At 31.3% G+C, this 72,089-nt stretch overlaps 4 protein-coding genes across 29 annotated transcripts in view; 3 read left to right on the top strand and 1 right to left on the bottom strand.

Moving 5' to 3' along the window:
• The window catches only part of LOC124947634 (phosphatidylinositol 4-phosphate 3-kinase C2 domain-containing subunit beta), a 12,362-nt gene extending 6,241 nt beyond the window's left edge, over positions 1-6,121 (top strand). For 11 of the 12 annotated variants that reach the window (XM_047490057.1, XM_047490062.1, XM_047490061.1 and 8 more), the window contains 9 exons: positions 875-1,021; positions 1,106-1,354; positions 1,434-1,870; positions 1,935-2,091; positions 2,712-2,947; positions 3,045-3,245; positions 3,877-4,073; positions 4,204-4,451; positions 4,544-6,121. In XM_047490057.1, coding sequence (XP_047346013.1) covers positions 875-1,021; positions 1,106-1,354; positions 1,434-1,870; positions 1,935-2,091; positions 2,712-2,947; positions 3,045-3,245; positions 3,877-4,073; positions 4,204-4,451; positions 4,544-4,717 — 2,046 coding nt within the window. In that variant the 3' untranslated portion in view covers positions 4,718-6,121. Of the gene's footprint in view, positions 1-874; positions 1,022-1,105; positions 1,355-1,433; positions 1,871-1,934; positions 2,092-2,711; positions 2,948-3,044; positions 3,246-3,876; positions 4,074-4,203; positions 4,452-4,543 lie in introns of those variants that run through there. The other variant, XM_047490064.1, reaches the window with a different exon arrangement.
• An 8,869-nt stretch (positions 6,122-14,990) lies between these two features.
• LOC124947584 (homeobox protein CDX-2) lies at positions 14,991-28,660 on the top strand. 3 transcript variants are annotated; one of them, XM_047489952.1, is made up of 4 exons: positions 14,991-16,031; positions 17,723-17,797; positions 27,531-27,676; positions 27,905-28,660. In XM_047489952.1, exons 1-4 carry the CDS (start codon positions 15,509-15,511, stop codon positions 28,061-28,063), a joined length of 903 nt encoding a protein of 300 aa, XP_047345908.1. In that variant the 5' UTR covers positions 14,991-15,508; the 3' UTR covers positions 28,064-28,660. The 3 variants fall into 3 exon arrangements, with proteins under 3 accessions (XP_047345908.1, XP_047345906.1, XP_047345907.1); XM_047489950.1 differs by having other exon boundaries at positions 14,992-16,394; positions 27,905-28,658; XM_047489951.1 differs by lacking the exon at positions 17,723-17,797 and having other exon boundaries at positions 14,993-16,394; positions 27,905-28,656.
• A 2,378-nt stretch (positions 28,661-31,038) lies between these two features.
• LOC124947583 (MAGUK p55 subfamily member 2) lies at positions 31,039-49,701 on the bottom strand. 12 transcript variants are annotated; one of them, XM_047489946.1, is made up of 10 exons: positions 46,638-47,377; positions 44,529-44,644; positions 43,433-43,606; positions 42,260-42,371; positions 36,783-37,082; positions 35,566-35,802; positions 34,666-35,140; positions 33,644-33,978; positions 32,865-32,939; positions 31,039-32,746 (listed from the first exon to the last, which is right to left on the bottom strand). In XM_047489946.1, exons 5-10 carry the CDS (start codon positions 36,849-36,851, stop codon positions 32,570-32,572), a joined length of 1,368 nt encoding a protein of 455 aa, XP_047345902.1. In that variant the 5' UTR covers positions 36,852-37,082; positions 42,260-42,371; positions 43,433-43,606; positions 44,529-44,644; positions 46,638-47,377; the 3' UTR covers positions 31,039-32,569. The 12 variants fall into 12 exon arrangements, with proteins under 12 accessions (XP_047345902.1, XP_047345895.1, XP_047345896.1 ...); XM_047489939.1 differs by lacking the exons at positions 42,260-42,371; positions 43,433-43,606 and having other exon boundaries at positions 46,638-46,785; positions 46,886-47,389; XM_047489940.1 differs by lacking the exons at positions 42,260-42,371; positions 43,433-43,606 and having other exon boundaries at positions 46,638-46,749; positions 46,971-47,389.
• A 1,982-nt stretch (positions 49,702-51,683) lies between these two features.
• LOC124947762 (venom dipeptidyl peptidase 4) lies at positions 51,684-65,528 on the top strand. Of its 2 annotated transcripts, XM_047490364.1 has the most exons (15): positions 51,684-51,905; positions 53,289-53,834; positions 56,334-56,397; positions 57,397-57,641; positions 57,836-57,910; positions 58,002-58,054; positions 58,520-58,719; positions 59,081-59,250; positions 60,177-60,277; positions 60,380-60,594; positions 61,057-61,305; positions 62,437-62,719; positions 64,034-64,228; positions 64,350-64,510; positions 64,939-65,528. In XM_047490364.1, the coding sequence occupies exons 2-15, from the start codon at positions 53,832-53,834 to the stop codon at positions 65,253-65,255; spliced, it is 2,331 nt and encodes a 776-aa protein (XP_047346320.1). In that variant the 5' UTR covers positions 51,684-51,905; positions 53,289-53,831; the 3' UTR covers positions 65,256-65,528. The 2 variants fall into 2 exon arrangements, with proteins under 2 accessions (XP_047346320.1, XP_047346321.1); XM_047490365.1 differs by lacking the exons at positions 51,684-51,905; positions 53,289-53,834; positions 56,334-56,397 and having other exon boundaries at positions 57,505-57,641; positions 57,818-57,910.
• Positions 65,529-72,089: the final 6,561 nt, after the last annotated feature.

Raw genomic sequence — 72,089 nt, 5'->3', positions numbered from 1 at the left:
TTCTTTGACGAATAAGAGAACGTGACGACAGATACGTTCTCTACGCACTCTATATAAATACAAAATATCGATACATTGAGAAATATTTATTATTTCGATAAATGATATGTATATATATATATATTGAATAACCTTGGTCGTTCGTAATATGTAAACAGCTCAGTTTCGTGATAAACGATTTTTAGGGTATAAACATATTAAGGTATTAATGTTATTTCATGTGAAATCACGTGCTATTATATGATTTCACATGACATTCATAGAGTATAGAGGTCTGTGTTGTAATTACGTCACGCTGTTCACGATATGACGTTTATTGGCACACCGAATTCACACCATTTAAGAATTTTATTTTACTGTTATGTAAGCTTAAAAAAGAAAGAATCGTTTGTAGAACAATATAATCATCAAATTAAATGGATCAAAAGATGTGAGAAAAAAGTGACTTGAGAAAAAGTTTTATATCATTTTCAATTAGGCCATGCAAAAATAAAAATTTATTTTTAATCATTCTAAAATATATGATATCTACTTGTAGATATTTTTCTTGTAATTCTTTTATTAAATCGTTATATTTTCTTAAATATATTTTCTCTTTGGATTTATTTTCTATACTCAAGTCGATTTATGTATTTTATTCAAAGAGAAAAATATTAAAAAATGTTCTATATCTTTTTTTTAAATTGGAAGAATTATTGCTCGAGATTTTATTAACAGAAAACAATGCGTGCGATTTCACGTGACGTGACATTAATATTTTTCTACCTTACTCATGGTAATGAAAGGGTTCAGTTTTTTTCTCATATCTTTCATACTTCGCATAATAATAAAAATCCATTAACGTATTAATTAATATAGTATATTTGTCTTTTAGAATTCTGCAGAAATTGTACCAGAAGACGAAAAAGGTATCAGTTCTGCTAGATATCATAGAAGATTACAATTAATGTTGCGAGCATTGCTAGCAGTTATAGGGGATGCTTTAAGAAATAGTTTTCTTACTCAACAATTATTAGTTAAGGTAGTTATTTTTGCTTATCTTTGGTAGTTATTTTCTTTTATATAATCATTATTTATTATATAATCTAACAATATTATTTCTTAGAATTTAAATGAGGTTGCAGAAAATATTAAAGGCACTAAAGAGTCATTACGAATGGATGCACTCAAAGTTGGTTTACAAAATATAAATTGTCAATTAATGGAGGATAATGGTACATGTTTACCGTTGTCTCCTAGTAAACAAGTATATGGAATCAATGTACAAATTTGCTCATATTTTCCATCGTTTACACTTCCATTGAAAATTAATTTCATTAGCTGTGATAATGTATTAAGTCCTGCAATCTTTAAGGTATTTAATTTATACAATAATATTTTTCTAATATTATCGATTATGAAAAAAATATAATAATTATATATATATATCACAGGTTGGTGATGATTTGCAGCAAGATATGTTGACTTTACAAATGATGCGCATTATGGATAAATTGTGGTTGAAGGAAGGCCTTGATTTAAAAATGGTAACTTTTGCATGTGTACCGACTGGTCACAAACGTGGAATGATAGAAATGGTGACAAATGCAGAAACACTTAGAAAAATTCAAGTCGAGTTTGGTTTGACGGGATCATTTAAAGATCGACCTATCGCAGAATGGCTAGCTAAGCATAATCCTTCTGAATTAGAATATGAAAGGGCAGTAGAAAATTTTACCGCGTCATGCGCTGGTTATAGCGTTGCTACTTACATTTTAGGAATTTGTGATAGACATAATGATAATATTATGTTAAAAACATCTGGTCATCTATTTCATATAGATTTCGGTAAATTTCTTGGAGATGCTCAAATGTTTGGAAACTTCAAAAGGTATAGACAATAATCGTAGAAATAATGACAATATTTATTACATGGATTTTATTATTTTTTTTAGAGATCGAACACCATTTGTTCTAACTTCTGATATGGCTTATGTAATAAACGGTGGAGACAAGCCGTCAGCCAAATTTCATCATTTTGTAGATTTGTGTTGTCAAGCATTTAATGTTGTACGTAAACATGGCAATCTTATCCTACATCTTTTTGGATTAGTAAGTACAATTAAATTTTATATCGTTATTATTTACAAGATTATTATTTTAAGTAGACGAACAAAAAGCATATTTGTTTTTAACTTTCATCCATTCATCATATAAATGATGTGTTTCATTTATGATAAACTCTCTCAAGTTTTTTTTACGAGTTATATGCTTTGTTATGAAAACAACTAAACCGCGCAACGGAAAAACTTATCCACAAGTTTTATCAGAAAGCGGCCCGTTATCGTACTAAATTCTGCGCCTGGTACTTAATTAACGTTTATCGTTCGAGTCCTTATAACGTCGCAGTCAGAACAATTTGAACGATTAAATTATAAAAAGCATTGGACAAATTCGTTACGTGTTGAATAGTGTTCGTTTCTATTGTAAAAAATGTAAAAAAAATTGTGATCTCATTAATGGATAAATTTTAATAAAATTTGAATCTTGAAAAAATATCACACTGTATACATATTAATATCAATTATCAATTCACAATGGAAAATTTATTAACGCAAAAGGAATTAAAAATGCAACTTTATAAACAAAATATTATACAACAAAAATTAAGTGACATTGAAATAAAAGAATTGTTAAATAAATCAAAGATGAACGAATATACAACTTCACAGATGACTTCATCTGGGATCTCTGGTGTTACAATGGATGCTGTTAGTTATGTACAAAAAGCATTGCTTCCAGGACAAACTAATCCTGAAGCAGCAGCAACATTTGCACGAATGATAGAGAGTTCATTGAAGAGTTGGTTCACGCAGTTTAATTTCTTTTTACATAACTTAGCACAACTCAGATTTTCTGGAGATCATAACGATGGAACATTATTATCTTTTATTCCGCGTACATATACGTAAGTCTGGATTAAATTCTTATAAAAAATACTCGAAATGTAAATTGGAATGTAATAAATTCGGAAAACAATATTCTTATATTTCTTATTTTTATAGGATGCAACAAGAAGGCCAGTTAACAAGTGTACAAGTACACGGATATCAGAAAAGATATGATCCAGAAAAGTATTACATGTATATTTTACGTATACAAAGAAAAGGTCAAGCAGATCCTACATATCTTTTTCGCTCATATAAAGAATTTTGTGAATTTTATCAAAAATTATGTATACACTTTCCTCTTGCTAAAGTAGCCAGGTAATTAATTACAATATATATTCTTGTTTATAATTCTTATCCTTTAATTTCTGAATTTGTTTTTGGAATTATTGTAGTACTCGACTCAGTGTCAATTTTATTCTGTTCACCTTTTTGCATATGTTGTTTTGGATTATTTGATTCATTCTTTTCTATAAGTTGAATTGAATTTGAATGAGATATTGGACGATAAATTCCCATATTAGATGCACTGTAGTATTTTTTTTTTATGATCAATTCAGCACGAAATCGTTTTAAACCCATTTTGGTCTTTCTCTTAACCTATGATAATCGATAAATAATTTATATTTAATGCTTAACTTATTTAAGATTCATTCGATAATATTTTCACATATTTATTTATTATTTTATTATAAATATGACTTACTTGCGAATATGATTAATTTTGTAGAATCGAGAATTTAATTTAACATGCACATTTCTTTTAGATACAGTAAATTACTGTATTGTCTAAAAATTGTTATCTTGTATTCTTTTATATCTTATCAATCGAAATTCTTGGAGATTTTAATAATCGTCGACGGCATCGTGCAAACTTTTTTCTACATTCTTTCTGAATATCGAAGACAATATATTATTTATATATAATTATTTTGTTTAATTTAATTAGCTTACCAAGTGGTATAAGCGTTGGACGATCGAATATAAAGCAAGTAGCGGATAAAAGACGTGCGGACATAGAAAAGTTTCTCTTAAGTTTATTTAAAATGGCTCCAGAAATATCACAAAGCGATTTGGTGTATACATTTTTCCATCCTTTATTACGAGATCAACAAAATGCAGATATTCATTTACGTAAAGTAAAAGGTATATATGTATATATATATATATAATCATTAATGTCCATGCGTATTCTAATACGTATGTATTGTTTGATTTAGAATTAAAATTTGTAATAATGAATTTAATAAATTTAAATTATATATACTTTTTTCAGTTGGTAATTGGTGGGCAGAGAAAAAAGTCAGAGAGAACGTACAATGTGGACAAATAAAATTATCACTTCATTATACCCGTGGGACTTTATCAGTAATGGTTTATCATGCTAGAGGTTTGCCAAAAGTAGCAAATGGTCAGGAGCCAAATACTTACGTGAAAGTATATCTCAAGCCCGATCCTACAAAAGCCACAAAACGTAAAACTAAAGTTGTTAAAAAGAGTTGTTATCCTTCATTTATGGAAATGGTAAATTACACGTAATAACATTAATATGCAATTGTTAATGTTTCTTTTCTTTTTTTTTTTTTTTTATGTTTTTAAATGTTCCTCTGTTTTAGCTCGAGTACCGAATGCCACTTGATGTAATTAAGGAAAGAGCTTTGGAAGCTACAATTTGGAATCACGATACTTTACAAGAAAATGAATTTCTTGGTGGTATTCGATTACCACTCGGTCGATTGATTTTGACAAACGAAATAATCGAATGGTTTTCATTGGGTAGTGTTCGATAAAAAGGAAAATAGAAAGACTGTGTTAATAATATTAATGCTCATAACTATTAGAATAATAGAAAATGCTATATCTTATATCGCACAAAGAGAAGGCATTGCTTTTAAAAATATTCTGCTATCGTAACTAAGGGATTAAGGATGACTAATGTTTTAATCAAAATATTTATATCGGCGTGGTATAATAGAAGCTCATTTTCGTTTGTCACTATATATTCCAAAATTTTTATTGAAATTAATATGAAGTATAAAACGTGCAGCACATATTTCATAAAATTATTCAATTTTTACCAAAATTATTTGAAATTTCATAATTATTGGAATGAATGATTAAAAAGTAGTATTTATAAATGGATTTTATAATTGAATTTGTAAAGATTAGATATATTAAGAAGAAAAGCCTGCTTAGATGTTTAAACTATTATCAAAGGGAATGATGGATCTGCATTTATACGATGCTGTTTCAGATGAATTATACACAGATATTTATTTAACATGTTTTTTACTAATCAATAGTTATCCTTGTAATTGTACATAAATAGAATTGAATAATGTAATCTACACAGCGAATCATTAAAGGTAATATTTTTACATGGCTGTCTTCTAAATAGTGTGTTGAAAGTATACACATATTCATATTTTTCATTGCTGCAAACATACACACTCACATACACACACAACCGCATAACATTTTCTGTAGAACAGATTCAGTTCATATATAAGATAACATATTTTTATTTTCATATTTTAACATTAAAACAAAATTAAATCATTGATCTATGTCATAAGAGTAAATTAACGATGAGATATAAGTTATATAAATTGTTAATTTTCGTAATATTATTTTTTCTCTGAGTGAAGGAGAAACAAAATTATGTAAATATGCTATCGAATTTGTGTAATAAATTATCATTTCTTATTATATATATATATAAAAAAAAAAAAAAAAAAAAAAAGTAATAATACCATTGTCTGTAATATGTACGTAACGTTTTGGAATGAGCAAACATAAGTTCATAGATTAAACGAAAGATTAAAATACGGCAAGTATATGACTGTCAGATTTAACGATAATCATGTTCCTACAGAGATGTTAGTTCTTCGGTCTAATTAGAAGAATTTATACTATTTCGTATATGTTTTCACATGAAAATATTTTTCACATATCACATATTTTAATAAGTGACAATTAATACTTTTAACATGTGTTTAGATTATTGTAAAGTAAGTTATTCAGGTGTCTTAATGAATGTTATTTCAATGATATCAATCGTGTTTTACTGGCATGCTCTCATCATCCTTTAGTTGCAGATTCGCTTAGCATTATCTTCTACTTTCTTATATTCTTATATGTATTTTCACTTTGTTTAAGTAATATAAATGTGAAATATAAATTTTATATATATATATATACACACACTATATATGTATATATATATATATATATATATATATATATATATATATATATATATACACTTATACTAAATAAATACTACTTTCCTTCTTTCGAAAAGATTAATTTTTATATATTATAAAATATAAATACAAAATTTATTTAAAAAATATTATCTCTTTTTAGTTTTACTGATAACATTTCGCAACTTATATGTTACAAAATAATGAGTAAATAATTATATATTTTATGACATTAAATAGTATAAAACGTAATCAATTTAATTAACTTTTAACTTTTTTTTTTTTCGGATAAAAATCTAATGACAAATTCTTTTACTGTTATAAAATAAAGTGCCAATAGAATATACTTTATGGAAATGATATTGTAGAAATTATATCATAAAAGTAATGTTTTATTTGTTTGCAAAATTTTTACCATATTCGTAATTGAAATTCGTAGTCAAAATTCGGATAATTGAATTAAAAAAAAAAATTGAATAATAATTGGATAGATAAAAAAATGGACATTTATTTTTGTAAAAACTTTTTACAAAAATAAATAATAAAACAATAAAAAATAAATAATAAAAACTACTTTTTAAAAATAAATAAAAAACTACTTTTTTTTTTTTTCAATACAATATATTTTTATGTAAGATAATACAAATAATAGTTGAGACGTCAAGAATATTTATTATTTTATTTATTATTTTTATTATTATTTGAAGGAACAGAAGAACATCTTCCATTTTTAAAATCAATGGTTTCACTTTTTCTTTTTTTTTATCTTTCTTATCTTCCACCCCACTCTTTCTCTTCCTTTCATTGTTCATTGTTGTTACGAATATCCTACCACAATGCGAGAATTAGTTTTGTTTGAAAATATATGAACCGATTGGTTGTTCGAAGGACCAACCCAAATTACGCTTGTTACAGCCCCTTACTACGGTCAGGACAGTTCCATCACGAATTTCCCCATGTTAGCGATATGAAAAGGTTCAGGTAAGTACCTTTAACATCTGTTAATATCTTTACTGACAAAATTAAGCTTTTCTACAGAACCGGTAACCTGGACTTTCACAGACACAATCATTTTTAATTTTAACCATGACTAATTTTAAAATTTTTTTCTCTTTCAATATGTATTACAAAGAAAAAATATTCCTTGATCGCGTTTTTAGGACGATCGCATTTTTTATAATTTCGCTTTGCAAAAATTGAAAAAAAAATTGAAAAAAAAATTGAAAAAAAAAGAAAACAACAGAGTGATACTTCACACATTGATGCAAAGAATTATCGGGATGTCTCACTCATTATTGCTGATGCAATACAGGTTATTTTAGCCGTCCTGTTTAATACCTTTCAAATAAGCGACAGGGTATTCTTCGTTATCTTTCTTTTTTCGTTTCTATCCATTTTTTGTTCTTACCTTTACCGTTACCTTTATCACATTCTGTGCCATTGTTGTCTTTGTTGAAAAAGAAACTGAAGAAACCTTACAAGTTTTCCTTTTTTTTTTTAACCACTTCGAAGACACCAAAACTTCTTCTGTTTGAAACGTCATAAAATTGTCAAAACTTTATTTATCCATAAAATCGAAAAATGAGCTGTAACCATTTCAAGGATCTTACAAATGGTCATACAACAAAATAAATATCCTTTGAAAGAAAATTAAGTAAGGAGAAATGTACTTACATATAATGTACATTATAATGAGCTTACATATAATGTATTTTCATGCAAAGAACTTACATACAATGTGCTTTTATAGATAGAATTTACATACAAATGTACTTTTACCGTCGTACGTACGTTCATGAAATATTTCTTTGAAGGATCCGTATAATTTTTTATTAACAGTCGTATTTTCTCTAACATTTTCAAAAGCTTTTTCTTTTGTATACCTTTCGGAAGGATCGCTTTATCCTTGTAAGGAGTACATACTTTCTCTTATTTTTCTTTTTAAAACATTTTTCTTCCTTTTTTATCTGTAAACAATGGAACAATGATGTTACAGTCGGCACGAACGGTAGGACCTATCGAGAAGAGAGAAAGAGGGAGAGGGAGAGAGAGAGAGAGAGAGAGAGAGAGAGAGAGAGAGAGAGTAATTTTTTTAATAAAAAAAGTATTCCGTTCTAATCAATTTATTTATTTTTTCTGATCACGTCTTTTTTTTTTTTTTTTTTTTTTTTTTTAATTAATTTTCATTCTAATGAACGAATTATCCCCAGTCGAAATGCATCGGTTTAAAAGAAACAAAAGTCTCTCGGTATGCGTCAATATTTTTTTCTCTAATTTCAAATTAAATAAGCTAAAAGACATAGCTTTGTTTTATTATCTATTACTTCATTGTGACAATCTTTATGAAAGTGTAAATCATACATTTATTTTCGAATAATTAATTCCAAAATTCTTCGATTATAATTATATTAAATAACAAAGAAAATGATGATCGAATTTTTAACTTTTTTTTTTTTTTTTTATTGAGGTCAATTGTTTTTTGATAATCATTTTACTTTCAACGAACATACAGAGATATATTCATTCGTAATAATTGCTAATGATGACTTAATATATTACGTTATTAAAACAGAAGATATAGGATCATAAATAATTGATGCCGAAATTCACTGTAATTCACACCTTTGGCCACCGTTTATGAGTTTAGTACTCAAATATTTTCTGATAATACAATTATATTTATCGATTTATACCCGTAACCGAAGTTTGATTTATCCATTCATATACGTATACAAAGTTTCTTTTTTTCTGACTGACGAATGCTCGCTCTAGTAAAGTTTTATATGATGATGATTATATCAAACTAAGAGCAAATATTACGAACATTATCTGTAAGAGAGTATAAATGTACCTACTCGACGAGCTTATCACCAAATACGTGCTGTCGTACATCAACAAAGAAGATTTAGTAGATCTTCGTTTTTGATTATGATGCTACTATTTATTTTTAAACATTTATATTTAATAAATAATATTTACAATTAATGATATAAAATATGAAACGATAATTTACAAATGATCATTAAAATAATTATCTTTTACGATTGTATCTTTCACGAATATAAATATTAATTTATTGATCAAGTTTCAAGAATGATCGATCTATTTTGACATCATATTGAAAAGAGCTTTAAATTTGAAATTTAATAGTTATGCGAAGCGATTAAATATACTAACTTGAATGCGTTATAACATCGCGTTAAGTCGTGGTATGGTTGGTAGATGGGGCCTATGAAGGCAAAGGGCTTTTAGGTACTAATTTTATGTAAAGTTATGAGACGTTGCGGTGCCCCGATGTGCTATCACGTCTTCCCGCAGGTGCAATAATCAGAAGGTTTGCAATTCGCAGTCGCAAGCCCGCAGTATAACTAAATGTTCTGTGAGGAATTTCGAATCGTCCTCGAGACTTTAGCAAAAACGAAATCTACTTTATTGCGGAACATCGCGTTAGAGTTTTTTTCCTTTTACTTTCTTATTTTCTTTCTTTCTCGTGTAGATATCGCGAGTAAACAAGATTCAATGTATCAAGAAAGAATACCGGAGCGTTGTCAGATACAAATAACCTGGTATACTTTTTTCCCCATTTCTTTTTTATCTTTTCTTTTTCTTTTTTCTTTTTTTTTTTTTTCTTTTTTATAATCACGTTATACAACTTTTGATCTTTCCCGACTCTTTCATCGTACAAAATTAATAATACTCGAATAATATATTCCAAAAAGATCCGAATCTGAATTTTTACTTTAATTTTGAAATAGGTAGATATTTATTTTAAAAAAGTAAGGGAGAGAGAGAGAGAGAGAGAGAGAGAGGGAGAGGGAGAGGGAGAAAGGGTGAAAGGCGCATAAATGCTGCGGTGCAACGTTGAAAGTACGCACGAGCATTTCTCTCGGGGCGAAGTGTTTATAGCGTCATAAAAAAATAAAAATAGAAAACATTTTTACGAGCTGATCATTAAAGCCGACTCGAAGCGAAGCAACGAAGATGTCCGCCAATTAATGTTTGCTTCAGCCACGTTCAACTTATAAGTCATGAAACGTTCGCGAAAGAAGACAAAAGAATACGGCGAGTCGCGAGCCGCTATCAGATAGATTTTTTTTTTTTCTTTCTTCATCTTTTTTTATATCAATTCGTAGCGAGAGAAGTTCAGAGGTGTAAGGAATGATAAAAACCTCGTAAAATTGGCATTAACAAAAAACATAGTAGCAACAAAGAAGATAGTAAAAAAATCAATTACTCGGACGATGATAATGTATTCCCAATTTAAAATTCATTATGAAACGTTAAAGTCTACAAATTGTTAATGTTTAGAATTAGAATTACCCTTTCTTTTATTAGATAACAGATAGATTTTTTGAGAGTCGATGAAAATTGTACGATCAGTAAAGTATATTCTCAATTACGAAGTTCGTAAACCAGTATTTCACCTGATGAGCATATAATAATTCGATGCTTTATTGTCCATAGATGACGGATGTTATTTTTATGGCGGTCAATAAATTCTTAGTTTATTTATACGAGAGATATTCTTCTAATATTAGACGACGCTGTTCTGAAATCTTTTTCCATCTTTATTTTTTCTTCCTTTTTAATTGATAATCAATTTTTTAAACGTTACGATTGAGAGATTGTTTTAGATCGATTGGTTATAATTGATTATATATTATACTAATATTAGTCGTGCAGACAAAGTCGTAAAAAAAAAGTAATTATTTTTTCTCAACTTTTTTTTTTTTCTTTATTTTTAACACGATCATCGAAAAATATTATCTATAATAATTCATCCGAAGTATGGTTTACTCGTCACTTTCTAATTTGTTTTGTATAGTAAATGATTTAAAAATGAATAAATATACAAATGTTAAATTAGAAAATTATTTGTTAGTTCAAATAGCTTTTTTTTCTAATTAGATATGGAAAAGTATACATTCATTCCCTTTCGATCGTTTATAAATTGTCATTCGTTTTATAATATTTGTCATATTACTTCACTTAAAACTACAGGTGATAGAGTATTTATTTCCTCATTAATACGTTTTAATTCATTCATAGTTATTCTTGATTATCTAAATCTAATAATTAATGATGAAATATATACTGTAAATGGGGCATTTGTATTGTTAAAATCATGATCGGAATTGTGTCCGAATTGATATAATTGAACAATTGCTTCTAAAATGAATTTCTGCTATTCTCACATGCCGATAAGATTATATATAAGTATTTATTATAATCCGTTTGGATTAAACTTTATTTTTGGATAACGAAAACTACAAGAATTTTTAAAAATCCAAAATATACGAAGTTTTGAAATTACTTATGTAAAAAGGAGCTTCAGGAAAGATAAGTAAACATGAAAGGAATCAGGCATGATATTAAGAAAAAGTTGCATTATCCTATACGGATGTAAAATGTTTAAGGATAAAAAAAAAAAGAGAGAGATTAGGAAGATTACAGACTGTGTATACTTTTAGAGAGCGTGTTACGCTATGTTCCAGCTCGACGGGAGGATAGTTCTTTGCTAATTGTTTTATTAGGAATGATTATACCGCAGTTAAGTCCAAAATATTTTTCAACAAGTATGTAGTAACTTGTGTTGTTTCTGTTAAAATCTGTGGTCAATGATGTAAATGAAGTTTAATGCTAAAAATCTCAATAAAATCTCAATAATGTTTATATATATATATACATACTTCCGATATTGTTTAATACAATATTGGAATATAAAAATTTTATGAAGCGAAAACATGATAGCCGAGAATATGCTATGATAAATGCTATGATCAAATAAAACCGCATACGCATAAGCAAAAGTTATAATTTATTACTATCGAATTTAAATTATCGTATAAGCAGTATTAAAACGTGAACATGGACGGTATACTTAATGATTAAAGTGCAAAAACGACTTTGATTTTTTTTTTCCTATTTAATCTAATCATTTTGATATGATTTAGCGTTATGTTTGCTAATACAATTTATTGTATTTTTATAGTGTGCATATTATTTACGGATAATCTCAATAAGTTTGTGATATCGCTTTGAAAATAGTCAATCAAAATGATCATGTGGATTTTTTTTTCTATTTTACTAATTTTTTTTTTTTTTTTGTCCGAGATCAAATTTGTCACTTGCGAAGAAATTTTTTCATCGCATTGTCAAATGCTACAAATATTTTTACATATTCGAAAGTCATAAATAGAGTAAATAATTTAACATCACTACTGTTAACCTTGGATAGTAAAGAACCTGGTATAGCTATACCAGCTATAAACCAATTTCACTCTTTTCTGTATAAATAATAATAAAGTAATATGTAATAATGAAAGACATATTACTATGATAAATAAGAAATGTTTCTTTCTTATCATAATGATTTAGAGAAATTTTCGAAAGTAAAACGAATAACATTATTTTTTCTTCCTATCTTTTTTCTTTTTTTTTTTTTTTCTTTTTTTTTTTTTCAACATACTTTCGACGCATAAAACGGCAACATATTTTACATACTAATATAAAATCAAATTTCACATAGAAATATTTATTGGGAAGATTTTTTTGTTGTTTTTTCTAACGAATCTAACGATTATTAACGAAACCAAAGGAATGAAGAAAGATTAATTATGATGTTACTGCTTGATTATCGTTCGTTGCTTAATTAAAACGAGTCGTTGATAATCAGAGATATCACGCATGAGCAGACGTGATCGGAGAGGATAGGGGATAAAGTTTGGTCCGGATGGAAGGAGAACGAAACGTGCGAGAGAAAAGGAATGCGAAGAGGAGTAAGGGGATAAAGAGAAAGAAAAAGAGAGAGAGAGAAAGAGAGAGGGTATAGAGACAACCGTAGGCGGAGCGTTTCGAAGCGGCAGGCAAAATGGGCTTAAGGGACTGCTAGTTGTGGCTGCAAAAGAGCCAATATTGTGACACAAGACATTGTCGTTGGTTTCGTCAGCTGCCATTATGCCGAAAGATTATTTGCTGCTTCTACAATTTATGCAATAGACTTTTCACATCGTAACATTTTGCCATTGCCGTGATTCCATATCGATACTATCGCATATACGTCATTTCTGAATATCATTCCTGTCAACTTATTTTTTCCTTGGATAAGATTCAACAGATAAAAGATAAGATGAAATGAATATAGATCGTTTTGGAATATTCATTTTTTCTTTTTTTCGATAATGAAAAGTTGATCATTGGGATAATTGGATTTAAAATTGATCTATTCTATTTACGTTAATTCATGATAATTAATAAAGATGATAATTAACAAATGATTAAGTTTCAAATGAATCCAATCTTTATATGTGATTTTTATCAAATAAAATATGTTTTAAATTTAAGATCCTGTATCTAATTTATTAATTATGGTATTACGATTTAAGAAATTGAAAAAATAATCCAAGGTATGTAGATTATATATAATGGTAAATTCTATAAACAATAATTATCGATCTTATTCATATCTAAAATAAGCAAAGAATTTACGACCGTAAATTTTATTCCGAATGTTTATGAACTTTCTTTATCATCATAATTTATATTAGAGGTACCGGATTAGATATTTCAAATCAATTAGATATTTCAAAATTGAGCGCACATATAAATTCAATTTTCTTTTCATCGATTATATATTATCCATGATCATTCACGATTTATTGTCGTCTCTTATGTAATTTTTTAATTTCTCCCTTATAAAAATGTATTATCTGTAATGAAAAATATGTTCCAAGATAAACTTAAACATCGTTGATTTCATTTGGAAATTTTTTATTATTTTATGGGATGTTCCATAGATCTAAATAAATAAATGATAAATATTCCATAGATTATAATTATTATTGCATTATAATTATTACAATAATAATAATATAATTAATAGATAAATAAATGATTTAAACAATGGATATGATTTAAATAATGATAACTTGCCAACCAGGAAATTTTATTCTTTTTGATCTATAAGATTGAAAATAATTTGTGCCATATTATTAAACTAAATGCACCATAACATCTTCCTCAATAGCACGCATGGTTAAGGTATATTTGTTCAAAATAAAATCTATTCAAATATCAGAGATTTAAGTCGAATGAAATAAAAACTTTTGAATAGCGTAAATAACAGCGTAAAGTCAAGGTATAATATATTATGTCGATTATTTTTCTTCGTTAGTTAAAAATTAACAAACGTATTATCTTATAAAAATTCGATTAAAAAAAGAAAAATTCTATGAACAAATATAACACGGCTGATTAATATAGTCTTTAGAATATGTTTGCTATTTTATTTTGCGCAATATTTTGCATTTAGTCTATTAATGCTATTGATTTCTTATAATAATAAAAAATTTTGTTATAATCATAGTTAAATATTATAGAAACAAAGATATAAAAATTAAAACAGTCTAGATCCTAAATATATGACTGAAGTGAATGAATATAAAATAAAAATTTAGATCAATAATTTAAATTGAGTTGGTTGTCGAATTAAAAAAAAAAAATAAAAAAAAAATAAAAAAAAATAAAAAAAAAAAATAAAAAAACTTGAAAATAAAAGAAAAGTAGATAAATATCCACCGATTTGTTGATTTTGTTAAAAAATATTGATTCTAACAAGAAGAGAAATTGTTTTGAAGTAAGAGAAACGTCGCAATCGTCAACAATGCGTGGTGGTGGTAGTGATAGTGGTGGCAGAGGCGTGGGAGCCGCCTGGCAAGTCTCTTTATCGTACGGCCGTCGGGACGTCCATTAGGCGCCATTTCGGTTGGTCGACAGGCAGAGAGAAATCGGATTGGTTGTTTCAAAGTGGTGGGGATCGAGCGTCGTGTAGGCGGCATCCTTTATAAAACGGTCGCACCCTTCTTTCTTACAGATGAGTCGATCCAGTCCTCAGTAAAACATCACTTACAATCGTGAAATATTGACAATATCGTAGTCTCTCGTCTATCATCTATCGTTTACTCATTTATCATTCGTTATTGTCTATTATTTTTCTCATAAACGCAGTTATTATAAACGTTTCCTTGTTTCCATTGGTAATTATTTAAAATAAAATAAAAATCGTTCATTACTGAGTTCCAATATTTGTGAATAAAAAATTTGAAAATATTTATAGTGTGTGTCAACGGTGAAAGTTTCTTGTTGTAGATCATCCAAAAAATGTTATAATAAACTATTTAATTTTGTGATATATATATTTTTATGTAAATAATCATCGCGAAGAGATAGGAAAAAAGCAAAAGATTGTCAAATTATTCAGTGTTTCTAAGAAAGGACAACAACAAGTTACTTGGACAAAATAACGATTTGATCAGTGATTTTCATATTTCCATCTTTGTTAAGAAAACTTTTGATTGTTACTAAAATATCATAATAATGACTGATTTCACTGGTATCGGCATGGTTCCATATTACAATCATATCGTCTACCGCCAGCAACAACAATATCCGCCACAACAGGGATATCCGCAGCAAATGCAGCAGCATACACCCACGCAACAAGTACAACAACATGCAGTTGCGGCTGCAGCAGCAGCTGCAGTAGCTGTAACAGATTCAGCACAACAATATTGGTACACAGGTTACAGTCATGGACATGCCCAACCGACGACTCACCATCATCACCAAAATACCGGATCACCACAATATTTCGAACACACGGATGTTTTCACGGGGTGGCCGGCGGCTCATCATCACACACATCATTACAGTCCACATTATCAATACCAGCATCATACAACTTATCAGCAACCACAGATGCAGCAACAACTACAGCAACCATTACAACAGCAGATTCACTACCATCATCATCAAGTTCCACTACAGAGATCACCGATGATTCAGCAACTTCCTCCTCAAAGATCACCAATTCACCAGCAAGAACAAATGACTCAAACAGGTATCAATTCTTGGACCGGTCCGCTGAGTCCACCTACTACCGTTAGCGGTAGCGAAATCAGCAGCCCTGGTGCGCAATCTGTTTCACTAGAGAACAATAATAACTACTGTTATCAAAATGGTACAAACAGCGTAAATAGCGCAAACAGCGTAAATAGCGCAAACAGCGTAAATAGCGCAAACAGCGCAAATAGCGTAAACAGCGCAAATAGCGCAAACAGCGTAAACAGCGCTAATAGCGCTAACAGTGTAAACAGCACACAAAGCACAAACAGTAATAAGGAGAATAACTCAAAACCGGGATTAAACAGGAGTCCGTTCGAGTGGATGAGAAAACTGTCGTATCAAAGTCAACCGAACCCAGGTTCGTGTTACTTTTTTTCTTTGTACATCTCTCATCTTTTCCTAATTCATCATCTCTTAATCCTTCATTTCGAAAAATTGTTCACTTCGTTAATTGGGATATAAGTCGAATTCAAAGTAGATTCTTTGTCCGAACGAACTTTCTTCAAAGAATTTATTGACAAATTTAATCGACATCATACATGATCGATGACGGTAATTGAAATGAAATACTTTTCATTACTACCGATAAGCAGATATATTAAATTAAGGGATTACAAATTAAAAGATTAAAATTCTTCGAATAATATCGATATTTCTGTTTAAATGTATCGTTAAGTTTATTCTACCGGTCTAATATTTATTCATCTCGGTGACATTATAAAGGTAAATAATACGCTTTCGAGAGATAGTAATTTGAAAGTTCAAAACGTATTTCAATTTCTACTGAATTTCTTATTCCAATCTCCCTCGTAACTTATTATTCGTGTTGCTTTTCTCGTGCTGCTTTTTGTTTGTTTTTTTATTTTATCTCACGTTTCGATATCGTCTAAAGAAACGAAGATCGAACCAATCCGGAGATTATAATTTGCCAAGGATGAAATAGTAATCACAATAGGTATAATGATAATTCGGGATAGTTTATGTTTTATAAGAAAGTAAAAACACGGTAAGAGAAATGTGTTTGTAAAGTTTGCAACAGGTGTAATTTTTTCTATAATTAAAGGATTTAGGAAAAAAGAGAGAGAAGACCTCGATCATATCACGTATATACGTACGATTATAAATACATCTGGGCGGACTAGATACGGGAAACAATGTAAATACGGTAACGGACGGGCAAACACCTAATTGTTTTCAAATATTTGTAAGATAATCTCTCTCGTCTCTCATAAAGCTCGATATTTTACTGGACCATACAGAAAGAAAGAGAGAGAGAGCCTCTTCCATTTTCAGTAAATGATCCTGAATCAACAAGCGTTGACGGGGGAAAAAAAAATCAATCCTTTAGAAATATTTTCTTATCAACTTTAAACGGAGAAATTTCCGCGAGTTATGATCGATCGGATAACTTTTGAAAATTCGTCCGTAAATAATTTTTCAAGGTTATATAGTAATGTGTTAAACGCGAAGAAATACAACGTATGTATATTGATTTATATCGAACGTATTTACGTCTTATGAGAAAGGTCGTACAACTACCATCGTGTTTTTTTTCTTTTTTTTTTTTTTTCTTTCTTTCTTTCTTTTTTCTCTTGATTCTTACAAATCCTCGTAATCTCGTGAGATTTAAAATAAATTTTACGAGATTTGTCCTAGTTCTGCGAGCTTGATCTTGTACTGTTGCAGTGTGTGACGTAGCCACAGCCTGCAACACGAGTCAGGCTACGACGCTTCACGAGTTCTGCATCCTCGACAGCACCGGTACGAAAATCTTATTAATAATTATCGTACCGTTTTCATTTCCTCCTTATTTCTATTATATTCGTTTTACGTTACTGAGAAAACGTTCTCTAATTCGATTTGAAATTAGATACGTTTTCGCGTTGCATGACTCATTAAAAAAGTTTATGGCATGTTCGATAGATGAATTTTAATTTTTCTGATTAATTATCGATGTAATAGAGTTGTAATAATTATTTGCTCGAAGTGTGCTCATACGCTTTGGCTTTTACGCGTAGAAAAAGAAATGGAGAAAGAAAAGTAAATAGAAAGATAGAATTAACATTTCTCGAACGAAACAATTTTTTAAATTAAATTATATTTATGATAAATGATAATTATTTTTCTATAGAATTGATTGATTCGATTAAACCGTATTTTTTCTACATCATATCTAGTCAAACTTTAAATATATTCACAATAATATATAATAGTAACTTATTAATTTCGATCTAAAGATTTTATTTATACGATGTCTGTTTTTACATTCATTTTCATTCCATAAGCATGGTTTGAGTATTTAAGTATATCTCCTTTTTTTTTTTTTTTTTTGTTTTTTTTGTTTTTTTTTTTTTTGGCGTACACGAAAAAGCTTACCGTCTTGCAACTGAATCGTTCGCAATTATCTAGATCTTTTCTTTTCTATCTCGATCTCTTATTCCTCCTTTTATTCTCTTTTTCACTTTCTAGACCTGATCTTTTCCTTTTTGCCTCTTCGTTTCTGTCTTCGTTTTCTTAGACAGCATTATTTCATGACCGTGCGACCCTCCGATACCTTCCAACGGTTATTATCTGCATTTTATGGTTATATTGCAGGCGGCCGCTGCATCGTATAACATCGGATCGCACGATTCAAAACAGTATTACGATTTTCGTTCTTAAAACTTATACGCTCGTATACCTGCCGATGCAGCAAATCATTTGTCCTCTACTTTCTACTTGGAAAAGCGGACGGGCAGATGAGCAGACAAGCAGACAAGAAGCATCGTTTTTTGTCTGCCGCGAATATTTCTTTTCTTTTTTTTTTCTTCGAGTATATATATATATATATATATACGTGTGTGTGTGTGTGTGCTCTATCTTTGAGTCGAGTAGCGGCCACCATTTTGGTATCTCGCTGCAATCAAACATCGCGAACAGAGGAGACTACGAATGTTTTCCTTCGAATCGAGAGATCGTTAACCCTTTATGGAGGAGAGAAAACCGACGTTACAATAATATTTCTTCTTCTTTAACTACGATAGATGCTTGTACGTGTTGTTTTATTAAAGTAGGGACTCTGCGTATGCAAACACGTGCGAATTTATTACGCAACTCGTCGTTACAATAGGTTTTAAATCATTTATGATTTTGATTGTGACTGTTACGCGACGAGAATTTCTAAACATTTTTGTATCTGCGAATATCACTAGGTAACCGATTTTTCGTACTAAATATATTCTTTATTTTTATTGCATTTATATATATATATATATATGTTTGTATGTATAAATTCATTAAAGCCGTCGGCCGTAAAATTAAACGTTACAACATCAAGCGTTGTATAAAATTGAAGGACGATTTAATTAACGTCATAAACTATTTGTCTATTTAGAGTCATTTTATATTAACTTTTATATTAATATATTATCACGTCGTCCATTTTCGTTTTTAATAAATTTTATAATTGTTTAATTATTGCTATCAAAGCGAAGATGGATCGAAAGATCAAATAGAATTTAAAGGATACCTGTTCTATAGTTCAAAGATCAATTTCCATGATATAAATATAGAAGACAATTTTTCAAGATAATTTCAAGATCAAATATCGTTTGATAAGAATTTATCAAGAATATAATCTCTAGAAGTTCTTCCATATTCTATCAAAAAATTTTTATTAATTCATTTAAGCAAGTACAAGTAAATTATGTTCGATATATATCATTAGGTGGGAAAAAAGACGAAATAACAAAAATCGAAAGTGTTAATGAAAAGGCTAATTTTATTTATCCTTTCTTTTGACGATCGCGTTGTGTTTTAAATTTAATCTTCAATTAATTATATTTAATTATATATATTTATTTAATTATGTTTATTTAGTTATGTTTACCTTTAACAATGATTTCTTTTGCCGACAGTAAAAATTAATTTTTATTTATTTGGTAAATTCATTATTTCAATAACTTTTAATCGTTCGTTTTGTCCGAGGGATCTAACTTCTAATGCTTCTATTACATTTTTATTTTACTAACTTTTCGCCGTCGGCCACGTTCAAGCGCTTTTTTAGATATCTTTCATTGATATCTCTCATTGATATCTGGTTACAGATACAATGAATAGGTATCTTTCTCTATGTACATATACGAATTTGTATATACAAATATATACAAATAGTAAATAAACCCTATAATCCGGATAAGACATTAATCATAATTTTTAAAATTCTATGATTAATAGACCATAATGAATTGAAGGAGAAATAGTTTCAAGTACTTTTCTGACTTTCAAATTTATCTAAAGGTGGAGGATAAAAAAGAAAAGAGATAATGTTCGCTTATTATTAACATGTTCCTGTATAATTTTTGAAATTTAAAGTTATATTTCCATTATTTTGCTAGGTTTTAAGATTTTGAGTTCTTCGGTGAAAGTCATTATCGAAGTTGTCGACGCTTCTTCGAGTTGGTTTTAAAAGAATTCTTTTTGAAGGGAAAAAAGGAATACGCTTAATTCTCTTTGGTCAATCATTATACATTTTTACATTATTCTAAACGTTGCTGTTAATTTGATTATCAGAGAGATTTTCATATCGGTAATTGTGATAATATGAAATTTATTTCGATTGAAAATAAAATGGTAAAAGTTAGTGTGTACAATTTTTTAAAAGTATGAAATACTTTTACGAGCCAATAACGAGTGGGTAAATTAACGAATTAATCAAATATTATTAATTCGGTAATTTTATAATTTTTATAAATTTAATAATTTTGTTCATTTTTAACATTAAAAAAGACGTTCGTTTTACATATATACAAATATTTATACATTTTATATATATACAAATATAAAATGAACGTCATTTTCCAAATAATCTTTCAATTTATTGGGAATTTCAATCCTTTTATTCCGGCTATGCGTTTACAAGAAATGTGACTGTTATAAATTGAGCGCGTGCATTGCCAACAACTGAGATGCTGATGCATAAATTGATTATGACGTAGGATAGAATTTTCTATTTTCCAAACTTTACAATTAAGTTTATAACATTTACCTGATTATTTTCTCAAAATAATTGTAATAATTGTAATATATTTCTTCTTATTTTATTCTATATTTTTAATTGCAAAGTGATAAAATTATAAAAAGAACACGGTACGGTAGATCATAGAATCAACACAGTTTCAACACTGAAGACAGTAATACTTTGATTTTCCTTTTCTTATCCTCATTAGTATAAATTTTTGAGTTTAATTATTTTTTGTTGCTGAATTATTCGCAAAAATTATCTTTGAACTGTTATCCGTTTTAGTTTGAAATTTATTTTTTAGTTTGTCGTTGTTTTTCTCATAAGATAATAAAACATAGGGATTGATGTCCATATTTCTTTTTTTTTTTTTTTTTTTTAAACTTCAGTACATTGTACATTTCATCGATATCAAAAGAAGAAAAATATATTCGTAAAAAGGGATACATGAGACATTACAATATCGATCTTAAATATTTCTAATAAAAAAATCGTTTCCCAGGCAAAAGAGATCCGTGATTCGGGGTGTATCATGGTTCAAGTAAAAAACAAAAAAAATTATATTTTGAATAAATAACGGGGGAAAAAATTATTTCCTTTACTCGTACAAAACTTCTCTAGAAGGATCACATAAATCCAAAAATGTTGAATATACTTCGTGAAACCATTTATCACATTTCACACGTTGAATCCAGTCGTCTTGTTTCGATGCACAGCTGCATAACTCTCTACACTCGACACATTCAGTATTATCTTCTTCAGTATTATCTCAAAACTTTCTTCGAATTCTTGGGTTAAGAAATATGAAATATTTTCACTCCAAGATGAATTTTCCGTAACATTTTTAAGTTCGTGCTTTATTATCTAATCCAAGATTTTTTTTACTCGATCAGATGATCCACTTGTTTTTTTTTAAATAATACTATTTAAATACTACATTGATGCACTGTATTTAGAAAAAATCATTATGTTTTGATTAATCGTTATTAAATTATGATTTAAAGAAGAAGCAGAACATTTTTGAGAATATTTAATTTCTATATTACAAATAACTTATTTAATTTCTTAATTAAAAATAATCAAAGAATATAGTTTTGTTAATAATTCTCAGTTCTGACATTGAAAGTATTTGAAAATCGAATCAAATCTATAAAATATTTACAAGACCGAATCGTTTCAATACTTGATTGACAACTTCATATGAAGAAATTTGAAATAAAATATAATATAATATGTGTACATATAGTTGACGTATATATATATACATACTGTAAAAAGGATGTAGTAGTTTTTACTTATTTACCCTTTGAGGGTGTATTTATTTCTCCGTCGGAGGGAAAGGGTTAACACGTTCTTTGTCGCGTGGATCCTTTTTCGGTACACAATGAATTTCATTTTCAGGCTAAATGATATTTTTGTCATTTACTGATAAAATGCAAGAAAACAATTATTGGTATTACTATTTTATACTCTGATGATGTTTGCAATACTTGTTAAGCCATGCGCCGATAATGGTACATACGGCGTAGTGATGAGTTGTCACTTGCGCAATACAGTTTTCTTTCGTTACAAGCATTTACTTTGCAATTGGCTGGCTAAATATTTGCATTATCGTGAAAGAAAAAAAAAACAATGACAGAAAGAAGATTAAATTATAAAAATATTTACTAGGGAAAGGTCATACAATAAGCATCGACAATTAGTATATCAGCGTTGATTCGCCATAAAAATTAATCGCTAGAGACATATATTTATTTGGTATAAGTCATGGAATTAATAAAGAAAATAAAAAGTAATTAAAAGTGGAAGAAATGAAAAAAAAAGTCAAGTTTCTCGTTATTTATGTTTATTTTCAATATAAATTGAACTTATTTCTTTGTTATATATTGTCAATTTCATAGTATTAATATTTAATACCAATAGATAAATTTTCATTTTACAAAAGAATAGATAAATTTTTACAGATTTTTTAAGCTCTATAACGCATACCTTTAATAATACACGTAGCTTGAAAATGAAACTTGCTTATAAATGGTTTGGCAATGATTAGAGTTAAACTAAACATCTTCACATTTTCACATCTTACAAATGTATTTTGTAAAATTGAAACGAAATTGGTTCGGTTATTTTGTTAATTTTTAATCTAAAATGATTTATAATTGAACAAGTGATACTTTAAACATTTTCAAGCAATTGGTTTAAAATTTCAAGCATAATAATTTCCACAATAGTAGAGACATTATATGTAAGATTTCATTATCTTTGAAGTAGCTAATATATTGATAAATCATAGTTAAAAGAAAGTTTACATACCGACACAAATACTTAGATAAATACTTAGATTTAGTAAGCGTCATGATTTCTACAGAACTTCAAACAGAATTGAAAGATTCTATTCTTAATAACAATTATAACAAGACTAACGTTATATATGTTTCTCATAATAATAATTGCAAAAGGAATTCTTCTTGAGAAAAAATTCTATCTACTTATTGCCAAAAATAATACATTTTAAATCTTATATTTCAGATAATCTTATGTTTTATTTTCTTTTATCTTTTTTTTTTTTAATTTTTTTCTTTAAAATTATACGAAAATTAGAAAAGTTGAAATTGTTCGACAAAAATATCGATACTCAAATTTATTATATTACTCAAGAAAAATAATATATATCAATATCTAATAATACAATTTATATTTCAAATCATTGTATTATTTTACATATGTAAAATAATCGAAATTAAAAAATCATCTTGCATTATATAATAACACACAATTGTACGTATTCTTTCTTTCGTTCGTTCGCTTCCATTTATCGTCAATCCCGTCAATTCTAAAGTGTATAACGTTTCACAGGAACATTCCGCAAGATTATCGAAAAGAATCCTCTTGATCCATAACTCTTGGGGCTATTTGAAACATATCTACTCGTATACAAATGTGAGATGGCACAATACGAGTAATTGTGATGCCACTGACGAATAGGACCCCGGCGAGATGCGTGAACGTTGGAGAGTTCCGCGAGGGGTTGAAGAGACACGGGGGTGGATTCAGTCTTGGCAGGGAAAGCAGGGCACGCGCTTTTGCCATTTCGTAGCTCGAAATGGAAGAGCAAATGCTATAATGGGGTGGCAACGGGTCCCACGAGCGTACTTTCTTCTCTCCCTCGACTGTCTCTCTGCGTTCTCTCTCTCTCTCTCTCTCTCTCTCTTTCTCTTTTTCTATTTCTCTCTTTCTCTTCTTCTGTCTTTTTCTCTCTTATCACACGCAACACCAACACGTTTCAGTCATCTCGTCCACATTTCTCTCGCTCTTTCTCTCTTTCTCTTTTTCATGGATGCACTTCCAACCAGATATTTTTATCGTGATACGATTCGCCTTGATCTCCTTTCGATGATTTTAGATATTTAGAGTGAAAGATTATGAAATTCTTTATATATTCAAAGATCTACGAGACGTACATGAATGATTACTTAAAATGATAGCTTATCGGTTGATGACAAATGGAAAATAATTAAAGTAATTATAACGTAGATATCGATATAAGATATCATTTCATTCTTTCTCCACTCCCCTCCTCTCCTCCCCCCCGCCCGACTAAAAAAGAAGGTGTAACTACGTTCTGAAAGATCCTTTAATGCGAAAAATATGAAAAAAGAAAAAAAAAGATGAAGAGGATCATAAAATTATGTCCGTGATTCTAAACGTACACCAGCCGGTAATCCACGAATAAACAAGCACGACGTTCTTGCGTATACGTTTTACAAACACAACCTTTAAAATTCTTCCATCCGAGACTTCTGGTATCAACGACCGGGATGTATCCTTATCATTGGTGTCTAGCACCGAATTTCATAATTTTTCCACGGCCGCGTTGCCGTAAATACGAGACAAAGAGTTAGTAAAAAGTGATACAGTTGTAACGTAAAATGAGAAATAAATATTTCATTCGAGGAATGAAATACTCTTTACAATTATGATGATATTCAGAACTACTCGATGATAGTGCGATTATGATTATGGTAGAATCGTGGACAACCTTGACAAGTCGACGGATAATCGTCACGAAGTGTTCAGATATCGAAAAGATGAAAAAGGCCGACGGTAATCCCTTACTGAGTCACGCAAACGCTCACACAGGACTATATTGAAACGACACACTAGCTTCTCTCTCTGTCTCTCTGTCTGTCTGTCTGTCTGTTTCTCTGTCTGTCTGTCTGTCTGTCTGTCTGTCTGTCCGTCTCTCTCTCTCTCTCTCTTTCTTCTGCCCTTTCAAACAACCACATCCGTGTCATGCGAGTCTCCAGAGAGAAACCAAAAAAACGTTTTCGGATCTGAAAAGTTCAGGTGTTACATTTCGTGGAAATTGGACGGGTTTGTGGAAGTCGAATCTCATGAAACAACAAACTCCTTCTCGACTTCGTCCACGTTGACTCTTTCCTCTTTCTTTTTCGTCAGTTCTTTGGTCGGGCGTTTGTATATAAAAATAAAAAGCTCGAAAGCTTTAGAAAAAAAAAAAAAAAAAAAAAAAAGAAAAATAAAGAAAAGAAAAGAGGAAGGAAGAAGAAAACAAAAAGTGAAACGACGAATTCAAAGTGACACAGTTGTATGCTAACTCGGGAATTTTTTTTTTTCTCATTTTTTTTTTTTTTTTCTTTCGTTTTCGATTACGATCTTTAAAGATAAAGTCTGTCTTTCGATAACGGTTTACGAATATTTCAGATATGTGTTTACGTGCATCATACCGAATGAAGCCGAAGACGAATCGCGCTTTAAACGTCGTCAAATATTTACAGATTTTGAAAAGATGCGTAAACGTCAAAGGGAAGGATTTATCGTCTTGAGAATCATGATTTCAACGTCATTGCCGTCGGTTCAACGATAGTTAGATACATACTTACATACCCAGCTTTTTTATTTCTTTTCTTTTTTTAAGTCCCCTTGCATTACGAGGAATTTCGTACGTTTGCCGTGATTCTGGATAGTAGAGCCATCATAGATATGAGATAGGACGCTTGATGTACTTACGTTTCGATAACGATCTCTCGTAATCCCAATAGAGATTCGAAAACTTAAAGCCTAATATACTCTAAATGTATTTTCATTGGCTTAAATGGTATCTCACAAGGAGAGTATATCTGCTTAAAATTAATATAACATTAAAGGCACAAATCCTTCGATATCATTTCATCATATCATAACATGGACAAAAAAAAAGAATAATAATAATAATAATAATCACCATAATAATAATCATAATAACAATAATCATAATAATAATAATGATATTTATTCAATATTATTTAGAAGATGAATCATTACAGCTGATGTCATCATTTAATGTTATTCGTCGTACAAAATAATACATTTTAATCTTTCCATAAAATCCTCTTTGGATTTTATTTTTTTTCTCTCTTTTTTTTTTTTTTTAGCAAGAAATAGTGTGTCAGCCAGCCATACTGGATCCACCTATTTGAACGGTCAAAAAATCTAAGGTCGAAGCCTATTCGTGATGCTTCGAAGACCTCGAGTCCTCTTATCGAGGAGTGGTGGATTAACGTGCACGCCTTTGATCTCGCCGGCTAGCCTTATCTAATCGGTGTCTCTTTCCTCTCTGTTCCTCTTATATTCTCTCTCTCTCTCTCTCTGTTCTTTTCTCTCCCTCTCTCTCCCTTTCTTTCTATCTCTCTTTCTCTCTCTCTCTCAACCGGTCCTTCTATACCTAGCTGCTCATACTATAGCACTCTCTTCCATTCCGTATTCCATACGAATGTAATCGGTTCTCTTACTACGCCACGTCGCGTAAAGATATTCACACGTCGTGCTCAATACCATAGTCGGCTTCCTTTTTCGTTTTTCCTCTATCCTCTTTGATTTTATAGCCTATAAAGAATTTTCTCGTACAGTAAAAAAACTTGTTTTTTCTTTTCTTCTTTCTTTCTTTCTTTTTTTTCGGTTATCGAACGAATAGGATAATTAATAGCTTGAGAATTAATTTTTATTTTTTTCTACCTCTTTTTTTTTTTACTTTTTTTTTTCTTTTTTTTCTTTTTTTTCTCAGTATCAATATAAGTATCTGCAATGGATCCTTATCGCGCAGTTTAATAACGATAGTAATAGAGCGAAAGGGATAAAGAAGTTTTCACGATACTCGCGATAACGTTTCGTTATCTTCTAGCCAACGAATCTATTCTAAGAATATATGTACTCGTGGTTTTTCGTTATTTCAATGATTTCTTCTTTCGTTTATTTTTTTTTATTAGTAGACAAATTTACTTTAATTTATAATATACTAATTATGATGTAATATACCAATATACTAACAAATTTTTATAATGTTCTTTAATATTGTTTTCTGTAATGTACTTGGTTGTAAATAATTTGAATGGAACAATGAAAATTGTCATTGACTTTAACGAACGATAATGAAGACGGAATAAGAGAAACATGAAATTCATCGACAATTATTTTATGTTATATTTTTATCTTTTTTAGGAAAAACTCGGACCAAAGACAAATACAGAGTAGTTTATTCAGATCATCAAAGACTGGAACTCGAAAAGGAATTTCACTTTAATAGTTATATTACGATCCGACGTAAAACAGAACTTGCCAGCTCTCTTAATCTTTCTGAACGACAGGTAATTTTTGAGAATGATAATTTATAATATAATATCTGTTTATCATTTGAGAAATATTATGATAGTTAAAGGAATCATCGAGGAAAACACATCAATAGTTTGAACAATAAATGTCGAATAGTTGTTGATAATTTTATATCGTTCAATATCATTGATATAAATATATATATATAAATTTTGTTAATTCGAAAGATCATTTCAAATGGACATTTTTGTCGATGTTAACAGGTCAAAATTTGGTTCCAAAACAGACGAGCGAAACAAAGAAAACAAATGAAGAAACGAGAAGAAATGGAACAAAAAATATTTAAAAATCCGGAAACACTCACTTTGGAAGAAAGAAAAGCGCGCGTGGAAGATAGGATCTGGTGGAGTTACTTGCAATAAAAATAGGAAAATAAATAGACACACTTTGCAACTATAATGTGTAAACTCTGTATATAGATAATATATAAGACATTAATATATGTAAGACTCTAATAATTAATTTATGACACGTGTAATTAGGATGTATCAGCAATAAGACACCATTCTAACGCTGAAACGCTCTTGCATTGGATTTAAAATTTTAAATTTTAATATACTGTTCTTAACCTTGGAAAGCAAATAATTTGTTATTTATATAAAAAGTAAATTATTCACATTATTAGAGTTAGCAATTTCCAATGATGTTCGGGACAATAATAAAAAAATTCCAATGCTAAATTATTGTATATAAGTGCATAAGAAGAAGAAAGAGAATATAACGTGTAATAAATTATTAATTAAAGTCTTATACATTTAGTTGCCAAGTGTTGAAATCTAGTAATGTAATGATTTGTGATTTTATTATAAAAAAAAAATTTTAAACCTAAAAGTGATACACTATATTTAATACCTGAAAGAAAATTTTTCTTTCTTTCTTGTTAACTAAAAAATCTGATGCGTAATGCTTCGTGAAGCATTATTTGAAGTTTACTTATTAAACGCTTAAATAGATGAGAATTAATATTTTTTTAACACTATTTTTTTTTTTTTTTAAACACACCTTTCCATTTATAATTCCGCATTATCTAAAATAAATATTTTCGAGAACGTTTCTCATTTACTTTTCAAATCCATTCAACGATTTTGTTATATCATGCATACATAAATAAAAACCTATAAACGTGTGTAATGCGGAGTATTTGAAGTGCTAGCTCGGATGGCCGATGGCAATGAATGCCATAGATATCCAGACGCCACATGTACATGTAGATAAACGTATAAACGTAGAAAACATAGAAATCCACAAGAACGCACACTAAAAAGCGGTAAAGCTACGTAGGTGCCAACGAGTCCCGCGGGAGCCCTGAAGTTAACTACCAGATCGATGTCCGACCCCAGACCACTTCATCCCCTGAAACCAACCCCCCGGTACTTCGACGACCGTGATGCTGCGAACGAACCGACCAACCTCTCCACCCATCCATATCATCCTCCTCTCCTCCTCCTCCTCCTCCTCCTCCTCCTCCTCCTGTTCCTCCTCCTTCAACTTTTTTTCCTCCCATACCTTCGCTCGACCTTAACTTGCCGTGACTATGTGCCACGCCGTTTCGGCTATGATTTTTTTTTCTCCTTTCTTTCTTTTTGAAGATGACTTTGATCGTGGGATAAACAAGTATCTTCAAACTAATGAAAGAGGGACAGAGGAGAGGGGAGAGAGAGAGAGGGGAGTTTAAGAGATAAAAAAATACACATATATCGCGTGTAAATATTTTGCTTGAAAATTTCAATTTAAGGATATTAAAGATTATTGTAGGATTTAATAAGAATAATAGATTTATAGATAATGTTCGAAGTAATATCATTAGTTTTTAACGAACTCCATTGAAATTCGTTATCATCAATACGTGACTTTGTGGAATGAAGAAAATATTTTTTATTCACTATAATGCAATACAAAAGAAAATTCTTTTTCATGAGCTACTATTTCTATCCTTTTGGCATCTACCTTTGAAACAAGTCGGGATAAGGATGAAGTGAAAAAGGAGTATGGGTCAGTTTCTTTTAGAAGATGAAAAGAGGAAGGTTGGTCGGCAGTCAAGCGTAATTGGACCCCAGAATGTAACATCGTTTTACGTATACTGAGAAAAATTCCGTGAGGATACGCGGACGAGAGACCTTTTTGTTCGAGTTTCTCCGGGTTAGTCGGTCCAGTCGCAAACACCAAATAGATACTTTTATGAGGGTTATAAAGTTCCTGAATCGAGTATCGATGGTTCCAAAGGGGCTAATCTGCGGATGAAAACTGTAATAAAACGTCCTTTCTGTGATGTATTTCAAAATCCTTTTGCAGAGATTCTTTGGTGTCCTTTCTATAGTCAGGTATCCTTCCTATCAGTGGAAATCTATTTTTATCGTTTCTATATGTGTTATATATTATAAACATTTTTTTTCTCTTTTTCTTTTTTTTTTTTTTTTTTACATCCTAATGTCTAAACGTTTTATCCCTCTTTATAGTGACTTTGTTGGCTAGGACGATAAGATGAAGAAACCTCGGTTTTTTTTTTTTTTTCTTAATTGTCTTGTAGATTATAATTATGCATAATTAATACCATATACTTTATCAATTATTACGACTGCGAATATCAATGAAAAATCACGAAGAAACTTTTAACCCTTAATGATTTAACCCTTAATGAAGGCAAAAATGAATGTAGGTAATGAAGATGTTCTTCATTATCTACATTCAAGTAAGGATCTTAAAGAAGATTCGGTGCTGACATCTAGTGAATATAGAACAAAGTTAAATGAAACATCAAATTTTATACGACAGAATAAATTTATAAAAGATATGAAGATAAGGGTATATTATGTTTGTACAAAGTTTACAAATTTTATAAATTGATAGTTAATGTTAATCGAATTAATTATTTATTATTTATTTGTTACTTATCGAACTCGTAAAAAAATATTAAAAACAAATAAAAAAGAACATTTATTTAAATATTTTAACATAGAAAATATAAATATATCCGATATTTTTCTTTTTTATTTGTTAAACTTGGATTGTCAGACAAAGTAACTTCACGCGATGAAACTTGTAGAATTGGCAATTCTATTGATGCAAGATGAACTAGCACTTTTTAATAGATAAAAAAATATTGTCAAACGAGTTACATTAATTGATAGATGTAACTTTTTCATTTTTCTCGAAAAAATTTCCAGGAGAATATAAAGATCGTCTCTTTACGGAAATTGATTGTAAATTTAATGTGCTCTCGAGTGATTTAAGATCTATAAAAGAAATATTTTTAATAATTATCTATGTAAATAAAAAAAAAAAAAAAATGATTACTTAAATGACGAGGAATAAATCGGATTAAATGAAATTACTCTTGTTCCATAACAAATATTTGATAAATTTTATTCATTTCGCGTATCATTTGGTCCGATCAAAATCGCACCGTTCGATACATGCATTCCGTTCTTTCATCATATTTTCCTTATACGCAAGTGCATGATTTTATTTTAATTTCTATTATGTATGTCCATGAGTGTGCTATACGTTAGAAAATGTATATGTTAATACTTACATAAAACTCGCACATAAGACATTTATCTTGAAAAAAAAAGTAGGTCTTCGCGTCAAACTCTTAATAAGAGAATGCGCTTCTTTAAGGCACTATATATACATATATATATATATATATATATATGCCAGGAATATATGATTTAGCATGTATGAACATCGAAGGCGATTTGAATAGAATATACATATATAAAACAGGAAAAAATAAATGAAATTAATTAACGAAATCTTACAATTAATATTTCACCTATCTATTATAAGAGAACGTGATCGTTTTCGATCAATGATAAGTATAAAGTACGTGATCCTGCACAGAAAAATGATATTAACTTAAAATACGAAACGTATATTATCTTAAAAATAATTGGACGGCGGTATAATCCTTAAGTTTAATCGATCCAATCGATCAAACTTGATTAAAAACAAGACTTCGCCTGCTTGTTACAACATCATTTTATAAAAAAGAAACAAAAAAAAAATCACAAAATGAAACGTCGCAAAATATTTTCAATTAAAAGACAATTAAAATCCGAATAAATGCTTTGACAATGGCGAAATGATCTTGTTTATAAACTAACAAAAAAAAAAAAAAAAAAACAAACAAACAAAAATTAACATAAATTCTACGATTGTACTTCCTACAACGTCATGAAACATTCTAATTCGGAATTGAGAAAATTATATCGATACTTCTTGAAACACGAATCTGATTAGGACACTGAACGATTCTTTTTTATAACTGATTTATAATTATTTTATGAGAATATTTAATATTACACCTGGTGGTATTTCTAAGTAACTTATGATATAGCAACATACACATATGCTTATCTTATTAGAGTTATAATGTATCGATACGTTGCTAGTCATAAGAGACATAAAAGATTTGTTACTTAATTAGACGAAATTACAAAATATGGCCTATTTTTAGGCGATATATTTAATATTCGCATAAATAATTATAACAAATTAATAAAGAAATGGAACCGATTAATAATAATCTTTTAAATGTTAAAGACGAAATCATAATTATTCTTCCGTCATTTGCTATTCTTTTGAATAAGTAAACGTCATTTTGAAATTTCACATTCCACGTGTCGATTCTTATCAGATATGGCGATTGAACGAATAGATCTTTATCGAATATCGTTCAAGCGTTATTTTAATCAAGTCTTCGCTTGATTTTTTCCTAAGTAACCTATCGAAATTAACGGTTTTTAACCGTGTAATCGGCAGTAATTATTAATTCGCTCATTCTCACTTATAATTGTTAATACAAAACTCGTGAAGAATTTTCTTACAAAGACGAAAACTTCGTTTACGTCGATTCATACTTTCGATTAATATATCCAATTGACTGGAACCCATTGATGTTCAGTCGCCAAAGCATCTAAAGCTGCGATTACTTGTCTAAAGGTTTGATCGAAATCTTCGTTGATGATCACAAGATCGATGTATTTTTCGTAGGCCCTTTGTAAAGCCGCCGATTCCTCCAGAGTCGATTTTAAATCGTCTTCCTGTTATCATTGAATATATTTTTAATTTTATTGCCTATCGTAACATCGTAGAAAAGAAATTTTTATCAACTATTATAAATAAAAATGATTCGAAGATGATGCATCATGCAACACAAACCTCATATAAAGATGCAAGAGATTCTAGTGTTCTGGCCCTCCTCGAGCTGTACCTTATCGAACTCTGCCGGTCAAACTATTAAGCGAACATCAAATACATGTAAGGGATTAAATCAAATAGGATGATCAAGCTTAACAAATAGTTTGCTAAAACTTTTTAAATAAAAGAAAAAAGAAATAATAAAAAGGACATTAACGACTTTACAACTAAATAAATGCAATTATTTCTATATGAAATAAGATTAAATACTTTGGGAAAATCTTGCTTTAGAATTGCATAGATACGTCTAATATACAAATAAGAGCCACCAATGATATCAATAATTAACTAAGACTTTTAATTATTTTTTTTCACTTTAAATGTTGTAAGGTAAACGCGTTGACAACAAAATTCACATGCAATAAAAATAAACGTCATTGCACGAATCATGCATTTAGTATAAATACTGTCTCTAAAGTTCTGTATAGGAGAGTTCATAGCAATGAAATAAAATTTTACGAGCACGTATTTTATCTTAAATTGAAAATAATAATTTTCATTTTGCAACATTTATAAAATGCAACGTCATCATGTATAGGATATAGACTACGATTCTACGACAAGGATAAAGATAATAATAATAATAATAATAATAATAATAATAATAATAATAGAAAAATAATTGGATAAGTAATTCGATGTAATAAATACTGTTCTTAGCTTATAAAATATCAAGTTTCGTCTAATTGTATTCTTTATGAATCTGAATAATCTAAATATTGTTTGGCTCGTATAAATACCGTCAGATTTCGACTGCTGGCTCCGGTAGACCTTCCAAGATCGTATAAACTTTTTAATTGCTCCATTCCTGGTGCTGCTATGAAGATAACATAAGGCATAAATTCTGTACTATTATGAAGGATCTTCAATGCTGCAGGGCTACAATCAAGGACACACATTTTTCCCGCTCTTATCAATTCCCGAACAGAGTCTAATTTTGTTCCGTATAAATGACCACCATGTTCACCATATTCCAAATACCGATGTTCTCTAATATCTCTTTCCATACTTTCTCTATCAGTAAACCAATAACTTTTTCCATCTTCTTCGAGAACTCTGGGAGGTCGAGATGTATCTAAAAATATAAAAATAATATTTCTCATTTGAATTATTATTAATTTATCCCGTAATTATACGTAATATCATTTTGAGAAGATTTTAATGATACGATCAAGATCAATTAACTTTATCGTTTTAACGATATCTTTATAAATTTCAAACAGATTACAAATAATAATTGATATATTTCATTCATGCATTATCTTATAATATAAGATAATTTAACTCATTGTTGATCGTAATTGAATATGAAAATGAAACGATCTAAATAAACTAAAATTATATTACATTTCTTTTTTACCATTTTATAATAGTAGTCTAATATCAGATTCATAATTATCTTTCAATTCAACTAGCACTTTTCAAGTCACTAATAATTATTTCAAAATCACTCGAACAATCGAATAAATCATACGCGTATAATACATTGACAAATTCTTCACCGTCACGTTCCGTCATTCTTGAAATTTTTCTAATACTAAAATTGTGATAAAAACCTAAATATCAAGAAAAGTATTTTTCTTTTTCTGATAATAAAGCGGACGGGATTAAACACAATAAACAAAGCTTTTGCAAATATTCTGCATTGCTCTGGGTTTCATAAATTGAAATAGCTAATACAAGTGTAAACACGAATTAACTCGTGATTGGTCAACAATGTGTTAATTATCAATGATTAATTGATTAATCTATAAATTCTTACATGGTACGATCGTGCCAAATTTTTCTCGATCACTATTTATTAGCCTGTTCTTCAGTGTTCGTCTACCAACACCACGTGGTCCAACCAAAGCCAAAGTCTTACGTCTAAAAGGTGGCATCCTAGCAACTTCCTCATAAAGAAGCAATTCAGCACCGTCGAATTCCCCGTTGGATTTCGACTGATACATCTTCCTTTTTTTTTTCTTTGAGATTCTCGTCCCACAAATACTTATTTTGTGAACGAAATCTGCCTCAGGCGGAACGAAAGCCTTCCTCCGTTCTTCCAATTCCAAGGACGGTATAAGACCGGCTGAACTCAATCCGTCACCTTCGACTCTTCGTGCCTGCCACCAATTTGGATCGGCTTGGTCCACTATTTGTAGGACGTTACCTTTGTTAAAACGCAAACCTATTTCTTTACATGGTAAGAGAGTATCCTCTGATGGCTCATAATCGAACAGAGCTCTCATGTAACACTGCAAAAATAAAATCGTTTATTAATTACATCGTATTTATTATACGATTCGTTTTATTATTAATAATAAAATGAATCGAACGAAATTATTATTAGTTTCGAAGAACTTTAATAATCATGAATATACAAAAAAAAAAAAACAAAGGATTTAGGCAATGCCGTCGAAGTAATTCACCAAAAACGATTCAATGCTTATAAAAGTATTCCCGTTGTTAGAACTATCGTTAATTATCCTTGTTATGAGAACTTTGCGATAATTGGCGCAGAGATTATTTCTATTTTCATTGGAATCGAAGATATTACGTTGTTGAATGAGCGTAAAGAAAAAAAAATACGTATATATATATATATATATTGTCTGAAGTTGTAATTGTTGAACCGATCAGTAGAGTGGAACAAATAACGTCATGCAATATGTTCGCTTACCGTGGACTTGAGCGGTCTACTGCCGTCATTAGCTATTCCAGGGGCCAATTTTAAAAAGAGATTCTCTTTAGCCTCGTGTATGGCCTGTTGCAATTCATCGGGATTGTGAACAGGCTTTCCGTTCACCTCCAAGATCACCTCGCCTATTCTTAAGAGTCTTTGTCTTGCTGCTGTGCTACCACCAAGGATCCTGGCTATTATCAAGTTGCCAGACTCGTCAACTTGCACTGTCAGACCCTGAAAGAATATCAAACTTTTACTCGACTTATATCGTTAAAATTATTTATCGAAGTTAAAATCAAATCGTTCCAGCTGTGAATCCATTAAATGAAACAAACTTAGAAAATCTGAAGACGACGAACGTAAAACTGATCATCTTTGATCATTTTCATTTAAATTGTGAATGAAAATTGTCTCTGAAAAATTGATACTTAAGAGAATTTTCTCATTGCTTTCGCATACTTTGAGTTTCCTTTCTTTCTATTTTTTTTTTTTTGCTGTTCTTGGTAACGAAATTCCAGATACATGGGGGTATTAGAAAATCGAATTGCCGCTGACCACATGGCGCGAGATCGAACTAGCGAGAATAATAAACGTTTCTACTTATTTATGAACTGCATGTGGCATTTCCGTCTTTCCTTTCGACGAATCTAATTTTGAGAGAAGGAGAGAGAGATACTCGCCTGGCAAAGATTTTCAACGTTTTCTCTTTCCATTTTCGAGAAAGAAGAAGATAAAGAGAGAAAGATATATGTTGATGTTTGTTTCAAGGAAAGAGAAATGATTCTCAATTCCATGCTCTATTTTGAGAACTCTATACAAAATCGCATTTATGTATATATTTATATACGTTATAAAGCATCTAGATAAATCACTAATAGATTTTACATTAATTCTGTTTTATTTTTGGATCGGTTTATTTAAATAGATTTTATAGATTTCCCTGGAATTTTCATAACATTAGTCATATTATTTTTGAAAGTGGCATAAAAGTCTGTTCCTCTATTGACTTTAATATTATATGTAATAAAAATAAAATATCAATTTATGATTAAATGAAAGGAAATTTTTTTCTTCTTTTTTTTTTTTCTTTTAAAATTAAACAAAGTTAAATAAAATTTTTAAACAAATTTCGTTCTTTTGAAAAAAAAAAAAAGAAAAAAAAAGAAAAAATAACAGTTCATCTAGTTCATCTAGAAAAAGTATTAATTATTTACCAATGGTTCGTCGGGTTGTCTTGTAAGTCCAACGACTCTCATGACTTCCGTTCTCTCGTCGGAAGGCATAACTAAAGATGGAATTGGTTCTGAAATCGGTGAAGCTTCTCTACGTTCCACGACAGCGTCGTGAGTCTCTAAGAGCGCCTTCAAGTGGGAGTTTCTCAACAGAGCTACCAATTCACGGCCGTATTCGTTTCTATAGGATTGAAGCTCGTGGCAGACCTCGTCGACGATGTCACAGACAGAAGAGCATACCGGTTCTACAGGGACCGGGCCGTCTTCGAGACGTTCCTGGACCTGAAAGTTAGTCAGAAGTCACACCGGGATCCATTGAAAACAGGTTTTCGTTCGTATCTTATATTCCAGCTTTATTCACAGAGACAAGAGAGTCTTGCTGTTGAAGAACTCTCGATATCGATTGTGCTTAAGTAAATAACCCTTTAACCACGAAATATCTACAATTTTTTGATTCCTTGATAACGTTAGAAAAAAAAAAGAAAAATAGGAAAAGATTATAACGTTATCATGGATATCAATGATCATATAAAAACAAAACAAAAATATATACATATATATGAATGATTTTCTTCGAATCAACGTTATAATAATTGTTTTGATGCCCAAAGTAGCTTTGAATTCAAACTACTTTTCCAATATTAAGCTAAGTCCCGTGAGCTCACCTAATCATTCTTACCGGTTGTGAAAGTTAGAACGGGTTTCCAAAGCCATTACGGTATGGCGAGATGCTATGGTTATCTTTCGCCTTTGTATTTCCATGAGAATAAGAGAACTTTAATAATGATTATCGCGCAGCTGTATCAACGAATTTTTCTTTAATGAACTCACGTTATAGATAAAATGGCCTTTAGATAAAAGTCATTTATTATTTCTAGATACGAAATGTCGATAATATAAGGACATTTTTCACTTGACACAGCTAATTAATAAGAGGAAGAAAAAAGAAAAAAATATTAATAAATTTAAAATCAATAGAAAAAAAGAACGTATCAAAGAAGAACAAGGAAATTGTCAATGAGGGATTAATAGCATTAGGTTTATTAAATTCTAGAGTCAATGCCTCTATGGTCAGGGCCTGACTTGTGTTTAGAGTCAATACGGAGTCACAATAATTACGGATTAATTATGAAAGTGGGTCATTCTCATTGCTTCGAAAGTCACCTTTAAGAGGTAATTCAGCGAGAACAATGCTTTATCGCTAATGAATATTTTCTAATGAATAAATTTATCTGAAACTTTTCTTTTGATCTATTCTTTTTTTTTTCTTTTTTCTTCTTTTTTTTTTTTTTTTTTTTTTTTAAATAGAATTAAACGATTTGAAAACGATCAAATATCGTATGTGACAAGAGTATTTTTAATTAAAAAGCTATTAAAAAAAAATATTTTCAATTAGAAAGCTATTAAAAATATATTCGAAACAAGGAACATAAATAGAAACGCAAAAGAAATTAAACAATATTTACAATTAAATTTGAAGAAAAATCGATTTATTCAGAGAAAAAGAGAGAGAGAGAGAGAGAGAGAGAGAGAGAGACAAGTTTGCATTAAAACGCATGGTGAATGCATCCACGATTAGTTTTGCAATTTGATATTCTGTTGTTTGTAAACAATTATTTCATTATTCTACATTTAACACGGGGGCCAATTTTAAAATGTACGTCTGTTATATTTCGCACAACAGATTTTGCAAGTATATATTAAACATGTTACTCGGAGATCCATGATGACGATGACTCACCATTGAATCACGTTCACTCGCAATATGTATATGTTAGTACGTAGTACGTACTACTGCATTATATGAATGCTCCGAACGAATAAACGTTATGGTCATTTTTATCACGTTCTTTCATCATCGTACGTATTATGTATTCCCAAAGAGTTATTATTCTTTGTTTCGTTATCAATCGATTTTTAGTTATAGAAAGATAAACCGTGTCTAAAGATTTCAAAATCACTATATATACCTGTTATCGGTCATTTATTAGAAATTTCGGCCCGTGCCGATCGAAGCATTTAGATTCTCGACATAAATCAAATTGCGATTCACGTAATTCATCAATAGGATTTATTCGTGGTTGAAAAATAAACGTTAATGTTGTTCCAACGCTTTGTCCGAGGTAAACCGTATGCAAAGAAACGAAATGCGAGACATATGCGAGACATATGTTTGCTAGATTTGCCAATTTTAACGAGATCAAATTTATCCTTGGATTTGATTAATCGAGAATCGTTGGAATTTCTTCTTAAAAATAACAATAACATTTAGACGTTTAATTTGGTAGATATCGTATCTTGTTTTCTATATCTTGATTGATTTATTAAATTTGTATTATTTACTTTGAAAGATATATACATATATATTGTATATATGTATTTTCTATATAAAAAAAATAGCAATAGTATTCGATCGAACTTTGGAATGTTCATCTCTTATTCTCGTACATTGCCTTTCACCAGCGTTCTTTCGTTATTTTCGAATCATTTGAAAATCCTCCTATGCTAATATTAAACGTACAATAAAGCACGTTCTAACATTTTGACTAAACATCATGCTCGACACAATGTATCTTGAATTCGTAAACTTTCTATGCACTTTAGCGATGCTCGTTTCATCGTAATCCATTTCGATGGAACTTTCTCATTCTACTCTCTGTTTACCAGTCATTACTAGACGTAGCCACGGAAATGATCTCGAAAATACAAACATATAATACGTACGTACTTAAATCTCCCTATTTTATTGTATACTTTATCGTATACAATAAAACTGATATATCATATGTGATATTTATCCTGTAATCTTGCGTTAATGATTTTCTCTTAATATCTTAAATTCAACGAGTCCAATAATGATCGCTTTGAGAATACCGGACGCGCTCACCTGAGAAAAAGGAAACAAATAATGTGAATATCCTGTGAAGCTTCTTTTAATCTCGCGTCTTCGTTGAACTGGACGTAGTTCGTTGAAACGAGTCAGTGGCCTCGATGAAGAGCAACGTACAACGTTGATATTGATCGCCGTAGTTTTTGTAGATAGAACGTGTAACGTCACGATAGAGAGAATATATATATATATATGTATGTATATATATATATATACTCGTAGAAGCACACTGTTTTAACGCACCAGGGGTCAAAGGTCTCCTTTCGTTTTGATTAAAAAAAAAAAAAAAACAAAAAAAGAAAAGTCTTTCCGTACAAGAAAGGAAGAACGAATAAAAGAAAGAATGAAAGAAAGAAAGAAAAGAATGTGTCGTAAAAGAGGTGTACGCTGAGGTAGCAGCGTCTGAAAACTGCCGCGCCTACTACTGACGTTTTTCCCCTCCGCATAGGCAGCCCGTTCAGTCCGTTCGACTTTCTGAAACAGGTGGGGGCCCTTCTTCTTCTCCTGCTTTGCCACGACTCTCTGGCATGCGACGCACCGCTACGTTCGCATACGACAACAGGGACGTATAAAATATTCTTCAGTGCCATGAGAAGTATACAAATTTTTTCTTTTCCTTTCTTCTTTTTTCTTCTTTCTCTCCTTTCGCGCGACACGAAATTTCAATCAAATTTGTTTTTTTTTTCATTCGTTAGTTTACTTTACTCTTTCTTACCCTTACCGATGGTAAAATTACGTTTGACATTAAATGTCATACATTCAAATGAAATTGACGATGTCGAACGAAAGTCAATTCAAACGTAGAAATTTTATATTTAACGATTTATATGTAGCGATTTTTTTTTCTTTTTTTCTTTTTTTAAATTACAAAAGTTCATACAAAATTTGTATCATTCCGAGTGAAGAAAATAAGGATAATGTATATAAATTTTTTCACTTGGGGGATGAAAAAGTGAATTATTTTAGATCAAATTAGTTTTCCCTTAAAAACGAGGATAGAAAAATATTTGAAAACATTCAATGATGTTTATAAACATGCGCGCACTTACTTTATATATATGTATATATATTTCTTTTAAAAAACGATAGAATAAATTTGTTTATTCTATCGTTTTTAAATTCATATTGTTCGGAAAGACATTGACCTATGGCACTGTGGGAAAATAATTACGATCCTGTTACAAATACAATCGAGGAAGGAAGTTACAACGCGCACGTTCTCCCCATCGCTCTCCATCGGTGATTGCAAAAGCCGGCTCTTCGCTTGAAATTACATCGTCTTGTACACACGCTCTACTCTCTTAAATATGTGTATATGAGAGAGAAAGAAAGAGAATACGTACACGTGTCTCTCTCTCTCTCTCTCTCTCTCTCTCTCTCTCTCTCTCTATCTATCTTTAAGAAGAAGTGCGCATGTCGTGTTCTCTTTGAATTTGTGTGCGCGCGAACAAGCGAACGCCTACGCCACACGGAATAGGCGCCTAAGACGATCGGGTCAATTAATGAAGTTGACGGGGTCAGATCTCATTACGCGTATATTACTGAGGATGAGCAACGCGATTTTTTGTCTTCAATATTAAAGACGTTAAAAGAAGTTTTCATTTAATAAGAAATATTCCTTTTAATGAAGATTTTTATTCGTCGATCGAAAGAAATCTAACGATGAGACAAATTTTGATTGAATTAATACGTGACGTGACAATAATCAAGATCAAATGTATCTGTCTATGTCCAAGAAGAGAATAATAAGCTTGAAATTCTTTCTTTTTTTTTTTTTTTTTTTTTTCTTTTTTTAAATCTCACCGCACGTCACGCACATCGGAGGGAGACTTTATTTCCTGTCTGTTTCCATTCGAATTTAGCCCTAGAATTTCAATGATTTCGTTAGAACGACGGAGAATGATTATGTCCGATAATTACATACGAAACTTTCACTCCTGTCATTTGATCTTAACGTTACTCTCTCATTACCCGAGGATTCTATTATAATGATCGAAATTACTCTAATTAGCCGACGTTTATTCTGACGTCAGAAGTAATCCATTTTCTCTTTCCCGTTGTTACCCAATAATCAAGATACAGTTAGCACTTACCAAGGAAATAGTCTACAATATACGTGTAGTATGTGAAATTTCACATAATTTATAAAACCCTTTTTTTTTAGATTAAAATATAAAGAGATATTAATCGTAGTTGCCGTTAGATGACACCAAAAATAAATCTATATTGCCATTTTGATATGCTGATGTAAGAATAAAATTTGAATGTAATTCTGTTAGAAAATGGAAGTGTTGACAGGAGGATAGATCAAAAAAAAAAAATTATGTTCTCACTTTCTACGATCCTTTATTGTTTTTTTTTTCGAGCTGTTAACCAATTATCCGGTGAAAATTGGAGAAAAGCTTTTCGAATATCTCGATGACTTTTCGGCGAAAATGTGTTGATATCCTGCCGTGCTTGTCAACGCCCTTTCATTGTTAAACTAACCCAAGAAGAATTGGAAACTGAGAATCGACTTAACGACTTCTTAACACCAGACACGCATCGGATGCTTCTCTTTTTCTTTTACCTGTTTCTTTTTTTGAATATCGTAACAGCAGGTACGAGCCTTGGAATGTGGCGGAGTCGACGTCGAGACAGGTGACTCGAAGAAACGTGTGAGCTCGTTGCTAAAAAAAACTCTTGAGAAAACTTTCAAATGCTGGGGATGTACCTACTCGTTTATTCATATATATCTATATTATATGTTGATTCGAAAGTTGATGTCACATCATTTGGAAAACGTAAAAGAAGAAATCATCTTTAAAATTCTCTATAAAATGAAATTCTGTTCGTTCCGCGTTCACGATAATACCGATTCTAGATGAAGATTTAAAAAATAATAAAGTATTCTCTGTGAGTTTATATATTCGATTCTGAAACGATGATTACGATAATGATACGAGATAGACCATGGATAACAACGTTGAATGTTTCGTTTGAGAGCTTTTTTGGTTTTTTTTTTTTTTTCCCCCATTTTTTATTTCTTCCTCGATAACGTTCCGATCTAATAAACGTAACGACTCTTTCGCGATAAAATTCATGGAAATTCAATTTACGAGTAGTGCTTGAAAATTAAATGAGTTCGAGACGAATATTTTCTATGAAAATTGATTAGTTATGAATGAAATATTGATTTTTTTTTTTTTTTTATTAAATTCTTCTGTCAATAACTTTGAAAATTTTCCTCTTGCATTTCGAATTATTTATATAAGATTTAAATATAAATCGCTAAATAGAATCGTAGTAAACTAAACAAAAATTTTTCTTTCAAATGTGGAAATGATTACGCATCTGAAGGCAATCACGTTGCATGGTTTATTCCGTATGCTATCCATTACGTTTTACTGTTTCATTTAATAGATCGTAATTTTTACGTTTTACGAGTAAATCGAAGGATGTTATTTAAAATTGATGATATTCCTTAACTCGAATATCCTCATAAATTTTTATATGTATATTTTCTTTCATTTCTTTAGAATTTTCTTTCGGTTATCAAACGATATTTGAATATCTATCTGTGGTAATAGTTTTTACTAAAAGGAGTTTTTGTAATGAATTTTTTCTTTCGTTTTTTTTTTTTTTTCGGAATATCTTATAAAGTGTGTCGTAGATTGACATAGTGTGAAAATTTGTTCTTATGTATGGTAGTACGTCATAAAGGAAAGAAAAGAAAAGAAAAATAAAACAACACTTAACTCACCAAAAAATTTCTGCCACGCGCGTTCCGTGACGTAGATAAGCACTCTCTTCTGTTTTCCGTGGAATTCGAAAGAGTAAGAAAAAAGCAACAGTGTTTATGTTGAACTAAATTCGTCACGAGTTTCTTTCACATTTGCCGTATTTCTTTCTCTGTTTTGGCTTTCATTCTTCGTCCCTAGTGCCACGATTTATTTTTGTAACTACTAAATTTAGTATAATTTCGAATGCGAACATATTTTGTAATTATTAACAGGGCAAAATTTTTGTTCTCTTCAAGTGTATTTAAATGTCGTACTCATTTAAGAATTTATAATTATTGAATCTAAAAGTATAGAAAATATTTTAATGAATGAAAAACAAATACGTTCGAGACATGTGCTGCAACGGTGCAACGATTTTGAAAAAAAAAAAAGCTTTCAGGTCTTTTTTTTCGATTTTCACTAAACTTATTTTTGAAAATGGACACGCACCGCACTCCGGGGTATCGATCGAATGAGGATGATGAAGCAAATCGATTTCAAAAAGAAAATATTTCTAGCTCAATGATATACTTAAGTATTCTAATTGATCATAAATTAATCCATTTTTCACCTGCTAAAGGAAATTCCGAGTGATCGTAAAAAAAAAAAACAAGAAAGAAAGAAAGAAAGAAAAAAGAAAAGATACAAGTAAAGATAATTATTGTCTCGTCAGTCGTCTCTATCCCGGTTTAATTGGAAGTCGATAGAAAACATCACGTAATTAATCAAAAATGTCAAGTAATAGTTATCATCTCGAACGTAAAAATAATTTGAAAGATCTTAAAATAGAACACCCATGAGCTCAATGATTAATTCTAATACAGATAAACTGATTGAACGTGACATTTCATTAATTTAAATGAGAAGGAAGTAATTCTAGATAATTAAGGATCTTAAGGATCCTCGAAACAATAGCTCATTATCTTTATTATCAACATTGATGAGAAATCTTTGGAACATCAAACGATAAGTATGTACACATACACACACACATATATATATATATGTATATGGTTAAGAAAGTCGCCGGCGAAAAAAAAGGACAGAAAAAAGAAATCATCAGAGATGAAAACTCACCTTAACAAGAGAAGTTACAACGGGGCTGTCGAGGAGACCCTTAAGAAAGAGAAGATCCGTGTCGTTGGCCACTTTTCCCAGTTCCTCGAGATTTTCACGTACGTGCATGAACGCGGCTGGAACAGTAACCGCGTACTTTTCCATAACTTGTTTCGAGGTTATGTGTGCGAGACAATAAGGGTAGCAGCAGCAGCAATAGCGACAGCAGCTACAACGAGGGTGGCAGCAGCAGTAGCAGCAGCTACGAGAGAGGGTGGAAAATGGGAGATCGCAACGATAATATCTCTCTCTCTTCCTCTTTCTCTCTCTCTCTCTCTCTCTCTCTCTCTCTCTCTCTCTCTTTCTCTACCCCTCTTTACCAATCCTCGGGCGTGGTCATGTTCCGGACCAAGGATCAATATTAGAATAGCTACAGGTGGCTGAGACACCACGCGTTTTACTCGTCGAATTAAAACGATCGATATATTTTATTTCTGTCTGTCTCTCTCTCTTTTTTTTTTCTTTCTTTTTTTTTCTTTCATCATCGTTGATCATTCATTTTGTTTTTTCTTCTTTCAAGAAAGAAGAAGACAAGATAATGAATATATACATTCGAAGTATTTCCTAGCTCTCATTAACACGTATTTGGATCAAGGTTTCAAGGTCTTTCAAGTATTGTGCTATACTAATGATAGAGTTCTAAGTGCTTTTCTATTAGCATTGCGTGTTATGTCGAATGAGTGCATTAGTGCGACGTAAGAAGCTTTGTTTTCGATTATCGATATATGTATGTATGCACGTAGAACTACTTAAGGAGGTCAAAACGAGATGTTAATTAGAACGATTCCCTTCGAAATATGATAACTTAATTTCTTGTTGTTTGTGGTAATGAAAACGATAGGACGGAAACCTTAGGCGATGTTTTATACCTATCTCTTTCGTTGATATACTATGAATACCGGTGTTACTACGGTTTCATACATCCAAAAAAGTGTTTCACTAGTAAAGAGATAAAATTTCCCCTTATCCGTTATCGTATTTCGTCTTTTTATAACTTTATCTATCTGAATATTAAAGTTCATCCAGTAGAAATGTTTCGCGTTTTATATATATTTCATATACGCTAGGAGGGATAATTTTTTTTTGTTGTTTTTTTTTTTTGAGCTTATCTTCATTGTTTCTATCGGATAATAGGCATTTAGGATTATTGTAAATTTTTTGTACCATATTTTTTTCTGTCTTTCTATATGTCTATTTTCTTTTTTTATCGCGTGCTTTATTTGAAGGCACACTGTGAAACATCTTATGAGATTATCTTTTGTCCGAAAAAAAAAAAGTAAAGCTGAATAAAATATAATTCGTATTAGTGCATAACAAATTCATGAAAATGAATCGTTAAAATATTTCTATAGAAAAGAATAATGACATATTTATATACTTTATGTCGTATGAGTGATTAAAGCGCACCAATGTGCACTGTATCGATGAACCCATGGTAAGTAAGTTAGTACTTAAGTATTATGCACATACTAGTATTGCACATTTATATCGCATGTCCGTATTTCATAATCTACCGACCTGGTTTTTCGTGACAATAATAACGTTAGGTGTATATACGTTAGCGCGAGATAACATTTACGAGAAGCAAGCTCTCTTCTTATTTTTCAGATTAACGAGTAGACACAGGGAATGACCGAAAATAATTATCATTACGATCTTCGATCGAAAATTGATTGTATAAGATAATATATTTACAAAGATGAAAGAGTAAATAGAATGATAGAGATGAAACCCAAAGATAATATTTGTACTCCACATCCACACGATATATGTATTTAAGAAAGAAATTCCTTAATGTTCGAAGAACGTTTCGTGTGGCGAACGAAAGTTATGGGAAATATTTTGTTTTGATTTCAGAAAATCACGATCGCGTAAGTTTACTGATTATCTCTTTCATTCATTTAAACATTTCATTATATACATATATATATATATATATATATATGTATATGTATATATATATATATATGTTTTTAACATTTTTCAATGTGTTCGTTAAGTCACATTTTGATGTTATGATAGATTAGATTACATTTTAATGCTTATTTTCTATGAAGTTATTTATATTACCGTTTTCGACTTGATACATTTTCGTGCCATTCATGGCATCCATGCTAGCCAGTAATCGACGATCCTCGATCTTTTCTTTCCTCCCGAAGAAAACCATTTTGGAGATGTTCACCTTGCAGGTTAACATAAACTCGTTGTATTAAGTTTTCTTGTGTATATACGTGGTGCCAACACATAAAAGAAAATTCGCATATAAATTATTATTTAAACGGGGCTATAGTTCTAATTTATCGATCATTGTTTCATACTTCGATGAAATATGTCACTTAAAATTATGACTTCCACATGTTCCGGAACACTGAAATTTTTGTTTAAAAAAGAAAAATTCGTCACTTTTTAATTGAAAAAATTGTCCCCTTCCATGATCAATCTCTGTTATTGAATCCTTTTGAACGATCACTTTCATTTTCTTGAGAATGAAAACATCGGAGTAAGTAAGAGTAGTAGAACTTGCGACGAGAAGAAAATGGTGGGAGAAGTTGAAAGAAACGACGTTTTGTTCTGCCACTGCTTTCCTCGTTACTTCCTTACGTTGAATGGAGAGACTGTCTTATACCTGACTGGGGCCTGAGGCCCTGTGGTCTAGGCGCCAAGACAGAAAGCGACACCCCACGGAAGTGTGTGCACCTTGAGAAAGTTCGCGGGCACATCGGACAGTATTAAGATGGTATTAAGAAAAAAACCCATCGTGTGTCGTATTGATCGTACCGCGATCGATACCAATTTGATACACGTTCTTCGAACGTTTCGATCTCACGCATTGCAATTATTTATATATATAAAAAAAAAAAAAAAAAAAAAAAAAAAGAATACAAATTTTAATCGACATTTATATCAAAAGAATACCGTTTGATATTATTTTGCACTTTTGAAAACTTTTCAAGATTGATGCACGATAAGGAAAGAAAGGGAAGAAAGAAAAAACAAAGAGAATTGAATAAAATAGAATTATTTTCGGAAAGGCTTGAAAAGAAATAAAACCGTAAGCACCCACCGGCTTCTAACTGCCAACAGAGATTCGAGACTGCGAGAAGGGTCGATGGATTCGGAAACGAAGCAGCTGCTCTTTGAATATCTTTGGAGGGGAGAAATAAATCGAGAAGGAAAGAATGAAGACAAGAGGGGGAGAAGGTGAAAGAGAGAAACATCGAGAAAACAGTGATAGAAATGATACACGGAAAGCCAGACGTCTCGTGTACATTTAAAATATATGAAGAGCTTTGACTTTTAGAGAAAAGAAATCTTCTTTTATCTATGTTTCACGACATAACTTCAACGTTCTTTCTTTCAAGATAATAGCAATATCTTTCGAATATTAATACGAAGCACTTTCGTCGCTTTCTTTGTTTAATGAAAATGAAGAATTTCTTCAAACGGGTAAATACATGATATGACTTTTAAATAACACTAATCCCATTAAGCATTCTCTTAATTTTTTTTTTCTTCTTTTGGAAAATTCGATTGAAATTGATTTATTAATATTTCTATCAAAATGTCTGAAACGTTTATAAATTTCATTTTATCAATATAAATAATCGTATTCTGTATTTCTATCTATACATACGAGTGTGCCTTTTTAATTAATCGAGTTTCATGAAAAGCATAGTTTTGGAAATTTTTTTTTTTTTTTTTTTTTTTTTTTTTTTTTTTTCCTTTTTTCTGTAGACCAATGTGGATTACATAGCAGAGCGTTCCGGGGTTTCAAAACGAAGGCTATGTTTATTTTTCATGGTGAATGTAGACAAAGGGATATTTTATTTCGGATTCTTCTGTAAATTCACTTTTGAATCGAGGATAAACCATTCAATGATATTTCATAAATTCTAGAGATAAATTCAATTCAAAATTCAACTGTAAAAAATATTATATGATATGCTTGTCAGATATATCGGACGAACGATATCGTCGAAAAAAGATATGATATCCATACGTCAAAAAAATATAGTAACTAGATAATCCAAGGTATTGCAATCCATGATATACAAAGCTATTGCAATTCACGTATGATATTGAAAAGAGAAAAAGAAAATTAGAAAGTATTATCCTAACGAGAATATTTTTTTTCAACAGAGTAACATGATAGATTTGAACAAAGATTCAAATACGAAAGAAGTATTTCTTGACAAGGGTCTCTTTCTGATCAATCGATTTGTCAGCTCGGGAGAGAACACGTGCGTGAATATCGATCGTCCGACACTATAGACACCGTAATATGTCGAAGACCTTGACGATCTACGTGATTGTTATAAAATATTCAGTAGTTTTTCTGCGTATAATAAGTTTGATCATCGTTGTTTCACCATTGTGTTAAAATCATTGTTACCTCTCTCTCTCTCTCTCTCTCTCTCTCTCTCTGAGAAAGTAGTAAGAAAGGAGAAAGGAAATGATCAAAAAAAAAAAAAAAAAAAGAAAAAGAAAAAAAAAGAAGAAAGAAAGAAAAGAACAATCGATCGAAAAATCCTCTTGCAACAGTGCAGAAAAAAAGAAAGCACAAAAAGCTCTAGAGAGTTTGAATTTCTAAGAAGAAAAATTACTCACCCGAAGTGGATTTGAAGTGTCCAAGACTATCTTTTCTTTGCACGATAGAGGATATCGCGGAACATCCGCAGATATCCTCAATGACGTCTCTTTTTGACGTCATTTCTCGCTCGATAAGTTTGTCGAGTGAGTCGATTGGCATCACCGTTTTATCTCGATATTACTTGAACGATCCATTCGAATTTTAAAGGATTTCGTGGTCTCCCTGAGAAACCGGTCACTTGAAAACATCCTCATACCTCAGCCAAGTTCCTTTTTGATGATCTCTCGATGGATATTGCGTTGGTAACCGCAAAAGAGCCGAAAAATTCACGAAGGACTCGATTCGCGATAATGATAAAACACTGATCAATCAGAAGTAACAAACGAAGACGATGACGACGACGACGACGACGACAACGACGTAAAGCTCGAATGAGTGCGTATATAATGGTACGAAGCGTGTTGGAAAATGGCGGAAGTCCAAGATCGAGGTCTATTCATAGATCCTCCGTGACGTATTATAAGTATCGAACAGTACTTTTCAAGATTTTCATGTTTTCGTGGGACTTACAAAAATCTTCTTCTTGAGATTAAAAGAGAAATAGAAGAAGAGGAAGGACGAACGAAAGGATTAAAATGGATATGGTATATTGATCTCGAAGAAAAACTAAAGAAAGATGAAGAAAAAGAAAAGAAGGTGTCCGAGAATGAGAACGATCGAATCGTTCCGCGCGTACTCGTTGACTCTCTGTCAGCGCTTGTTCTCTACGTTGTGCTACCAAGGGGGTAGTTTTTCCACCCTCTCTTTCTCTATCCCTCTATCTTTGTTTCCTTCTCTCTCTCTCTCTCTCTCGCTCGCTCGCTCTCTCTCTTTCTCTCTCTCTCACTCTCTTTGTTTCATGCAAGCGAGTGGTTCCTCGACTCGTGGCAACGTGAATACCTGCTTATATTCATTCACAATCGATCGATAGTTAAACGCGACCACGAAAGGGTGCTGCCTCTAATCCGTATATTCGCCTTTTGAATCTCTTCCTTGTGTATGCTCGAGCGATTTCACCTCGCGATAACTCGAACTATCCTTAGCGCGTGCTAAGGGCTAATCTTTCGAACGATGCTATAATTTAGAACAATCACAATTCTGCTCTACATTATATTTCATATAAGTATATTTCAAAGTTTTGCATTTAATTTTTAATGATCCTTTTTATTATTATTAAATGATTCATTATGTAATATAAATTGATTAAAGATCTTTGATCAGATCGTCTAGTTTAAAGATTTATTTATTTATTGTTTCGAGGAAATATCTTGCTTCTTTTAATATCTTTTTTTTTTTTCTTTTTAAATAAAAGAAATAGTATAAGATCATCCTTTTTTTTTTAGCATATTCAACTTCTTTTAGAAATTAATTAATACGTATAATTTTAATCACGATCATTGTTTTTTCTTTCCTTGTTTAATACAATGTATTTCTCATTTTAAAGGTATAGCCATCTTGTGGTAAGTAAGGCGAACTAAAAGTAACAGACGAAGACGTTGAATGGGTTGCCTACTGCGAGGCTTAAGGCCTACCGGTAACTTGTTTTAGATGATCATTTTTGATAGCTCGATTTATGATGCCAAGATGGCAGTAGTGCCTTTTTTCATTCATTATATTTGATGAAATTGGTCTACTGAATTATATTTCCGGTCTATTCTAAAATAGATGATGTCTATTTAAAAGCCTATAAATTTTACAATCTATCTATAGAATTTAAAGGAGCGTTTACGTTGTATTTTGTATATATATATATATCCTTATAGTTCCATTTATATGTATATATATATAAATATATTCTTATAGATTTTTTCTATATCCACTATTTTTTATTTCAACATTTTTTTATCAATCATTAGAAATTACTAATTATAATCTTTCATATGATTCATGATTGATGGAAAATTAGCTTCGTTGAGCATACATCGAGCTTGCCAAATAGTAAATGGTCGAGTGCATTAACAAGCCATAACGAATCTATTTGTACTGCAGTATCATTTTTAATCAGGTCAGCAGTCTTCTAGAGTAATGAGCCAATTTGTTTACTTTTGACTATTGAATTAAGCGTATACTCATTGAGTATGGTTAAATCTTTGATAAGAATCTTTATATATATATATATATTTTTTTTATTTTTAATCGATTAATATCAGTATAAAAACGATTACTTTTATAGATTGGATTCGATGATTAATGCTCCAGTAATATTATCATTCACGATTTATTCGCGATAATTAACAGATTGCATAATATGTTTGACCGATATCTTTCGTCGCTGACTTTCAATTGCACTTGTGGAAGGTCCAACTCTAATATGTAACGGAATAACGACGATGATAATGATAATCGATGATAATAGGTCTTTGACGATGACAGCAGGAATGGAATGGCTGCTACATTTTCCCCTCCTCTCATACTTTGTCACGTGTCACGAATAAAGATGTAGCAAAACGAAGGGTCACTAATCTACAAATCAGTTCGTAGGTCGACTTTACGATGCAAAGGTCGCAACTTTCCTTTGAATTATTTTATTCTCTACATCCTAATAATCCTAGTAAAAAGTGACGAACTGGATAAAAGTGTTTTTGACATGCTTATTGTTCAAATTCTAAATTCATTATGAATTTAAATAAGAGACATTGTTGAAGTCAACGGTATGCAGAAAGAAAGCTCTTCTCGAGGGAAGAATTTCGATCAAAGTTATTTGAAATGTAAGGTAGAGATAAATTTAGATACATCGATAAGAATGAGAATATATTTTGTAATATTGAAATTTATTTCTTCTCAATGACAGACGCTTGAGATTAATTCGAAAAACAAGTCTATATAGAAAAGTATTTAATATATGTAGAAAATAGCAATAGTTAATGGAAATAATTAATATTATCAGTTTAATCGTTAATTTGTATTTATTCGTTTATATTGATATCAACGATGACCATAGGTTATCGATTTATATTATTGATCATATTTATATATTAAAATATATGAATATTAAAAAATATCGGCCGATGCTCTAATATGATCGATGTTTGTAATAACATAATTTAATAATTAGAAGGATTTGGTAAATTGGTGACATTTTGTTATTTTCTTTTTTTTTTTCTTTTTTTTTTTTCGATTTAAATGTACGACATAACAGACATTAGGAACGATTATTGATCTTAATGTTAAAACGTTAACTATCAAAGATAATTACAAAATTGACGAATAGAGACAACGGTCAATAGTTATTTACTTTAATACCTCACGTAGAACTTTATTTAGCATAACTGCGATATAATAAGGTCAGTTCGTTTTCATAGTCGTCACGTGCCAATCGTAACGATCCATGAACGTTTCGTCATAACGGATAACGTAGTCGACCCTGCGTCGACCCTGAAAACTCATCGGGAAATATGAATTCTAAAATGCTTTTTCTTTCGTTTCTTTCGTTTTTTTTTTTTTTTTTTTTTTTTTATTTCTCGACAAAGAAAAACATATAAACACATAGACACACACACACAGACAGAGAGAGAAAGAGACGTAAGACAACGATATCGTCGGAATTTAGAGACAAGTAAATAACAAATAATTTCTATAAATTAAATATTTGAATTGTTTATCGACGAATTGATGAATCTCAATGTATTAGATGAATATGAATACTTGATGACCGATAAAGTGATTGAAGGACATCAAAGACTTGAGAAACGTTAGAAAGATATTCGATGAACAAGTTGCCTGTCCCTTATCGTACAAGATAACGTTGTCCTTGACGCTTCAAGTTCGAAGATACATTGAGCTATGATCAGAGAAAGTTTTCTACGTGTAAATAGTTAACGATCGGAATAATCAAATAAATAATCGTTTTAAGAAAACTTACGAAAGATTGTTGCAATTGTACGATCATTAAAATTAGATAAAATAAATTATCATCATCATTTCTTAATAACACTCGTTGCCATTACGATCGTTTAATAAAAACAAAAGAAAATCTAATATAGCAAAATATCGGTGTAATCTGTAATATTTATCAACGATGACAATGTCGAGCCTTGCCGGATGTGGATGTGGTTTCTGGGTTATCAAAATTATTTTTTTTTCATTTTAAGAGAACCTCTCGTGAAATCAGGAAGTTAGAAAGGAAGTTGAAATAGACAAATCGTCGCTCGTGTATCGTCGATCCGATCAATCGAAACTCGGCTATGAACTAATTAAAATAGGAGAAAAGAAGAGCAAGTGAAAAGAAGAGGAAACAGAGAAAGAGAATAGAGTGGGGAAAATAAGAGAAAGAGCACGCATGTATCTCATGGATTTGTTATGTATGTATGTTACATATGTACGACTAAACAGAAGGAAATAAAGAGAGAGAGAGAGAGAGAGAGAGAGAGAGAGAGAGAGAGAGAGAGAGAGAGAGAGAGAGAGAGATTAAGAAGAGAGAAAGAGAAGAGAAAACGTTAAAAACGACAAAAAATTACAATTTATCGAAGTAGGTGGGAGCATATGAGAATATAAACACGTCGGCAAAATACTTGATCGATCAGTCTTCCTCCAACGTTCTCCTGGGATCTGTTGGAACGTCGGGCTTTTCGATCATCGTCGAAGAAGATCCCTCGCAATCGACACGTGTGCGCTCTCCTTCATCCCTAAGAAACATGGTAGGTGAACGTACATTAAACTATATATCTACTATATTACTCCCTGTGTGAATACTCGTATACTCTTACATTGGTATTCTTTAAAAAACATCTCTGTTTGATATTTTCGTAAAATGAAAGATATTTTATTGCTTGATTGTCGTTAAATTTGTCGAGCTCAATTATTTATCGGCATACGGTCCTTGTTCTACGATAAATTGAAAAGAAAAAAGAAAAAAAAAAAGAAAAAAAAGAAAAATATGATTTAATTACGTTATGTAAAGTATTAATCAGAAAGTATATATTCGAGATGAATTTACGTACGTAATACGCAAAGTGCTTTTATGTAAGTATACATTATAATAGATACGTCATATATTCCTTTAATTATTCGGCTCGTAATTAACCACGTGATCAAATATATACATCTCTCATTCTACTTTTCATATCAAACCGGTTATTTCCGGAGACGACCAAATTTGTTTCTTTTTTTTCTTTTCTTTTTTTTTCTCTTCATTTTTTTTTAAATCCCGTTGTCGTGTTTCCTTATTTGCCAGTCACATATAGTCTCGATTATAGCAAGGACGAATTCGATCACGAATAACATTTGTACGATCTATCGTTGCTAGTACATCGTTACCGGACGAATAATAACGGCGTACAAAAAAAAAAAAAAAAAAAAAAAAAAAAGAAAAAGAAAAAAAAATTGAACTTTTTCATTATCGCGGAAGTCACGTATGGTGTTATCACGGCAACGATAATCATTCACCATAGTTAAAATTATTACCTATATAATGTTAATCACGTATACGTGCATGTCATATAGCAACGATGAGTTACAAATTATATGGCATAATCCAAAAAATCTAATCGTTCTCTTGATCGACGAAGGAAGAGAAAGATTAAGGAAATACATGTCGATGTGCGAGATAAATCTATGCGTGTTACCAATTCATTTTCTTCTTTATGTATTTTTTAAATGCATTTTAATGACTATTTCCAGTAAATTCCTTTCGAATAATATTATTTTTTAAACAAATAACTTCACGTCCGTGATATCTCGATTCATCGATATCTATAATCGTTTATTGTTTCATAAAACGACTGCCTAGTGCATTGACCGGTTTACGAGATAGAGTCGATATCGATCGATAGCAACGCTAAAGAATCGTTCGATTCTTAACTGGACTTTATATCCGTGAAACTTTTAAAAGATTTCGAACTACTTACCTTATTTCTATCTATTTCATAGTTTCGATCTGTAAAGAATCTATGTCGAAAACTTAAAAATTCCTACGCGTACGGAGAAAGAGAGAGAGAGAGAGAGAGAGAGAGAGAGAGAGAGAGAGAGAGAGAGAGAGAGAATACTGTTTTAATAATAAATCACATTTCCATTCCAGCGAGTAAGAGATGAGAAATTCTTTTTCATAAAAAGAAAAAAACAAAAAAAGGATTCTCCTTAACTTGGAATGATTTAAGAATTTATCAACGTTTATATGAATTTGTGATAAAAATTATTTTACCGAATTATTTGGAACTAGCAAAGTAAAAAAAAAAAAGGTGATTGATTTGTATTAATTAATCTTAATAATCGTTTCGCTTTTACTTTGAAAGATTAAACAAGTGCCGCAGATAATGATATGCATCATAATCGAGCTTAGTGTTCTCGTAGTAATAATCGTGTGATTTGCTCTAATTTGCTTTCTGAATAGGACCGAAAGTCAAACATTTAAAGGGCATACTCGACGTGTGCGACGTATTCTCTCATATGCGTGCTATTTTTTTTTTTACTTTCTCGTTTTATCCTTAAACGCGCGTTAACAAACATGTGTATGAATTTTACGTACATATATATATATATATATATATATATATATATATATATATATTTATTGTGCGATTATATGTGCATACATCCAATCGGAAAATTAAGAAAACCTTCGAAAGTCTCCGGTTTCGTGATATTTCGCATAGCAGACCCGACATCGTACATTGTGCCTCGATAAAAAAGTTTACGAGCGCAGTTAGAAGTTGGCACGACGACAATAATTTCATAGCTTTTAGTGCTTTTTAGGCTTGTTCTCGAGTATGGAATTATTGTCGTTGCAGCCAAAGCGACCTCGTGCAATGCCGTACATTCCATTGCCAAAAGTTTTCTGTCACGTAGACGTCGTCTCTCTCTCTCTCTCTCTCTCTCTCTCTTTCTTTCTCTCTTTCTCTCTTTATTTTCTTCTTTTCATTTTCTTTTCTCTTCTCTTCTCTACCCTTCCTTTTCCCTTCTTATCGTCCTACTCGAAATGTTCTTCCTCCCTTCATTTCTTTCTACAGTTCGAACACTTTCCTGTTTCTGAGATATGCATTTAGGTTACTTTATGCGTTTCTTCTGATTTCTTGCCTTCGCAAATGACGAGGAAAAGAGGGGAAAAAGGGGGAAAAATGGTTGAAAGTTAAAGGGAACGTTGGTCTGGATCTGTAATTTTTAATATCGCAACATTCTCCATAGTTTGAAATTCTTTTCAGGTTCCACTACGAAGTTTCGTACTTCTTAACGGCCTTTTCTTTGTCTTATTGGCAGCGCGAACAGGTAAACCGTTGGACTAATTTACATGAATTTAAATACAGTAGAATAAATAAATATCCTAGTTGTTCGAATTTTCCTTTTTTTTTTTTTTTTTTTGTTCTTTTTTATATATAAACTAATTTAAAAATTTTTCTCCTGATAAAAATATGAACGATAAGATATACGCGTTAACGTATTAATAAGATTAGAATAGTTGTCATTTCGTACGTTATCGTATTATTTCTCTAGAATTCTCAATTCTATTTCTCACGGAAAGAAAGATTTATTATTTGAATTTACACGCCTTTACTGACGTTCGATTACACGCTTCCGTAACATTTTTCGAACTTCTAATTTCATCTCTCAGCACGTACTATTCGAGCGTCACTCTAAATCGTAGTGCCCGAAGATATTGAATTAAAATTGAAAATAAAGGATAAGAAATAGAAAGAGGCGATAACGTCGATATGATCGATAAAGTATGGCGATCTAATCGAGTATCATTATCGAAATCATATAATTTCATAATCATTGCATGGATTTTCCATTGAAATTTTCATCATCTTAATAAGTAGTAGGTGAAATAGTAGACGATCATAATTAACCTACAATTCATAAAGTCCATTATCATAACAATGCCGGATGTATAAAAAAAGAAAAAAAAAAAAACTTTGACTTTCTATCACTTAAAAGGTAACACCTTGTTAAACTGTTAATTTAAAAGTCGTAGAGTCCTAGATAAAGGCAAGTCATTGAATGAGCCTGTAAACTTTTTAATAATGTTATCGCGAACAAATTGCAAAGTGCATTTAGTTGAAACACGACCGACCATTTAGTTTATCTAACTTTTCCATGTATATTCCAAAACGTAAAGTAGATAAATCATGTTAGCGGTCAGACCTGAATTTAGTACGAGCAAGCATAATAGTCGAATAATATCAATTTGTATAAAAAACGAACGGATATATAGATATTACGTTCTAATAAAATTTATCTAAAGATGATCGATATTTGCGTGTATAGTAGTGACGCGTGTTATCGACAAGGACAACTTGGATGGGATACTCGAGACTCAGGATGGTCAGAATCTTTCCAAAGAACCCTTCAACCTTGAAGAAACCTACACTGCCGATTTTCTAGCTTACACCTTCAATGGCACTTGGACATCGGATACCACGATAGTTTATACGGATACAATGACGGGAGATATTCTTCAATTTGACGTTATCAAGCAACGATTGACTGTGATCGTCGATTCATCGGTTATGGTAAAAAAAGTCATTGGATTGTTATAGCATGGTAATACAATCGCGTGATTTTAACCATTTCTTTAACTTCAAATAATCTTGAAGATGATGATTTCGATATGTCCCACCTATACCTATGTGATTATAATAAGAATTATATATTTTTGTTCATGAATGAAATCATTTTTTTTCTATAGATACTAAATCTTTTCTAGGACGATTACATAGTCACGCATTACGCGTTATCGCCGAAAGGACGATTTCTTCTGATAGGATACGATTTTCAAAAGGTGAGTATGAAATTTTTTTTCTTCTCCTTTTCTTTTTTTATAAATCACTAATAAATTCGTATTAGAAGGATTCTAGTAATTTATATTTTAGGGATTCCGACATTCGAAATTCATGAGATACGTCATTTATGATATTGAACTTGGGTAAGTAAAATGTTTACCTTATCTTTATATAGTGTTACTTGCTTTGAAACTAATATTTTCTTTTTTTTTTTTTTTTTTTTTTTTTTTATTATCGCTATACAACAATAAATTAAAACGATAAGAATCTTAAATAGCAGAGGATTTATCAGAAAGAGAGAGAGAGAGAGAGAGAGAGAAAGAGATCATGTTACTAAAAGATAAAATACGAGTTTTCTTATTTGATCAATCCCGTATCGCTTACAAAGCAAATTGTATTGTTCTTTTTTTTTTTTTTTTTTATCAGATGCTTTATAAATAAAATCAAACAATTATTTTTTCAATGAAGATATTTTTAATCTTTGAACCTGACGATCGATATTGCAATTACTCGAAATATAAACATGACCGTGCAGTCTAATTATTGGCTCGTGCATTCTAATCAATTTATTATATTTATTTATTTATTTTTTTTTTTTTTTCTTTCAGAGGATATGATAAAATTGCTAATGGGATGCATATAGCGCTTGCCAAATGGGCACCACTAACAGACGATTTGATATATATTCTCGATAACGATATCTACTACATGCGTTTCTCTAACAACGGTTTTAATGATGTTCAAAGAGTGACGTATGATGGCATTGTCGGAATAGTTTACAATGGCGTGCCTGATTGGGTTTACGAAGGTAACAGTGATTAATGAATTATTCATTGTACTCAGATACCAATATCCAAAATTACAAATTTTTCAACGAGTCCATTGTTCTTTATCGTAAACATTTACATATATAGACGAAAATATTAAAAATTTTTTCCTTAGATCGATTTTTGTTTATAGAAATTAAAACATTTTTAAAAGATTAAAATCGAAAAGTTCGATTCGAACGTTTATTATACGAAAAGTATTGATTTCTTTGTAAAAAATATTTCCTACTAAGTTGGATTTTTTTTCTTTTCTTTCTTTTTTCTTTTTTTTTTTTTTTTTGATTTCGATGATTACGCTGCATCATTAAAATTCGTTAAGAATAATAACAATTGTTATCACAGAGGAAGTGTTCCATGGATCATCGGCCATATGGTTTTCACCAGATGGTAGTCACTTAGCTTACGCATCTTTCGACGACAGAAATGTGCAAGAAATCTTGTACCTTCATTATGGAGAACCCGGCAATCTCGTGGACCAATATCCCACGGAAGTGAAGATCAAGTACCCTAAGGTGAGATCTCGATTCATGTTATTGCTCGATATTATTCAATCCACGGTATTCGTTGACGACTGAAATATTTAGATTGATTGACAAGCCGTTGATTTGCCATCCATTTCTATAATCCTATTCAACCATCTCATTTAGAAATGGTAAATAATAATTTTCTTGAACCCACATCGAAACAGAATCGTAAAACGTTGATATTCATGCAAGCAATGAATGGATCGAAACACGCAAGGATTTATTCATTCCTGGATGTCACAGAAAGCAACTCGTCGTTGAAAGAGGATCAGCTTGAGTAATCCTTTAGCTTTGTTTTTTCGTCCGTAGATTAGTGAGGTATCACAGAAGCGACGATTTAAAACGGGCGTAAAAGTCTTGGCAGCGACACGCTTGGCGGCTTTCGTAGAATGAAAAGGGTTATCGTCTTTTTCTCTATCTTTTTCTCCCTCCCTCCCTCCGTCACTCTTCTCCCGTGTAGCTGGTTTCATTTAATCCTCTTCTTCTTCTTCATGAAGAGTAGAAAGAGCTAGAGGCCATTTTAGTCGCTCGTGTATCGGTACGTTCTTCGCGGATAATCCCATTATCGAGGTACACCTCACCTCTACCAAACTAGATGGTTTCGAACAAACCCAAAGTGCTTTGCGGTTTTCCTTCTCGATCGGGGTCTCTAGGATTGCCTGTATCGTCGATAAGAGACTAACTTCGACGATAGGTCGTCCCTTCATTCGTTCTTTCTTTTTCTTTTCCCTGTGTTTTCTCTTCTCATAAGGATACTTTGATTTATTTCGACTTATCTGGATTTAAAAAAAAAGTATGGTGGCTGTGGAGGATGAACGTTAGGAAAGAGGATAGAAACGAGGATAGTAAAGACGTTCTATAATCATACTAACGGGATTATTCTTTTGATCGATCTCTGTCTTTCCTATTTTCAGGCTGGCACTTCGAATCCTGTGGTATCTTTGACGCTCGTCGATCTTCACGATCCTACGTTAAATAAGATCGATTTGAAGGCTCCCATTGAGGTTGTTGGCACGTGAGTGACATTTCTTTCTGCTTAGGTAAATGAAATATCTCCTATTTTTTTTTTTTTTTTACTTACACTTTACGACCTTTTCTTTTTCGTTCAACGACACAGAGACAATGTACTGTCCAACGTTCAATGGAAAGATTTTGATCATGTCATTGCTATGTGGTCTAATCGCGTACAAAACAAGACTGAAATAGTTTGGTATAATAAGTACGGTGAAATTGTTAAGACATTGGACGTTGTGGAACACGAGGGATGGGTGGAAATAAAAAATCTGTTCTTCTACAAAGATTTCGTTTACATGCGGAAACTACAACCGTCTGGTATGTTTGCGAAATGTCTCTATAATATTTTCGAAACCGTTGCATTCTATTATGAAATGAATCATTTCGTAAGACCAAATCAAGAGTGCATATATATATATATCGTTTTTTTTTTTAAATTTCTGAAATGAAGCTGCCAGAGAAATATAGACAGACATTATGGATTAAATTTTCTGTCCGAGGATACTTCAGTTTTCGATATTTTGAAACTTTAGATTGCGAATGAAATATATGCTGTGGTATGAAAAGTGGGTGCATAGTTTTAAAAGCAAATGAGTTATCGTATTTGATATTAGATTTAAATTATACTAAATAATACGATCGAACGCGAATTTTCTATTCTCCGAAATATCGGATAGCTCGAATATTTCTCGAATTTTTTATTTGTTTTCTTTTTTTTTTTTTTTCCCTTAAGCTCGAATTGTTCATTAATGTATTTTGTTTTGTTTTTTCGTTCGTCAGGTACGAAGGCTGGAAGATTTCATCATGTCACGAGATACGACTATACTCTTCGATCATCACCGATTCAAATGGATTTAACTCCAGGTATCACAGAGGTACAAGATATTCGTGCAATTGATCATTCCCATGGTAGAATTTACTACTTGGCCACTGGACCCGGGGAACCATCTCAAAGAAATTTATATTCTGTGCCAGTCGATGGTAGTGAGAAACCTACTTGCATATCCTGCAACGTCCTAACGCCAGAAGGTAAGTTTCACACAAGAGAGTAACTTTTTCTTCTTCTAATTCTAAATGATTTTATTTTATTTGTCTGATTTTCTTTTCCTTTTTTCTTTTTCTTTTTCATTTCATCAAGATCGAACATTAAATTAAATTTAATCGATCGTTTTAACGATACAAATCTTCGAATTATATTTTATGTACAAGTATACGTGTACATAAATTTATAATACGAATTATTGGACGTTTAGAATTCTCTCTTTTCTATAATTTCGTTGAATTTCTACCATTGAAATTAGATCGAGCGTTCCTCTCGGCTCTATATTTCATAACTTATTCACATCCGATTCAACGAAATTCGCACAAAGAGTGATAACGCAAGCATATACACAATTTTATCATTTAGATATGCGAATATTAACCCTTTACGGACAAATTCCGCAAATGCAAGCTGCATTTACGACGATGATATATCAAATGAAAACTGTAGAAATATAAATCTTTTTAGATAATAGATACTGATATGATAACAGCGATGGTAATGAAATTGTTCTTTAAAAAGAAACGAAGAATACTACAATTACTACGCAATAAATAATGTCGCTTTATGCAAAAAGTGCATCCGACTCACCGACAAGAACATTCGAAAAAAATATTTCGTCCTCCAAGGATTAAATAATCCTTTTTTTCTCCCTTTTCATAGTCTCTCTCTCTCTCTCTCTCTCTCTCTCTCTCTCTCTCTCTCTCTCTCTCTCTCTCTCTCTCTCTCTCTCGTAGAGCGTAAAATATTGTGGCATGAATTTCGAAGAGTAGAATTTCGAAGTATGAATTTCTAAGCATGAATTTCGAAGAGTAGAATTTCGAAGTATGAATGCCGAAGAGTAGAATGGGAAAGTCATAATTATTTCTTTCTTTTACGTATTAAAAACGTATCGCGAAATTCTGTTCGTCAAAAGTTTCATCGAAATCAAACAATTATTATGTACGAATTATATTTTTATGAAGTATTAAAAAGTGGATTAAGAATCTTTACGAATCTTTACGAAAGAAATATTTATTCAAATATCTAATTACGAAAAAATTATTTAGGTATTAAAGTAATTATTATTATTAGGTATATCATTCGTTTCTTGTTTTTTTTTTTTTTTTTTTTTACAGGTAATGCGTGTACATACGCAGATGCAATTTTCTCGCCATTTGGACAGCATTACGTTTTAATCTGTCAAGGTCCCGATCCAATGATCGTCGGTATTTTCGATAATACTCACAAAAAAGTTTATTCATGGGAAAACAATCTGTCTTTACGAAGTAAACTTGCAAGGAGAGAGTTACCTCTTGTCAAAGACTTATACGTTCGAGCGAACGGTTACGAGAGTAAAGTCAGACTCCTTCTACCGCACAACTTCGACGAAAGTAAATCGTATCCGATGTTGGTCAATGTGTAAGTACTTTCTTTTCCTTCCTTAACTGCATCTTGCAAACGGCCCTTCTCGTTTTAAGAATAGCACGATAATCCTACAGCAGAGAGTTCGCGAAACTACCGCTAGACTTTTGGCCCCTTCTTTCTCTTCTCTTTTACGAGAAAATAAAGCGACGTGCTTTTCTGAAAAATGTATAGAATTCACTTCGAATCGTAGTAAATCGACTTCGTGCTTCGAAATTGAATTGAATTAATCGATTTTGGCTTATATAGTTCGGTCATTTAACTCTTTATTTTAAATCTTTCACAAGTTTTGATTAACAATAAGTTTTTTTCTTAAAATAATTCCTATCAAAATTCTTCTTCCAATTTTTTCTTTTTTTTTTCTCACTACTTTTATTTTATTTACAAGTTCATTAGGAAAAAATTTTCTTAAAAGATTTAACTCGTTTTAAACATAAAAGTAATAAGAGCTTAACTATCTACAATAACAAACATAATGTTCTCAACAAATTTCAAAGTTTCTAATCGTATTTGAGCATGTTTGGTGTAGAACAGTTTATACTAAGAATGTAAATTGATATAATTTAGTATAATACTTCAGTGTAATTTTTTGAAAAACCTTATATTTTTTTAAAAATCTTTTCCTCCTTTATTAATTAATTTTAAATATAATATCACGTCAGAATAGACCCAAGAGATGCAGAGAAAAATATTATTGTCACTTTAGAGATTATTCCAAAGTGCTCAAAATTAACGTCGATATGTCTACGTACAAACTCGTTTTTAATAGCCTTTGCGAATATCAACTGAAAATCATAAATATTCGACGATAATAGTTGTATTATTATCGGTTAATATCATACGACGATCGATTCGATTTTGTGATCAGATAGAAAGATATACACTTTATCGATACCATAATAAAAGATTTCTACTTGTGATGTCCTATTCGATTTAATTCCTTAAAATTGAGTAGGTGAATTAAGGTATTGCTTTTAAAGAAAATCATTAAAAATCATTGTTGCGTGAAAAACAGACTTTTATTTCTTTTAAACGAACGAAGAGTATTTTCTAAGAGTAAGAAATATATATTTATGTACATATATATATATATATACATATATATATATATTTTTATATCGCATTCGCTATTAACGAGTTCATTTCGATGTCATTAGGAATAGTATGATTGATCTTCCTAAACAAGGAGAATCTCAATTTCCATTTAAAATTATTCCTCTTTTTTTTTGTATTCTCTTATTGTGTTCGTATTTTTTTCTTTTTCTTACATTTATTTGGATTTTTCTTTCTTTTCTTTTTCTCTCGACACAGATACGCTGGACCAAATACGGCAAAAATAATTGACGTTGCTTCGTACGGTTATCATGCGTATATGACGACGAATCGTAGTGTGATCTATGCTTACATAGATGGTCGTGGATCATCGAATAAGGGTAGCAAAATGCTTTTTGAGATTTATAGAAAATTAGGTACCGTTGAGGTTGAGGATCAGATTAGCGTAACCAGGTAAACAAAATATTGAAAATTTATATATTTAAAAGATATTATTGAAAATTGATATATTACGAAGTAATTAATTTTTTAAATCATAATCGAAATTCTGAGAATTCGTATATTTTTCTTTTAGAAAACTTCAAGAAATGTTTCCTTGGATTGATTCTAAGAGAACGGGCGTCTGGGGCTGGAGTTACGGTGGCTTCTGCAGTGCCATGATTTTGGCAAAAGACCTAACTTCTGTCTTTAAGTGCGGAATAGCCGTAGCACCAGTATCCTCTTGGATTTATTATGGTAAGGAATTTCTTTGCAAGTCTTTTAATAAAATTCTGCTTACATTCCTCTGTTCGCTTCTTTTATTTTAACGAGAAATTACTTTTCAAATTGAAACAATCCCATTTTATTTTTCATTTAAACAACATTTGTTCTTCATCAAAAGAAACATAATCTTTTATTTTTCCGTTTTTGTCCTCAACTTTGAAAGTTATAAACGCAATTTCTTATTTTTCGTTTTTATCTCTAACTTTGAAAGTTGGGAACATAATTTTTTATTTCAGGTTTTCGTTTCTAACTTTAAAAGTAAAATAAATTTTCTTATTAGAGATAGCATTCGAGACAGACAGAGAGAGACAGAGAGAGAGAGACAGAGAGAGAGAGAGAGAAAAAGATGGGAAGAGAACACTGATGAGGGAAAATGATCGAAAAATACTATATTTTTGCAGATTCGATTTATACGGAAAGATATATGGGTCTTCCAACACCAGAGGACAATCTTGGTGGTTACAATGGAACGGACGTGTCAAGACGAGTGGAGGATATTCGAGGGAAGAAGTTTATGTTGATACATGGTAGCGGCGATGATAACGTTCATTATCAACAATCATTGGCATTGGCAAAGGCTTTAGAGAAAGCCGATATAATGTTCGAACAGATTACTTACACGGACGAAGCACATGCGCTCTTCGGTGTCTTGCCTCACCTTTATCATACGATGGATAGATTCTGGAGCGATTGTTTCAGTCTGTCTCACGCTCACTGATTCCAATATTCCTTTTTCTTCAATGATCGAGAATATATGACATTGCTAAAAAGAATAATCGAGAACGAAAAGTCAGATAGGGGATTTGTATTGTTCAAGAACGATACATAGAAAACTTCTCCGAGAAAATTTTGAGAAACATTTATCTCGAAAATGTCGAAAACATAGAGTCGCTATTTCGATTCGAATCAAATCGGATCATACCTATTGAGATTTTTAATTGAACCTTTCGAATACAATTGATGAAACGAATAAAAATTCTTTCTTAATGTATTTTAGATCATTGATAATCGAATTATTACAAATTATTTCTAAATTGCCGATTTATATTCATTTTATGAACGATTTCTAACTTAAAATTTCGATTACGAATATTCATTGTTAAGATTGAAAAAAACGATTTACTATAAATATATCGATTTTCAATAATGCCAAGACATTCGTTAGAATTTTCTATTGCATAAAAAGGAAATCTATTCTGTGCCAATTTGATTGACGAGTTGGAAGAGTTTACATTTTCAAATTTCAAGTTCGCAAACGTTTCGAGAGCACAATTCGAAGGCCGTATTTCGTTGCCAAAAGATGATCCGTTCGTTGGTTCGTTCTGGTCAAAGGAACTTTTCGCGAAATTTAATCAATTCGTCCGTCATCGTCTATGTGTATTCTACGTCAAACGAGAAGGTGAATTTTTACAGCGGCCCACTGACCTGGAATTCGAAGCAACGAAGGAAGAAAAATTTGTTAAGAAGAAAAACGTTTGTTCGAGACCGCTCATTGTGTGTGTGTGTGTGTATGTCTGTGTGTGTGTGTGTATGTATGAAAGAGAGAGAGAGAGAGAGAGAATTCTTTCTTGCAGACGCTCGAAGTGGGTGGACGGAATAGCTTTCGAGGAACATTGAAACTTACGCTGATACATTTCCAGAAGTTCTTTTTTTAAATTTCATAAAAATTTGGACATCCTGAACCATCGAAATTATATCAAAATCTAAAAGCTTTATATCCCGTCGTATATATATATATATATATTGGAAAATGAGGAGAGAAAATTTAAAAACAGTATACAATTAATAATTAAGTTTTCATTTTAAATAAATAACAATTCAGAATATTCAATGATTATTATTTTTTTATTGTTACGAGTACAATTATTGATTTAATGAGAAAATAAATAAACATTGAATATTCTGAATGAAAAGAAAAATATTAAGAAAATATATGTTTTTTTTCATTCATTAATAAAGAACGATCAATACCCGGTATATCTTAAATCGAGTTTTTGTTTTCTCTTTTTAAAAATCTTATTTGACATCGTTAGAACGGCTTGAGTCGGGATTACACGGTACTACTAACGAAGTCACGACGGCATACTGCAAGATTAAAATCAGCCGTACTTCCATTCTCTGCATTGGCGCATCGCATCTATCTACCGTAGCACGGTTTCATCCTTAGATTCTCGTTTCATTTTTCTCTCTTTATGTTAGGAAGTCAGAGAGGTAGGTGATGGTAGGAGAGAGTAAAATGGTAAGGTCTTATAGGGCCTCGTTCTTTGTCACAGAAAACAATAGCTGGCATGGCTCTGTGGAGGTCTCTTTACTTCGCTGCTTTTGTGAATTTAGGGATATGAGAATAAAAGAGAGAAAGGATGAATGCGAGAGAAAGAGAGAGAGAGAGAGATGGAGAGAGAGAGAGAGAGAGAGAGAAAGAGAGAGAGAGAGAGAGAGAGAGAGAGAAAGGTTGGATAGAGTAGATGTAGAATTGCTCCTCCTTGCGTGTGGTTACACTTCAGTTTGTATTTGTCCTGTGCGACGTCGTAAACAAACGTTTTTCCATTTCGACTAAACGACATCTAAAAAGATTGTCAAATATTGATATATCCAACACTGTCGATTCTCCTTGAACTCAAAATATACGCATAACATTTGACTATGATCGTATTCGGTGGATGCACGAATATAATTTGTTTTTTTCTTTTTTTTTGTTTTTTTCTTTCTTTCTTTATCTCATATCACTCTAGCAATATTGCCTAACGTTCTGCCATTATTGGATATAATACTCCATAGCGACATGCACATCGTGATAATGCATAATTTCGTGATAGACATTACTCTTTAAAATTTAAATCAGATAAAAGTAGAAACATTCGTTTCTCGCAGTTTAACCGATCGCAGTGCGTTCAATAATAACAATTCGTTTTGTTAAATTATATAAAAAACATTATTTCGAATACATTTTACTTATTATAAATAAAAAATTTATTATTTTCATTTTTATTTTGCAAGGACATAAAACAACAAGAACATCTTGAAAGTTTAGTGTTAAATTCGCTATCTAATCGCATCTAAGCGATATCGTACTTATTTGTTCTTTGTTATTCGAGATATCCGAGTTCGCGTATAAAAGGTGTCGAGAGACTTATACGATCTAAAAAACAATGATAAGTCATATAGACCTGTGGCCTGCTTCTACGTTTATTACAACCATAAAAGTTTAAGAGGGTCTGCACTTCGTCTTGCTCCTCCTGGTCCACCAGGCAGTCCACTTTTAGACGGTAAAGGGTAGATGAGTCTGATTGGACGTTGGCTTCACTATAGCTAGTGGTTTGCGGTGCCGATGATGAGAGGAAGGCTATTAACTCCCGCGTACGCAGCCACTTTTCTTACGTATAAAACATCGTTATATTCCTTTCAAACTTTCTTCATTTTATATTTTCCTCTCTCTCACTCTCTCTCTCTCTCTCTCTCCCTCTTTCTTTCCCTCTCCGTCTCTCTTTAAGATATCTATCGATCTGGAGAACATCAAAAGAAATAGATATCTTCTGGTATTTAATTACAATTTTCTAACTCTATTACCAATCACTAAACTTTCTCTATGTAAATTTTTATTTTCCATTTAATGGAATCAAGAAACAAGATCGTACATGCACAGTTAAAATAGATTTATCATGTTTGCCATATCGACGATCTATCACGCAACTATAACTTACAATGTTTGTCAGAATCTGTACACGATCGTGCTACTTGTTGCTCCGTCTTAAAGCTACCATTCGATAAATAAAAAAGACTTTTCGATCATTACGATTTTAAAACATTTTTAAAAGCTCGTAGAATGATTAGATTCATTTACGTGATTAATATTCTTTAAATTTTTTTACAAGTTGAACGATTTAATAGAAACGTGTTTAAAAAAAAAAAACAAAAAAAAGAAACCATAAAAAAAAACAACAAAAGAAAGAAGAAAATATTTGCACGAAAACGAATGTATGAAAAACTATGAAAAAAGTCAGCGATCTCGTGGATCGAACTCGCTGTTAAAGTCGCGGTTCAGGGTCGTTACATTTCTCTTTCCCCTCACTCCCTTTTCTCACTCTCTCTCTCTCTCTCTCTCTCTCTCTCTCTCTCTCTCTCTCTCTCTCTCTCTCTCTCTCCGTCACTCCAGCTTTATTTCAAGCAAACGAGCATACAGCTAGTCTCTACAATAAAGTGAGTGATGCTTCGAGGACACGCGAATTATATTCTTCTTCGTCGTCACGATATAAAACCATACGACATTTCGACGATGTTATTTCTTATTACTTTATCGCGGTTTCCCCGTTCGATATTTTTCACGTCATCTTTTCTTTTATTTATTTCTTTCACCTGTGTAAAAAAAAAAAAAAAAAGAAAAAAAAAAGAAAAGAAAAAAATAACGACAACGACGAAGATAATACACGTGTCTCCAAACATTTCCAGGATGTTTCCTAAAAAATGAGGAGGTTTTGCCTGACACGACGTACCCGTCAATCTTTTTCAAGGTTTTACGAGACGATTCTAGGATCGATAGGGAACTCGCTCAAAGATTTATCGATGGTGAAGGATGACGCACGTGTTTAGAACTAATGATAACACGAATCGTAAGTAAACGACATGTATCAAGATTTTATTGAGGTAGAACGGTCAAAGTTCACCTATGTTTCTACGTACGACCTCGCAAAAAAAGAAAACAAAAAAAAAAGAGACATGGGACAAATATATCGCTGAATACCATACGTCTTGAAGAAGCTATAATAGCAAAGAAATCCGCGTGTCTATCGGTTAAACATCAACCCCCTTTTAGGATAGCAATAATTCGAAATTGTAAATCAACCAAAAAGACATTCAGTAACGTGAATTTGCGTGCCAAAACGACCTTCGCCATCTTCTTTGGCCATTAAGAGTACCATTTCGAGTTCGCCAAGGTATACGTGATTCGTGTAGACAGAAAAGGCCTTAGACCAATTTATACGTTAAGATGTATATACCGTGGCCTGTCGTTAACGTTGTATTGTATTTTACACTGTGATTCTTGCCAAGTCGAGAGAAAGAAAGAGACAGAGAGGGAGAGAGAGAGAGAGAGAGAGAGAGAGAGAAAGAAAGAGAGTATAAGTCTAATTACAACATCAAAATTTATATTCGATCGTATATACTATTGGTTATGTAATAATGTGTATGTAGATCTAATTTCAGAGGTCGAAATTATAATGCGAAATCTTGGTGATACGAATCATTGAGGAACAATTAGAAAATATGAAAAGCATGAAAGTGAATACGTGTTTTGTGGTAAAGTGCATCGTAAATTTGAAATGAAGGAAGAGAGACATAGAGAGAAAGAAAGAGGGAGAGTGAGAGTGGAAAAGGGGGGAAAAGAAAGGAAAGGAAAATTAACGTTGGTTGTAAAATATTGCTACGTATCATATCTGACAATTACTTGGAATATATCAACGTCAACGATATGGCTTCTACTTCATCGTTATATTAGCAATAATACAGGTACTATGTTTCAGTCAGGAGTAATTACCGCAATACTACAATAATATGTTTTCCAAGTATCGAATTACGTTGGTAAACGAAGCAACGTTGAACTACCTCAAGAATATTTTTTTTTTTCGTAAAAATATTTTTACGCTATTTCTGTTTCTTTGTTTTTTTTTTTTTTAACTTTGAGCTTTTTGGAATTGTTTTAGTTTTTTTTCCTTCTTTTTTTTTTTTTTTTTCTTTACATTAAAACATTGAAAGAATAAAAGTCAACATTTTTGTTCTGTTTTTATCATTTTCTTTTTTTCTTTATTTTTTGACTGAGGATATAATAAAGAGAATTTCAAATTAATATAGAAATACATTCGAATTTTTCGACTAACTTCAAAATATCATTATGCTAGTTTTCAACCAAGTCTAATTTAAATGGAATTTTCTAACTTTCTCAAAACTGAAACTACAGAGCTCTTTCATTTGACAATGTGTAACGATCGACGATTAATTTTAAGGTATAATACTCACAGTCTTGGTAATTAAACGATACGATGTAGGACCATCGTTCAAGGAACAAACTAAACAATTTGTTTCCTACAGTTAATTCCAGTTCTTCCGTGTATCTCGTTTCGAATCAATTCGAAAATCCTTTATTTATATATCTATAAATTTACAAGAAAGCAATAATCGTCATTCACGTAGCAAGTAAAATTTAGAGGCCATACATTCCATATGAAAGAGTTCGCAGAAATGATGTTAGCCATAATCGAGTGTATGTAAATGCAGCTTACTCAAGAAAATCCAACAGGCGCGTGCACACACGTACTAGTCGTCGGCTTATCCCCAAGGATTAGTTTCAGGCTCCTGCCTGTGTGACATTTCTCGAAGCAAGCTTGCATCTTTGTTACAAACATACGACGTGGAACGCTCGAGTGGATTTCGAACTTCTCTCTCTCTCTCTCTCTCTCTTTCTCTTTCGTATAGTACACAAACATGTCAACGAAATCATTCGTTATCAGTAAACATTAAAGAGAATTGAGAATTTCCAATTAATAGTTCAATAAATACTTTTGTCATCCATCGATGATACCTACGAGATTGTTCTATTGCAATTTGTCCGTTCGAAATAGCGATTTGTCAGAGTGAAGAAAGGAGCTGCAATGAAGCTGTTCGGCTTCTTTTCTCGTATCTTTAGAATGACGAAATGTTCAAAAGGAGAAGAAGAAAAGTAGGAAGGAAGGAAGGAAGGAAGGAAGGAAGGAAGAAAGAAAAAAAGGAAAAGTAAAGAAGTGGTAGTAACGATAAAGAGACGTTGCCTCGGGCAGCTTCCTTCATGTACTTGAACTACATTCTTGACTTCTTCAATGTTCACTATATGGATTTGAACGAGAAGAGGAATAGTAGGAAGGAAAAGGAGAAGTTCGGAAGGAAGAGGAAGAAGGAAAGAAGATAGCTATCGTGGTCGATGATAGCGTTTACGAGACGATGAAAAGCCGTCGACGCATCGGTGACAGTAGTGTCGCTATTGTTGCATCTTGTCGACAGTGTCGCTGACAATGGGTGCAACACTAGAATCCCTCTCTTCGTCCCTTATTTCTCTCTACCCCGTACACTCGCTTTTCACTATTCCTCCTCTTTTTCTCCCTCGTTCATCCCTCGTTCTCCCTCTTCTCCTTCTCCCTCTTCTCCTTCTTCTTCTTCTTCTTCTTCTTCTTCCCTGTTATCGTCCGACTACGCGGAAATAGACTTCGTCTCTTTTGTCTAGCCCTTCCTGCTGACTAGTCCACCTTTTCCTTCATCTATCTCACTTGAATTCTCTCTTCGTACCCATTAAGTTCACGTAAAATGTCCGACACTATGAGTAATGCGTTTCTGGTTTTGATATTTCTCCTTAGATTGTCAATTCTCTGCCTGGAAGGACATGGTTAGTTTGGATAACTCGAAATTTAGGATTCATAGTTTGCACATATCCGAGTTTCGAGTTAGTGTAATTTATTACCATCTCGTGTAAATGATTTTCATTCGAGATATTACGTGTCTACTATTTTCTTTTCTTTTTTTTTTTTAACTA

Source organism: Vespa velutina, chromosome 3 (genome assembly GCF_912470025.1).
Source record: "Vespa velutina chromosome 3, iVesVel2.1, whole genome shotgun sequence".
In the NCBI taxonomy this organism is placed as follows: Eukaryota; Metazoa; Arthropoda; class Insecta; order Hymenoptera; family Vespidae; genus Vespa; species Vespa velutina.
Note: the sequence above shows the minus strand (reverse complement) of the source record. Positions and strands in the feature narration are given on the sequence as shown.

Bases quoted from the DNA above. Each gene is read 5' to 3' on its own strand.
- LOC124947584 (XM_047489950.1), top strand. From the start codon at position 15,509: ATGACTGATTTCACTGGTATCGGCATGGTTCCATATTACAATCATATC. The intron at 16,395-17,722 runs GTTCGTGTTACT...GTACTGTTGCAG, and splicing joins TCAAAGTCAACCGAACCCAG to TGTGTGACGTAGCCACAGCC. The intron at 17,798-27,530 runs GTACGAAAATCT...TATCTTTTTTAG, and splicing joins CTGCATCCTCGACAGCACCG to GAAAAACTCGGACCAAAGAC.
- LOC124947762 (XM_047490364.1), top strand. The intron at 57,911-58,001 runs GTGAGTATGAAA...TTTATATTTTAG, and splicing joins TAGGATACGATTTTCAAAAG to GGATTCCGACATTCGAAATT. The intron at 64,511-64,938 runs GTAAGGAATTTC...ATATTTTTGCAG, and splicing joins ATCCTCTTGGATTTATTATG to ATTCGATTTATACGGAAAGA.
- LOC124947583 (XM_047489936.1), bottom strand. From the start codon at position 49,317: ATGCCAATCGACTCACTCGACAAACTTATCGAGCGAGAAATGACGTCA. The intron at 35,141-35,565 runs GTAAGCGAACAT...TTATTTTTGCAG, and splicing joins GTAGACCGCTCAAGTCCACG to TGTTACATGAGAGCTCTGTT. The intron at 33,979-34,665 runs GTAAGAATTTAT...TTATATTTTTAG, and splicing joins ATTTGGCACGATCGTACCAT to ATACATCTCGACCTCCCAGA.